Below are 72089 nucleotides of genomic sequence, written 5' to 3' on the forward strand. Positions count from 1 at the left end.
TGTAGTCATGTTGTTACATAACACGCATCTCATGATTATCATGTTTGAAGCAGTCACATACCTTCGTTATCTTTTCACGTACTGTAATAACCAATTTAGTATATTTGACGCTAGCGAAATGGCCACGCGCGCATCATGAGCGTGGCACGCAGTCATGTTTTTACATGACACGCATGTCGTGATTTTCATGTTAGGGTCTGTCGCTTGTGGTCGCCATGCAATCATGCCATATCATACCAGTTTGGCAACATGCTATGTGAGCTAAACCACCGCAAGAGCTGCTAGATCATGAAAGGTATATCATAACATTCATGACATACATGTCATGATTTTCATGGTATGACTAGTCATATATGTTCTTAATACAGTCATGTTATGCCTTACCAAGTTTGGTATCGATACCATCATGGAAATGGCCAGGAGAGCTAAAAGTCATAGGCGGCTAGATAGATAGATAGATAGATAGATAGATAGATAGATAGATAGATAGATAGATACGCTCAAGGTCTCTGAAATTCGCTGAGAAATGCTTCGCATTTAAAGCAAAAAGAAGAAATGATGAACAAGCCAATGCGAGATAAGGATAACAGAGACTTAGAATAAAAAAGAGACAGAAATCGAAGAGAAAGAATGAAAGGTACGGTGAAAGAGAGATATAGAAAGACACACACTAATGATTTGAAAATAGCCAGCAGAGGCTTGTATAAGTAAATCAAGTGTCGGGAAGGGACAGGTAGAACATTAGAAGTCCTGCCTTGATAAGACCAACGAACTGTTCAGCAGCGCTGCTTTAACCCAGCCTTGCATGACTTGGTGCAAGCTTGACTATTTTTTTAATTTTCGTTTTGAAAAACAGGCTACAATGGTTTTTTTTTCTTTTTGAACATATAATAGCGCAACGAAAGCAGGCGGGAGGAGTAAAGAATCCGAGGTGGTCAAAATTTCCGGAGCCCTCCAGTACGGCGTCTCTCATCATCATATGGTGGTTTTGGGACGTTAAACCCCACATATCAATAATCATCAAAGCTTGCGAATATCCATTTAGAACAACAGTTTCCATGTCCCTCTCTAGCGCCTCTCCGGTTCTCTTTGTACTTGAAGCGATGTCATCTTTCTCATGGGCTACATTACGCAGCACCAGCCTCATGAATTCATTCTTCACACTACGAAACAGCGCCTTGGCCCTGCAGTGATGCAAATTAGGTGACGCAGTTCACACTTTCATTTCACTGTACTTGCCGTTTCAGCAAAGTACCGAGGCACCCAGAAGAAACGGCATTGCAACAACAAAAGCTTCCGAATCGAAGAGATGGCTCGTGATCTTTCAATTAGTGGGAGGAACCATTCTTCACCAGTGCCCCATACTCTTCGCACAGCGCTTCCTCTGCGCGTCGCCATGATACGTGTTACACGTGGAGGAAGCCTTGCTCGGTCGTTGTCTGTGTGCCGATGACGTAATCGCTCGCGTCATGTTACGTTTTCCAAGTGGCCGTAGTCACAACGAAGCACTCCGCCTACATCAGTCCACCGCAAGAGAATGGTGGAAAGCACGAGCATGAAACCGAAACTAGCCAAGGCGGGTCATGGTATACCCTGTAACTGTCTAATTACGGCACTTATTCGCGAAGTGTGTTTGACAACGTGTGCACGTGGAGCAACAGCGCAGTTATTTCTTGATGAAAGATTTTGCACCGGGAAGTTGTTTACTGACCCTATAGTATGAGGACAGCAAAAGGAATAAGCTTCGCGCACTCAGATAACCTAAAGTGGATGGCCTCAAGAATTTCTATGAATTCGCTTACGGCAGCTGGAATGTATTGGAATGAAGGTCCTAACTTGAAATGACAAGTACGTGCATTCCGTGAAAGTGCACAACAATGTATCAGGTAAATCTGCGAACCAAAAAGGTTGAAGTGCAATATATTTATTCAAATTCTGTTGAGAAGGACCAGGCTAACATTTCCATTCACGTAGGAAGAGAAGGGCAGTGCGCCATGCAGTACGTGGTAAAATCGAAAACTCTCTAGAAGGATAGAGATTCAAGCGGATCGATTGATTGATATGTGGGGTTAAACGTCCCAAAACCACCATATGATTATGAGAGACGCCATAGTGGAGGGATCCGGAAATTTTGACCACCTGGGATTCTTTAACGTGCACCCAAATCTGAGCACACAAGCCTACATTTCCGCCTCCATCAGAAATGCAGCCGCCACAGCCGAGATTGGAACCCCTGACCTGCGGGTCAGCAGACGAGTACCTTAGCCACTAGACCACCGCGGCGGGGTAGTTCAAACGGATAGAACCTCTGTTTGGCGACCGTTGTACCGTTACAGGTTTTCCGTCCGGATCATCACACAATGGGATTTGCGCACTTCGTATACACTTCGAAGCCAATAAGCGGTGCACAAAAGTGTCGCACATAGAAACACGATTATGTAGGAGTAAAAATTGGTTCACGAAACTTCGTGAGTAAACAGGTGCTCAGAAAATAATTCACAACCACCACGATGCGAAACGATCAAGACGAGCGGGCGGGGGGGGGGGATGTTGACGAGAAAGGCTATCAAGACCAGTTCATCGAGGCGCTAGGAAGATCCCTTCGTCGCTGATTTACAATGCGCCATGCTTTTTCACCGGAACAGGTGCAAGAACTACCGGTTGTCCCTTTCCCCCATTTCATAGACATCTACGAAGACGAGTAACCCAAATTTCTGAATGATAAATAATATATCAGGTAAAAAAGATAAAGAGAGTATGATTTGCATGAAGAATAATCAATGAATCTCATAAAACAAGAGCACGCGCTGAATAATAAAAAGAGAAATGTGAATCTAAGCAGAGCCATAAAACGACAAGAAGCGCCAGGCAGAAATTCCGTCTGGGCAGAATTTGCGTAGCGCAACTGCAGGTGCAGTGAGTGGCCAACTTCGGTGTTTGTCAAAGGCAGCAGTGCCCCGTTAGTTCGGTTGTTCTTACGTGTTTGTGTGAGAGGGGAAGGAAGGGAAGGGAGCGGGGTTGGTGTCTTGCAGTTTTCAGGTGAAATAACTAAACTCTAACCCTCAAGGCCACTCTACCGTCCTAGTTTGTAGTTGAGAGGTTCGTGTTGACTTTCCCTAGTGTCTTTTCGTTAAAGCCCTGGAGCCGTGAATGGAAAACTGTGGTCAGGCCTACAGCCGTATCTTTAGGTTCAAGGGCTTTAGTTTTAAATTAAGTATTTATGTATTAGGGACTATGTTTCCAAGCTTTAGGTTCGCATTGAAATCCGGTGTTCATGGTGCAAAGCTTTGTGTCCTGGCGTGAATGGGAGCCAGTGCAAAGTTTCCAGGGCACGTCAGGCAATGATTTCAATGCAAGTTACAGATTGTTTTCCTGTGATTAGTTTTTTTTTTGAGAACGTGTTCGAGCCGTCTTAATAGAATAAAAGAAAGGCTGCGCATTTTGAAGGAAGCTCGCATTAAGTCGTGCAAAGCTTTACACAAATAAACACAGGCCCGTCACCACTCGACCGGCAATTCATTTCTATGTTTCTTTATATTTTTGTGTAGAGCTCAGAGGTATTTATTGTTTCTATTTAATTTTCTCTTTCTTTCTCATTCTCTTACTGTTTTACTTTCTCTATGTAATTATGCATTTATTTTTCTGTTTTTTTAAATTTTTGTCCCTTTCAATCTTTTTCTGTGTTTTCTATCTTCATATCTCTGTCTCTCTCTACTTATCAGTTCCTTTAATTTCTTTTTTTATCATTCTTTCTTCTTCTTTTTTTCTTTGTGCTCTTTTCTCTATTTCTCTCTTTCTCATTCTTTATTTTGCCACGTTCCTTTCTCAAGCTTTGTTATCAGCACGTTACACTATGTTCAGCGCAAAACCGTGCCTACAATGTTCGAGAAGCTTCGAGGCTGTAGTAGATCGTTTTGTTAACATTACGCCCACTTCGTGCACATTACAGATTTTTCTGGAACCTACGTCGCCGCTAGCGATAACGCTAGATTATTCGATGGCACGGGTATAAATGCCAACGCGCTTCACTGCTTGTCAGTTGATCGATGGCCGACGCTCTCTTCACCGCTATCAGTGCCAGTGTCCTGCTGTAATCTGACTTTCCTTTTGCGTGACCGTAAGTTTGGCCCGAATAAATATTTTAATTTTTGACCTGAAGTATGTGCTCCTTTCGTCAACGTCACGACGCTGTGACATCTGGTGGAGGTGCTGCCTTTTTCATGTACCGGACGCACCCTTCAAGCTGTGAACCCAGCCCAAGCCGGAAAGGGGACATCAATGTCACCCCCGAGCAACGAACAAGCTGCCGGCAGCTGGGTATATGCCGCCAGAGTACGGGTCTCTACCAGTAAATACCCGACAGACCACGTCCCTGACCTTAGACACGGCGACAATGGCAGCTGCTGTGCAACCTGCCCCGATTTCGCTCCGGCAACCCAAGGAGCCACCAACTTTACGCGGCACATCGCTTGAAGACCGGGAATATTGGGTTGAGATATACGACCGTGTCGCTGCGTTTAACAACTGGAGTACCGAGGACAAGCTGCGACGTGCCTACTTTTACTTAGAAGACTCGGCAGAAACATGGTTTGAAAACCGAGAGTCTTCACTCCAAACCTGAGACGATTTCCCCAGCGCATTCCTGCACACCTTCGCGAGTATCGTCCACAAGGAAATCGCCGCTTTCATGCTGGACACCCGCGTGCAACTCCCAAATGAAAAATTCGCCATCTTCACGGCAGAGATGACCCAACTGTTTTGACTTACCGATGCTGACATGGTCGAACACAAAAAAGTTCGGCTGCATATGTGGGGTGTTAAACAAGAACTTTTCCCAGGACTTGTCCGCAACCCACTAATGGTGGTCGCCGAGTTCTTCGCGGAAGCTACAACTATAGAAAGAGCGCTTGAGATGCGGACAAGGCAGTATGATCACCGCTAAACCATAACGAACTACACCGACGTTGAAGAGCACAGAGCCGATGATTTTCGCGAGACCATCCGCGCGGTTGTGCGTGAAGAGCTACGTAAGATGTTTCCGGATGTTTCCGGAATCGCAGCCTCGAGTGGATCACTGACATTTTTCGTGAAGAAGTCCAGCAAGCGTTGGGAATTCCCTAACCTTCACCGCAGTTTCATCTAGAGGCTATGAACTACGCTGCTGCAGTGCATCGTAGCACTCCCCAATCACACCCACGTCAAGACGCCGTACCACTACAGTTATACCGCCAGACATCGCCGCCACCACCACCAACGCCATACCACCCACTTTCAGGCCGGCGCAATGCACCGAGGAAGACAGATGTATGGCGCGCTCCCAATCACCACCCACTCTGCTGCCACTGCGGGGAAGCTGGCCACAATTACCGCTGCTGCCAGTACCGAAAGATAGGATTGCTTGGCCTCTCCGTCAATGTACCATGTCCACAGCCAGGGGAACGGCCACGTGACAACGCCGACTACCTGGCAGGAAAGAAATGAACACCATGAAGTCCTTGCCGTTCACCGTCGCCCAGCCGCCGCATGTCACCGCACCACCGGCAGTATTCTGGCCCAACGCGGGGCTGGTCTCATACCCCATATCCGGGAAACTAAGGACAGCAACCGATCGAGGTGTGGTTGATGTGCGACGAACTATTGAAGATCCTCGGGTGACAACGACGCCGCGATGGAGCTTTCCGAACACGACGCCAACCAGGCAAAGTCTTTACGACGAAACCTCAGTTACCGAAGGTGACCTGATGACGCAACATGGAAGCAGCGGGACAAGCCGACGGAGCCGTGAATCGATGCCACGGCCTAACTGCAACGCGAGACGGCGAACTAGCAACCTCGACATTCTTATCGACGGCCACAGTGTGATTGCTCTCGTCGATATTGGAGCCGACTATTCCGTCATCAATGGGTTGTTCGCCGCGAGGTTGAAGAAAGTTAGGGCAGCTTGGGAAGGCCCTGAAATCCGCACAGCCGGAGATCACACGGATTCTCCAGAGCACAGCGGATTCTCCGGCTGTGATCTCCGCACAGCCGGAGACCAACGCCGGCAGGAATCTGCACAGCGAGAGTCATCATCAACGGCCGTATATATCCCGCAGACTTCATAGTCCTACAGCGTTGCTTGTGAGATGTCATCCTTGGCATGGGCTTCTTATGCCTCCACGGTGCAGTCATCAATCCGAGAACAAAGTCGATAACGTTATCCACAAAAGAAGCACTGCCACCACGCACGCCATCAGGAAACAATGCCTTGAATGTACTGGAAGAACAAGTCATTATTCCGCCTCACTCCAGTGTCATTATTTCAGTCGGCGCTCCGAAATCACCTGACTTAGAAGGCGTCGTTGAAGGCAGTCAGCCTCGGTTGGTCACCCGTAACATTTGCGTAGCAAGAGAAATTGCCGAGCTGCGGGGAGGCAAAGCAGCGGTTATGCTCACGAATTTCAGCAATAAGTACAAACACGTGAACAAACGAACGATGGTCGCATACATCGAAGAAGTTGTGGAAGCCACCAGTGCTTTCGCCCTCAGCGATTCTGCAGAACCTTTTCAGAGGAACCAAGCCCCTACCTCAACTTTCGCCGTCAATTCCAGCCTCCCGAACCATAAGCAAGAACAAGTCAAGACCCTGCTCCTGCAATACGAAGATTCTTGTGCAAATGGCTTATGGACTGGAAAGGATTGTTAGTTACGCCAGCGGATTGCTGTCTATAAAGTGAAACCAATCATTTCACAACAGGAAAAGAGTGCCTCATCATTATCTGGGCTACGTCAAAGTTTTGCCCCTACCTTCAATGTTGTGAGCGACCACCATGCCTTGTGTTGGCTAGCTACCTTGAAGGACCCTTCAGGTCACCTCGCAAGGTGGAGCCTCTGGCTTCAATAATATGACATTACCATCGTTTACAAGTCTGGCAGAAAACACTATGAGGTCGACTGCCTCTCTCGTGCACCTGTCGGCCCCCCCCGCCACCCGACGACCCGGATGACGACTACTTCTTGGGAACGATAACTGCCGACGACTTCGCTGAATGACAGCGGGCCGACGCGGAACTTGGGGCCCTAATATAATTCCTCGAGGGCAGGGCCATCGCTGTTCCGAAGGTATTCAAGCGCTGACTTGCGTCGTTCTTTCTGCGAAATGGCTTTCTCCACAAGAACTTCTCACCGCTTCGAGTCAAGTACCTTCTTGTGGTGCCTTCAGCTCTGCGACCAGAACTCCTGCAGGCCCTGCACGACGATCCGACGGCAGGGCACCTCGGTGTATCCCGCACTCTCGTGAGGATACAAGAAAGGTGCTACTGGCCACGTCTTACCAGCGACGTCACTCGCTATGTGAGGATATGCCGAAACAGCCAGCGACGCAAGACACCACAGACAAGGCCAGCGGGATTTTCGCAGCCCATTGAACCTCCTCGCCAACCACTTCAGCAGATTGGCATTGACCTACCGGTCAATGCCAAAACATCGTCCTACGTCATGATGCTTCGGAGGTCCTCATCACCGACAGAGGAACGGCATTTACGGCTGACCTAACTCAAGCGATTTCGGCATACAGCCAGACAAGCCACCGCCGGACAACAGCGTACCACGCTCCACAGACCAACGGCCTCACCGAGCAGCTAAACAAGACCATCGCTGACATGCTGGCAATGTTCGTCTATGTCGAACACAAGACGTGGGATTCTATTCCTCCGTACGTGACCTTCGCATACAACACGGCGGCGCAGGAGACGACGCAGATATTTCCATACAAATGGTCTACGGAAGGAGCCCGGCAACGACGCTCGACTTCATGTTACCCAACGTGACCGACGAAGAAAACGATGTGAGTGAGTACCTTCAGCACACCTAAGAAGCCCGACAACTCGCCCGCCTCCGTAACAAAAACCAACAGATGTCCGACAGCCGTCGCTGCAATCTTCGACGACGCTTCGTGCAATACCAACCCGGTGAACGTGTTCGTGTGTGGACGCCGGTACGCCCACGTGGACTCAGTGAAAAGCTTCTGCGACGCTACTTCGAACCGTACGGAGTGGTTCGACGTCTCGGCCCTCTCGATTACAAAGGTTGTCCTCGACGGCATCACAAACCCTCAACGATGCTGATCGCGACCTGAAGTCGTGCAGGTCGTGCGCCTCAAGCAGATTCATGCGTGATAATGAACTGAAAAAGTGTATTTTGTTGCAGTATTGCTGTATCGTAATTTATTGCTTGTACTTCTTGTATTATCGTTGTACTTTCATCTTCTGTTACAGCATCAGAATGATGCCTTTTTCAGAGGGGGGCAATGCCACGTTCCTTTCTCAAGCTTTGTTATCGCCACGTTACACTACGTTCAGTGCGAAACCATGCCTACAATGTTCGAGAAGCTTCGAGGCTGTAGTAGATCGTTTAGGTAAGATTATGCCTATTTTGTGCATATTAGATTTTTCTGGAACCTACGTCGCCGCTAGCGATAACGCTAGAATATCCGATGGCAATTTTATGCCGACACGCTTCGCCGCTTGTCAGTTGATCGACGGCCTACGCTCTGTTCGCCGCTATCAGTGCCAGTGTCCTGCTGTAATCTGACTGTGATGGTTAAGGACGTTCGTCACTATGTTTGCTTATAGCGGACGAGAAAGGATTAACATGAACAATTTATTTGATGGCACGGGTGGAACGGCTGACGGCGCACGGATACGCTACCGTGTGCAGCGCCGTTGAGTCGGACATCGCGGCTAACCCAGCTGTCAGAGTCGCAACTCCGGAGGTCCAGGATCAGGCCACGACTCACGAGGACCACACCCGGTAGGTCTCGCCCGCGAACCTGCTCCCGGCCACTGCACCCAGACAGGAGCCGTTCAGCAGGCCCCGTCCTTGGACCTTGTACAGGCCGACGGACTCGACCTCGAACAGACACACCGGAGCTCGACCTGGCCGACACGTACGGGTCCCATGTCCGGCTCAGGAACGCTGCCAGGAACTCGTCCTCTCGAGCGGCGCACCGCTTCGTCTGCCTTCGTGGCCTCAATCCTCGAGCTCTTTTTCCCACGTTCCTTCTTCTTGGCCAGGGCACCGCCAGGTACCCTCGGGTGCACACTGCAGCTCATGAGCTCGCGGCCCACGTCCGAGTCTGGTGCGTCGCTCGGTACGGCTCGGCACCGCTCGGCGATCCTCGATTTAGCCAGAACTCCCCTGGCACCTGGATCCTCGGCCACCCTGAACCTCGCCCGGCTCCGTGGTCCTCCGAAAACACACCCGCGTCTCGCCCGGCAGAACGTCTCGCTCGTCCCTTGCCGATGTGCGACGCTCTGGTGACACCGGCGCTTGATGGCATGTGTGCGGCTACGGAGCAGTCAACCCGCATCGGAGACGCGATGCGGGGAATGGCCAGCCCGTCCAGCGAAGAGCGTGCGCCGAGACGCGATGCTTGGCGCAACCGCGACCATTAGCCAGGCCACGTTCATCGCTGTGCCGAACGGCTGAACGTGGAGACGCCTCGCCGAGATCCGCGATGCCCTCGGCAAGGAAGAGAACAGGAGGCCAGGCCGCGCCCCGAGATGCAGTACTCGTGCCGGCAATGCCGCCCCAGCTGGTGGTTGGACGGCAGCAGCGTGGACGGCCGCGTTCCCTGGCAGGAACATGGATCGCCTGCGTCCGACACTTCAGCCCGCTGTCTCCCGTCTGCCGCTGCTTCGGCTCGTCCGCAGCCACAAAGCTTACCGCCACGTAATGGTCACACGTGGCCCAATCGTGGCACGCCACCTCTATGGACCACCACAGGTCATCAGCTGATTGGCTGATCTCACGCGCGCATTACACGCGCCTTGCCCCGCACTTCCGTCGTTGTCGTTTCCATCACTCATCACACTGACTTTCCTTTTGCGTGGCCACATGTTTGGCCCGAATAAATAGTTTAATTTTCGACCTGAAGTCTGCTCCCTACGTCAACGTCACGATGCCGTGACAATATCTTATGCTCTTCTCCCCCTTTCCCTCTCCTTCCCAATCACTTCTCTTTCCTGCTCTTTGTCAACGTGATACTGTACAACGCTATGTTTTGTTCTGCCAGCGTGCTTTCTTTTGGTAGTGCAAAGGTCTCCGAACCACTGCATTAGTTAACGTAAAAGCATTCAAAAACACTTTGCTAAGCCGGTTGGGACAAATATTTTAGCAAACGAGAGAAGTGTTAGAGGTGACTATGACAGTTCTTGAAATAGTAAATGCAATGGACAATCTTGCTCCTAGAAAGTCGCATGTAGGTCAGACAGTCTAGGTGCGATGTGGCAAAAAAGCACTTACAACAGAACTGTCGTCAGTCTTACAAGCTGTCTTCAAGTAAGCTCATACTACCAAAGCACTACCTCCACCATTTGCCGAGAAACACTTTTTAATACCACAGACAGAAGAAAGAAATTGAAATTAGGATTAGTTACTTCATATAGGCCCCTCGATAACTAACACCGCCTATAATAACCACATGAAAGTACTGACAGGCAGGTTGCAGATCATCATTACAGAAATAGTTGCTGAGCACAAAACGGTGTGCCATCATAGCACGGTCAATATTTCCGCACATGCTCGTCTTTTTTCTTCAAGTTATTTCCATTCTTCCTCCCCCACTAGCCACGAAACTGCTCCTTTGTGCAAACTCCACCTAAATGAGTGGGAACAGTCTTGATAATCAGAGAGCCTTGAGATGACATTATGCGCGCAACGTGAATAGTAGAGTTCCCCAGAAACTTACGTGGCCACGTGCAATATTGCTGGAATTTTTAAGGGCACGTGTATAATTGCCTTCGTGCTTCGCTGTTGGACATTTTAATGACCACCGTTGCTTTTTTCACTGCTATAGGTGCATACATTGTGTATTGCTGCAGTTTTTCCATTTCTGGGCCACAAGCATGGCCAAATAAAATGTTTCATCTGGGACACACCACTTGCTGTCTTTATCTACGTAACTATATACCACACGGCATCTGGTGAAAGCTCTGCGGCATTCAAGATCCGCACACTTCCGATAAGCGCTGGCTTAACCCAAGCCTCTGATGAGACGACACCAAAGAAAGCCCTGACCAGCGAGCAGTGAACGAGGTCTACCAGCACAGTACAGGTCTCTACCTGAAAAGACTGACCTCGATCACAATGAAGATGACAGCCGCTGAGCCGGCTGTACCGATTATGCTCCGGTAACCCAAGAAGCCGCCAACTTTTTGCGGCTTATCACTCGAAGATCTGGAAGGCTGGCTGGAAGTTTATATCCGGGTAGCCGTTTCAAACCACTAGAGCAACGACGACCAGCTACGACATGTTTATCTAGCATTGCACGACGCCGCTAAGATGGCATCTTCCAAGGTGTCACTCTCTTTAGAGTAAACGAAAGGGACTTTCCTGAAGAGGGCACAAAAAGTGTACAACGACCGACGTGGAGTCGTAGAACCATCTATGAATATGTGCGTTGTGGTTGCGTATTCTCTAACGCTGCGATGCGTTGCCACTTCAAGCATTTTTCATTCACGTTGAGTTCAAAGAGAGATGGCGCAATTTCTGGTGGACGCAGTGTACACGGTGAGATTTTTTTTAGCATAATAGGTGACACCTGAGCAGGTGTTTAAATACGTGTGCATATGCTTCCAAAGCTCGTCAAAGCGACATGCGTCACCTTTACTGTCTTGCGGCATGCGTGTTTCATGCAAGATCTCTCTCTCTCTCTCTGTTTAGCAAATGTAGATAAGGAGATGTTGGTTTCAGATAGACCTCTTCTGTTGCATAATAGTTGTCCACGCGAAGTATTCAGTATACAAGTATACAGGTTTAGAAAAGGCACATTGTACAACACTCTCACTTATTTATTGGTGTTTTCCGACCACCGGTGCTCTTCACATTCCCCTTGCATTTTTCCTTCGTCTTTCTTTGCTGGCCTGTTTATCTTATATATGTTTTTTCGTAACTGTATACGTTGCTTTGTATTAATTTCACAACACATGTAAGTTTGGAATTCAGCAGCTGCTGAAATAATTATTTTGGTTGTCCTCTTGCGGCAACGACTACTTCTACCTCGAGTAAGCTGAGGAAACTAGCGACGAGGTGACAGATTTCTTGTTGACGTCTACGAAAAATAGACAGACCTCAAACCATTTCCAGCGTCGCCATAAGTAGCAAGTAAAATCGTACAAGTTACAGTGATCTAGTTTCTTTTCTGCATTTTGTGTTGACTTTGAAGCTCTGCTATCAAAGACGATACAAAAGACATGGGGTCGTTTTCAAGCTCACTGTGACAACCGCAATACCAGCGATGCCACTGAATCAAACCAAGCATAAAAAATACAGGAGGTACGAGCTTTTTCCAGGTGTCGAAATCAGTTTTGAGAAAAGTACAGAGTAACTCACAACAAAAGAAACGAATTGCGACAAAACAAAGCATCACTGCTGACTGTATCGCTGCAGTAGGCCCCTAATTCTGTTCAGCAGCTTATCCTAAAGCAAAACGCTCAAGTCCAAAGGAAGCGGAAATGAGTAGGGTATCCAATGTATTTCCGATTGAACAGAGTTATATTGCTGTTGCTTCGGCTGTTTATACCATAGCAGGGGAGAGCCTAGGCTAAGGAACTCGGTCGCGGAGAGCGTCTCGCGCAAACGGACCATACGAGATCAGAATACGAGGAACACGACCGCCGGTGTCTCGCCAGCAGTTGCGGGAGGAAGAGCGGACAGCAGGCCGACTTTCTCAGCCATTTCTCTTCTGACTGGTCTATCCACGTCTACAACGAAGAATTCCGCAGTGCTTGTTGAGCTGCGATCTGATCGAACTTCTTTTTCTTTGTTACAAGAATGCTGTGTTGGTGCTCCTATAATGTTGTAAGCTAGATTGACACACGCTTATCGCGCGTGTGGCTGCTTTATCGTATAGAGCCACGGTGTCGGGATATTCGGCTGTAGGTGCTGCTGGAGTGGTCCCAGTATTCGTGATGCAGGGGCCATGTACTTGGAGGAGAAGACAGCGGAGATAATAGGGTGACAGTCACAAAGAAACGCTATCGATGAGCGAAACAAACGAACCGTGTAGGAGGAGATGAAGGAGATCTAGGTACTTGTTGGAGGTGACAAATCACCGCTGTTCCAAGGTGTTGGGCTGTAGTCTCGCGAGGGTCAGCTCTATCTTCACGCCTAAGCGTCGGATATTAACAATGGCTCAAGAAACAAGTGCAAGAAACTTGTGCAGTGTCGCTCAACCCGAAAGCTGTGCGAAGGGCGGACGGCGAGTTGCCTGCCCTTCGGTGGCGCTGGCTTTCACGGTCAAGCATGGCTGAAGTTTCTAATATGCAACCTTCTTGGAGTCCATGGTGAAAAAGGAAGCGCCCATTTGCAATGCAGTGGCATCCTTGTCCTCTTTGCTCTGTTCTTCGTTGCCTTTTCCTCACACTGGCTTCCCGTTCTTGCCACCTTGCTATATCGTACTTTTACTCATCCTCACGATAGAACGCTTCTGCTTTCGGCTCCGAGCATTGTTATCAAGTTTTTCGCTTTCTACGGGAGACGCTGCTCCCTGCCCCAAGGCGACGGACGCGGAGTCATCCACTGGTCCGCCCAGCCAGAGGTCTGCTATGGCGAGCTCCTCGGTAAATCAGCGCGCCTGGCCCAGAACCAGTGAGGCCAACGGTGATAGTCACTGCATCATGGCTGTGGACGTGGAGCCTTCTGCGGCTATGTCCGACCATAGACCACTTTTGGCAAGCTCGTCGCGGAAACGAAGCACCTGTTCGAGCACCAGCGAGGACACGGAACTGTACTCGGCCACTGGCGACGACTCGTCGGATGACGACTTCGAGACCGTGAGAAGCAGGAAGGCCAAAAGAAGAAGTATCAAGTCGTCTTCATCAGCAGGGACATTAACGTCTCAGTCAAAAGGAGAATGCTGGCCGCACACCATCCTCTTCATGCCCGAGGACTCCACCATCAGCCTTCGAGCAGTAAACAGGCAAGCTCTCTCTATGTACTTTGAGGGGGTAGCACCAAACGACATTAAGGATATCCGGGTGAACACGCGGAAGAATATTCTAGCTGTGGACACAATGACTGCCAGCGCCATAGACAGGCTTCGCAGAGTATCAGATTTGGGAGGCATCAAAGTACGACCGGTTATTCCAATGGACGGTGCCTGCACGGCGGGAGTAATCTACGACATTGATTTGGCCATAGCAAACTCGGACCTCCCAACTCTCATAAAACCAGCGAACGAAGGAGTTCTCATCGCGAATGTACTTCGCCTCGGAAACACCCGATGTGTAAAGATAATGTTCAAAGGAGATTCCATTCCGTCGCATGTCAAAGTGGGACACTTCCGACATCCTGTTCGACCATTTGTCCCTAAACCACTCCAGTGCCATAACTGCATGAAAATTGGTCACATCAAGAGTGTATGTACAAACACCACAGTATGCCCCCGATGCGCTGAGCCGCACACTGCAGACGCATGTCGGGCAACAAGTCTGAAGTGCAGAAACTGTGATGGTCCGCATGATGCTGCATCCAAGGAATGCCCTCGGATTAAGAAGGAAATCGCCATTATCAAACAAATGGTTAGGGACAATTCAACCCACAGAGAGGCTGCTGAAAGGGTACGGCGGCGACGTAGTCGCCGACGGAGGCGTGGAGGACAGAGTGTTGCGCATAACCCATTTCCTCCGAGCACGAGTGAAGTAGTAAGCACGAAGCGAAAAGAAGTGGAGAAGCTCACAGCTGCGGATGAGTGGCCTACGCTTCCGCGTACACAGCCTGCAAAGGAGCCTCCTGCGAGGCCTCGCCGCCCTACACCTTCCACCGAGTCTACTTCCGTTGAGGATGTGTCAAGGGTCGATCGACAGATCATCCCGATGTTACGATCCCTCGTCGCTGTCATGGCAGACATACTAAGAAGCCTGGGAACTCCAACCGCTCGAAGCGGGTTACAGGTGTTGGACGCGCTGAGCCCAGTCCTCGCCTCCCTCGCGTAGAGTCATGGCAGGAGATCAACAATCGTTCCGCAAAGACGTCAGAGAAGCATCAGTCATCCAGTGGAACGCAAGAGGACTTAGATCACGGATTTCCGATTTTCGTCAGTACGTGTTTTCTAACCTTTTCCCAATCATCGTAATATGTGAACCGAAATTATCAAACCCGATCAGGCTATCTGGCTACGAATCAATCCCGTCCAAAACCCGAAACGAAAGCAGCAAGGTCATTGTGTATATTCGTCGGGAGCTTACCTACATCATTCAACCTGTGTCGCCTCATGATGAGAACCAATATGTTTGCCTGACTGTGAAGCAGAAAACCCTCACCTTCACATTAATAGGTGTCTACTTATCTCCCTCAGCCCGTTTTGATTGCCAAAGACTGGATGACATTCTTTCGAGCGTCCCGGATCCGTGGATAATTATAGGAGACTTCAACGCCCACCACCCAATCTGGGGAAGTTCAAAAGTCAATACCACGGGCCGGAGGCTGGCTTCATTTGTATCGACTCATGAACTGTCTCTACTTAATGATGGGAGCCCTACATTTCTGCGAGGATCAACGTACAGCAGCTGTTTGGACTTGACGTTCGTGTCACGTCGCTTCGCCACAAGCGTTAAGTGGTTTTTAGACATCGAGACACATGGTAGCGATCACATCCCCAGTTATCTCACCATCGAAGGCTTTGCTAGCGACCACCCGCGGAAAACCGTACGGAAGATCGATCTTTCAGCATTCAAAACCAACATTGAACACGCTTGTGAAAAAGGCTTAACCTCTGACATTGAGCAAGCGATCAAACAAGCAGCGCAGAGTGCGATGCGCACGCTGGCATATTCTTCAAGGCCCTCAGAAACGGACATGGAGTTAGAGCGACTCCGTGCGACTCGTCGGCGTGCGGAGCGTAGATATCGACGCACAAAATCCATTCAAGATCTACGGATGGCCAGGCGCATGCAAAAGAAGATCCAGCGTCGTATAGACAAACTGGAGTTTCAACGGTGGGCGAAATTTTGCGCGAGTCTAGACCCTCGCAAACCGCTTTCTCAAATATGGCGAACCGTGCGAGGCCTACGCACATTTCCCCAACAACGTTTTCCGTTTAAAGCCTTGGCCCTTTTCCAAAATAGAAGGGATATCGAGGTAGCGGAAGATTTTTGTAGGAAGATTGCGGGCCCACCAAATTGCACAGAAGCCCTTACTGCTCATTACACGCCACATTCACTTGACCCGCACCTGGACCTGCCTTTTTCAATGGAAGAACTGAATGTGGCTCTTGCTTCATGCAATCGATTGTCATCGCCTGGGCCGGATGGCATATCATACCGCCTATTATGCAATCTCGGTGATCGAGCACGAAGTGCTTTGCTGGAAGTATTCAATGAGTCTTGGAGAAATAGAACGGTCCCCAGAGAGTGGAAAACAAGCCGGTTGGTTGCACTTCTCAAACCAGGAAAATCGCCTCTAGAGCTGACATCATACCGCCCAATAGCGCTGGCTAGTTGCGTAGGGAAGCTGATGGAGCGAATGATCCTTGCCAGACTCGAGTGGTTCCTAGAACGCCATAGAATATATCCAGACGCCATGGCCGGTTTTCGTCGTCTTCGGAGCTCCATTGACAATGTCATTGACCTGGTGACCTACGTACAACACCAGAAAATGAGCAGACGGTTATCTGTCGCACTATTTTTAGATGTCAAAGGAGCATATGACAATGTTTCTCACGAAGCCATACTTGACGCCCTCGAGTCAGTTGGTTTGGGTGGGCGAGTGTACCACTGGATCCAATGCTACCTACATATGAGATCATTGTTTATGCAAACTGATGATGGGCCGACTTCTGAACATTATACACACCGTGGTGTTCCTCAAGGTGGTGTATTGAGCCCCACACTGTTCAACCTGGTTCTGATCGGTCTCGTTGAACGCATACCAGATTCCGTGCAGATATCTCTCTATGCAGATGATATTTGTGCCTGGACATCAGGAGTAACACGTCCTCAGGTACGTGCGAGACTCCAGAAAGCAGCGAATTCAATATCGGCGTACCTTAGAGAACAAGGCCTCGAGATTTCTCCTGAGAAATTGGCGCTGGTCGCGTTCACGCGGAAGGCAATGACGTCATATCCCATCGCCATCAATGGACACAGTGTCTGCTACGCCAGGACCCACAGGTTTTTGGGGGTCACGATCGATCGAAATCTCTGCTGGAGTCCCCATGTGGCCACTCTAAAGAAGCGCCTAACGGCCATCGCACAACTTTTCAAGTTCCTCGGAGGCAAAACGTGGGGTACATCAGTGCACGCGATGTTGCATTTGTACAAAACGCTGTTTCTGGGGTACCTGCGGTATAGCTTGCCGGTTCTGACGAACGCTTGCAAAAGCAGTATACGCACAATAGAAAACGCCCAGGGCCAGGCACTCAGAGTTTGTCTTGGATTACCACGCTGTACATCAACAGCGGAAACCATCGCAATCGCCAAAGATCATCCGGCCACTGTGCACATTACTTTGGAGGTGCTTAGAGCTCATATTAGACACCTTGCTCGCGCCCCTGCCCACCACCTAGCTTCGCTTCCAGAAGATCGACCGAGTGCCTCCTTCTGTAAGAGAGTATTGACTTTCCGTGAGTGCCTTCCAACAGTCTACACACCTCCGGAACGGATACTAACACCTCCTTGGTGCTTGGACCGACCAAAACTGCGCTTGACAGTGCCGGGGATTCGCAAGAAGGCGGAGCTCTCGGCGCCAGCTTTAAAGCAGATGATTCTACTCATGATACACGAAGAATACAAAGATCATGTCAAACTTTACACGGATGGCTCGACAACTGTTGGAGGATCTGCAGGAGCTGTGATCTTCCCAGCAAGAGCCGAAACCATCCAGTTCAGAACGTCACACAAGACGACATCGACAGCCGTGGAGCTCGCGGCACTCCGCAGCGCACTCCGCAGGATTGACCAAGAGACACCACAAAAATGGAGCATTTTTACTGATTCGAAACCAGCTCTCCAATGTCTACACAATACTCTACGTCGTGGACCTCAAGATCAATTGGCGCTCGAAATACGACAACTGTACCATCACCTAATAGACGAAGGACATGACATATCTTTTCAGTGGTTACCAGGCCATTGCGGCATCATCGGTAACGAGCATGCCGACAATGCAGCTAAGAATGCTCACGAAAATGGAGTGATGGAACCCATTCCACTATCAAGAAGCGACGCAGCAGCAAAGATTAATACGCTTGCGCAGGATGTCGCAAGGTCTATGCGGAATACGCCCGGTTTTCTCCACACCCGTCTTCACCGCCTGGACCCATGCCTACGACTTACTATTCCATCTGGCCTACCCCGATCCGAGACGACCCTTCTCTGCCGTATGTGGCTTGGGGTGTCTTTCACGAACGCTTTTGCCTGCCGCATCGGAATGAGAGACAGCGCTACATGCGACCATTGCGACAATGACGAAACAATTGAACATATTTTATGTCAGTGCCCCCAGTACAGCTCTCAGCGACAGTCCCTCTCAGCAGTGTTTGCTCGCCTCGACGACCAGCCATTTTCTGAGCAGTCAATCTTGGAATGTCGGAAAGATCGAGCTTCACGCCAGAAAGCAACGAAGGCGCTGATGAAGTTTCTGCGAGCGACCCGCCTCGTAGAACGATTGTGACACTACTGTGTGCGAGTGTGTGTATGTGTGTTTGTGCTTCTCTTCCTCCCTTTCCCCTTACCCTTTCCCCAGTGCAGGGTAGCAAACCGGATATGTTTTCTGGTTAACCTCCCTGCCTTTCCGCATTAAAATTTTCTCTCTCTCTCTCTCTCTCTCTACTCATCCTCACCATCACGTCTCTTTTCCTGAACATCGCTATCCTTTTCTATCTCCTTGTCGTACTGTACAATACGTATCTGTTCAATACTTCACCCTTAATATTTTGTATTTATTTATTTAATCATGGCTTTTCGCACTTTAAAAGAGGAATGTATTTCAATAATAATAGGTTTCAATGCTTCTTTTCATTGCAAAATATCATGATTTTGCAAAACTAGGCATTAACCATGAGAATGTAGTGTCTGACATTTATAAGTGACGCCACGCCAGATATATATTTATCAAAATAAACCAATTAGCGAAATGAGAACGACAGCGCAATGAACGTTGTTCTGATGGCAATTTGCAATCCCTTAGCACGGACGGCTGCGTTAAACTTTAAGGAAGTAGAAGTGTGTCTGAAATGCTTAAGGGGAGGTGATATGTATAATATGACAAAAAAAGACATCATAGAGACAATGAACGCACACCATTTGTGTATGCTGATAGTCACTATCTTGATTGAAAATTATATGGCATAAAATTCAATCAGTAGATTTCAATATTATGTAATTTGTAATTTCATTTATTTAATTATTTATTTATTTATTTATTACACTTCAAATGCCCCAGTACGGGGTGTTACATGAGGGGTGGGCTGTTGTACAAAATTCTTTCGGTGTGGGTTTTGAACAGAATTGGGCTTGTGTTGTGCACCACGTCGGGTGGAAGATCATTCTAATCTTTTGCTGTTTGAACAAAGAACGAGCGATGGTTGGCAGTTGTGCGGGTATACGCAGGATACACAGTGTTGCGGTGGCTAGTACGAGAAGAGATTCGATGCACGGGCAAGATACTGGATGCGTCAGACAATGAATGAAAGAATTTGTGAAAAAGGGTTAGTCTAGCAGCCTTGCGTCGCAATTCTAGATTCTGAAGTTGGGCTTGGTCTTTCAGATTAGTGACACTTGAGTGATATGAATATCCAGAGTAAATGAACCTTGCTGCCATATTCCGAATAGATTCCAACATTTTAGATAGATTAGATTGGTGCGGGTCTTAGATGGTGCAAGCGTACTCGAGTTTGGGGCGTACTAATGTTAGGTAGGCTAAACGCTTTACCGGAGGAGGGACAAGGCGGATCAAGCGGTATCGATAGACATGGGAATTAGATAAACTTTCGATTGTTGGTACGGCAAAAGACAAGTCGGTGAACCATTTTCCTACCTTGTGTTTGAAAAAAAAACAATGCAAAAATACAATTTCTTTATCTCCCCTTTTATTCTGTGGCTCCTAAAATAGCTCAAAAACAATTTAAAAGCACCTTATTCGCAAGACACAAGCAAAACAATTTTTTCGAAAATCTGTAGGGTATTATCTTCATTATACTGCAGAACGGAAAGTTCCATGGCTGTTCAGTCTGTGGTGTACAAAATGTCTTTGAAGTGCAAAGATGAAGCGCAGGTTACAGAAGAGCCAATGAAGAAACACACTGGTTGGAGTTTTTATAATTATCTCGGCGTTGTCTGCCAATAGTTTGAGATGCTCTGTTTCTTCGAATACGATAAGCCTACTAAGAGGTTGTCCTCGTCGGCTCTCTATCACGCCCAAAAAAGAGGGGATCATGTGCTGCTTAGTGGCATACACTGGCGCCCACTGCCAGGAGAACCGCAACTGCAGAAAGCTTTTGCAAACAAGCCTTTTTATTTTATTTTCACGAATTGAGCCATTGCCGGAATTTGCACGCCTGAAATTCTAGATATTAGAACGAAATCTTTTCTCGGAGAAAGTTTATGCTTTGAGCGTGTTTTTATTAGTGTGATAGCAACTGTATGGGCACTCTTGGCTGGAGTTTGCTGCCGGTGTCGACATGGACGTCACTCACCGTATATGTATACGATATGAAAATGTAAGAAAGAAAAAAAACAGAAAAACACTCCGGCGCACGGAATCGAGCTTGCGTCATCTCAATCGTGAGTGCGAGGCGTTAACCATGGAGCCACCGAGAAGCACGCCCTTCGTTATTCAAATGGCAAGCTATTTATTTCTACCACTTACCACTGCTCACGGAAATCTCGGGACGAATTATTGTGTTTTCAGCATGATCAGCAAGATGGCACGATGAGCGCGCGGCGGCTCTCGTCTCTCACACGTACTTTTGCCCGCGGAGAGGAACGAGTGAACGATCTCTCGCGCGCATTTATCTCCCGGTCGGGAGGATTACACATCTTGGCTGGCGTTAGGCTTAGAACAATTCTGTTGTAGTTACGGGGCGCACAAATGTCACTGCAATCGTTGCACAGCCTCCGTTTGCGAAAAGGCCGCGCTCTTTAGACACAGCGAAGTAACAACTGAGACGCTTATTCACCTTCATCTGTACCTGTGGGTACGTTTGGTACGTCATTTGTGCACGAGAAAAGTGAGGCATGTTTTGGTCTACTTTCTACTCCGCGCGTGATCTTCCAATTTATTGATATTGCGCCCATTGCTTTGCTTTTTCGGCAAGGCTGTGATGTTTTTTTTCTCTGAATCGTCATCTCAAGCTAAAAAACGAACCATGTCGTATTAATTACGGTAGCTTAACTGTAGTGCCTCCAAACACATCTTTCAGTGTGAACGAGCTGAGCACGCTTTCGGTTGCGAAATGGCTCGAACACGTGACTGACTTCAACGCCGCCCAGACAAAGACTTATTTACACTGACAAGCAAAGAAGCGTTTGCTTCAGAAAAAAACTAAAGAAAGCACAAAGCGATGGTCAGCAGTGACAGACGGGTTATTTTAAGAAACACAGGCAACCACATTCATTGTTGAAGCAAAGAGCTAAAATTTCAGAGCAAAAAAAAAAAAATGCCATACGCAAGTTCTTCGTCCCCGTTTTTCGTACAAAAAGTGAGCCACCTGTTTCGCGTTAGATGCATGTGACCGATGCGGCTGGTCTGATCGTAAGAACCGCCGAACCTAAAGTAAATGCACTGTGTAACGTCTGCAACTTTGTGAGCTTCAGATGCTTATACTTGTAAGCTGCTTGAACAAGACATTCACTTGTTCCAAACCCCTTCACCTCTTCTGCCTGCATGCCAATTCTTCGCATCATCCTATACACTTGGCGTCGTAAGTGAGGAAAAGTGACGACGTCTTCGTTTTTCGGGAAACAATTCTATTTCCTGATCTGAGATTTTTTTTTTCCTTGCTGGATGCATGGCGAGCTCGGAACATCGAGTGAAGTATGACAACGCACTAAGCTTACGTTTATCGATGGAGTGTATCACTGAAAACCACGAAGTGTGGGCGCAAGGTTCTTTGAAAAGGGGAACACTTCGAAGCCCGCTCACGGGGGAAGCTGCTTCGGGACAGAACAACAGAGCTCGAGTTTTAAAGTGCGAGTACGAAGTGATGTCGTTGGTGGAACGAGAAGACAGTTGAGCAGGTGACGGGAAGACTAGCCGCGAAACCAAACGAACGTGCAGTACTTTTGGTTGTTGAATTTACCGCTGTTTGTCTGTTCCTCGTAGTTGCGGTTTTCTTGAATAACATTAATGTTTGTTTTCGGCCCCATGTGTCCGAGCTCTGAAGCACGAGAAAAGACATTGTTGCCGCTACCTTTGAAATGAGATATCGATAGGCGAGTGGTCTTCCCCTTTTCAGCATGAAAATCAGGGGTTCTGAACGCAGTTCAATGGGCGAAAAAAATAAGAAAAAAATGTGATTTTGAATGGAGATTTTGTATATAGTAATCCCTCTGAAACTTGAGCAAGTGCCATTTGTCTAAAACAGTGGACTGAATAAATAAATAATTATTTATTATTTAGTTATCTTTTATTAAATATATAATAAAATATATATAAAAGAAAGATTGATTGATTGATATGTAGGTTTTAACGTCCCAAAACCACCATTTGATTATGAGAGACGCCGTAGTGGAGGACTCCGGAAATTTTGACCACCTGGGGTTCATATAAAAGAAAGAGAAAATGAGCAAGCCCGAATGATGAGCCTTCTCACAAACCTGTGAAGTGAGCCTAGTAACGTGACGAAACGGGGGCAATTATCGGCGCACGCTTGAAAAAATCATATTTTGGTTATGTGACAAAAGAAAAATACAAATAAGCTGTTTCTCTCTGATCCCACGAATACCTGCAAAAACACCTGCACAAACAATATCACTGTAGTCGGTCGTTGGGAACATTCCGAAGGATGCTCCCGCACAGGAGGATTTATTTATTTTTTATTTAATATTACTGTCAACCCTCATTATTTACATGGGCAACAACGTTTCTCTAATCGCCAAGCGCCCCTTTGATTATCCTTGTGCATCATACGTATATATAAAACAGCCACTTATTCAAACAAAAAACTCTGGGTAGAGCCATGAAATACTAATTTTAACTGGAATACCTGTCCAAGCATACCAGGATAAATATATATGTAACCTGTGATTGAGTAACTTCGGGTCACTAATGCTAAATATTCAAGGCTTGTCAAAAGCTTCAGTGAAATATGCACCACTCAATTGTTTTGGTCAATATGCGTGGATCTAGCAGATGTGGTGTACCGTTGGGCTGGATTTCAGATGCCTGTTAAGTATGAAATAGAAATGGGCTTCATCACTAATAAACCGGTAATTGGATGAATAATGAGGGCTTGCGGATTTCAACATACGTGCACAGCAGAGACTCTGCACGTAAGAACGACTGACTGAATAAAGATGAACTGCCTATCACTAAACTATGAGCACCTAGAGGAGGTTTTTTTTAGTAAGGCCCCATCACCACTAAACGTGGTCACAAGGCTGGCTTTTTTGCGTAATTTGTGTTGTTTGTAAACTCGCGTGTATTTAATGCGCACACTTTTCTACGCCTCTTCATCGACGCAAAGATACAGAATTAGTTATTTATGATAAAAGAAAACAATAAGTACATTGACAATTTGTTTTTTTACGCCAAAAGAGCAAGTTATGATTATGGATTGCTAACGTCTATGCACATGCTTTAATAAAAGTGAAATTACACAAGTGTAGGACAAGGGCCGTGACATCATATAACTTAGAAAAATACGTCGTCCCCACGAAGTGAATGATGATGAAGGAGCTTGCTCGGAACTGATCGGGAGAACTCACACATTCTATTTATGAAGCCGTTCTTTTGGTGTGTATTGTTAACAAGCCGGCGCTTGAAATGTACGTCGAAGGCGGCAGCGTATAGAGCATTTCGCCGCAGGCACTGCACGAGAGGAAGCTCTCATTGGAGCACGGCGACGTAATTCGGGCGGGACTGGTCGTTGCGAATGGAGGCGGTGGTGGTGAGGTTGCTGTCGAACCATAAACGGTCGCATACCTTACAGGCGGGCCCCAACGAGTGATCGAGGATGTTGCTCCAAAAGCGCACGTCAGTGCTACCAGCCATAGGTAGCCACCACATTCAGCGCTTGCTCCGCCACGTTGGTCTAGTGCATAAGGTATTCGGCTGCTGATCCGCATATTGCGGGATCAAATCCCGGCTGCGGCGGCTGCATTTTCAGGGGAGGCGAAAATACTGTAGGCCCATGTGCTCAGATTTGGGTGGAAGTAAAGAACCCCAGGTGGTGGAAATTATTGGAGCCCTACACTGCGGATGATGATATGGTGGGTTTGGCAGGTTACACCCATCATATTAATAAAATCAACCACATTCAGCGTTTGACCCCCACTTTCTGCACCCGCTCTGATTCGAGCTTCCCTTGCCACCCCTTACGTGCTGCCTCTGTTTCGCGGGCTTCCACTCTGGGATTTGCTTTTTGACAAGCCCACTATGCTCCGGCTACGCTAGCCCCCACAGCCACCGCCTCCATATCGGTGCTGGTGTTGGCTTGCAATTGCTGCCGATGCTACCGTCTTTCTTCAGGCTCATGAGCTCTCACCGCGGGGTCTTGGCGATGGGCAAAACATAAGAACATGACTGCGTTCGTTTCTTATTTTGAACACAATTATCATGCACACTGAAATTTACAAGCAAGCAAATGAAATAATTGTATGTGTCATGCTAATTTACGGTTGCCCATAGAAGTCATACTGCACCTATCAGTCTTTCACACACCTTAAAAATGTGACGAGAATTGGAGACCTTGCTGGGTCCAGCATCACATCATGAATAACGAAGCTATGTGGAATAAAATGAGTTTCTTTGTTTTTTTTTGAAAATATTTTCGCGCAATGTACTTTATTGTGCTCCCGTAAAGCGTGCTCTGGTGCACAAATATTTTAATGACGACATAGCCAACTTCACAAACTTAAGCGAAGGCGCAATGGATTATCAACGCATTTCTTAAAATCTCAACATTTATTTTTAACATATTTCCTTCCCCTCACCCCTTTCCCCAGCACAGGGTAGCCAGCCGGTCTAAGAACTGGCTAACCTCCCGGTCTTTCCGCTTAAACTTTCTTCCTCCTCCTCTTCCTCTTAAAATCTTACTCTCGTATAATTGAATAAAACAATGAAAACGAAGAAATCAGGTGACCAACTTTTCCCATGGGAAATGTCACTGGTGAAAAAAGTGAGAGCGTAAGAGAGTCCTAATGCCAATGCGCCACGTAATTCCTGCTTCAGAGTGGGCTGTAAACTTGGGAATGTTGGTAGGTGTCACAAACGACTCCAATTTTCGGATCATCCGCGGGCCCCACCTTCTAAGGAAGGGCGCTTTTCTGTTGGGAGGACGACATCCGGCGACTATAACGACCCAGAGTGGCGCCGGCTCGTCTTCCCTGCCCCTGTACCGGAAGGGGCACCAGCGGTCTAAAAAAGGAAAATTACCCCCAGATGAGACGGGAGCACGTCTACGTCCCTGAAGAGGTTTGAACTGCATCGGAATAGGCAGTTGACGTACAGCCAGCAAGAAGTGCGGTCGTCGGTGTCGCGAGTCTCGCGTAGGCGGCGAGCATGGAGTGACCCGTGCAACGTATTGAGACGGCTGCAATTCTGGGCACCCTCGTCGTCTACCAAGTCGGCAAGATCTTCAGCGACACCCCGTCAACTCCCCTACGTGCACCAAGAGCTGGCCTGGTCCGTATGGAGCTTTTTATTGTGACCTTTATTTTAAGCTGTTAATTTATTATAACCAGCCCTTTTTTTTAAATATTTGTATACTTGTGTGCGCTGCGTTGCATGCACGTAGAAATTCAAAAGCATGACCGTAATCTTTTTCATGTAATTTTTCTTGTATCTCCTTTGATTTATGTCATCAGTTTGTTAACATTCCGCATATTTGTCTTTAGCCTGTATCTTTTGTAGTGTTTTTAGGGCATGTGCCTGGTTGACCTCCCTGCCTTCCCTCTTGTTGTTTATCCTCCCCCCCCTTAGCACATTTTGTTATATAGCTGTTGTTTCTATCGCGCGTATCAGTTTTACTCCTTTGTTATTTTTGTAATCTCTTGCCTTTGCGCTTGTTTTAATTAAATGCTTGTTTATGTGTCATCAAACTCCGTGTCTGCTCTATGAGTGCGTCGGTCAGGCCCACACATCTCCACACGTGCAACCCCGCACGGGTCGACCAACCTGCAAATAAATTTGAAATGTGCCACTTCGAGGCCTTTCAGGCGTCGCAGGCCGAAGCGCAAAGTGGAAGCCTGCGTGTCTGCCGCACGTCGGTGTTGGATCGGCGGGGCCTCACCCGAAGTGCGTGACAGTAGGACATTTAACAAAACAACAAAAAACATACAGTGGCTGGAGTAAAACACACAATGCTGTATTTCAACATTTATTGGTGAAGCGAAGGCTGTACCCATGTAGCATAGAGGTACGCGCAGCAGGAGGCGTAGTTGTCAACCACGTCAATGGACATGAAAACCCCCTTCACGTGTTCAATCTGCTTGATCACGAGAAGATATTCAATATTGATTGGCTTACGCAATCTAGTGTTTCTGTAGTAAACTGATGGGGAGGTTGCATACAGGCTATAAAATTTTCTTATGTGACGCTCTTCAATGATCTCTCGCGTCCTTCGCGATGCAAGTACTACTTGCAGTTTCGCAGTTTATTCATCACTTTTTTTGTCATGAAGTATACGCCTACCTCGTTTAGTATCTTTCATTAAAAAAAACAAGTTATTTACAGAACTTCCCCTATTGCCTTTCGATTCCTGTCTATTAAGAAAAATGGGGTACGGAGATAAAGGAAGAGGAAAAAGATACAAAATGTTAAAATAAGGGCCAAAACACTTTGTACACTGAATTTGTAGCAATCTTAACGCTTTGTTGGGGGTGGAGCACATTCGCCTTGTTGGGGGTGGAGAATGGGGTGGAGCACATTCGGCAAGCACTCTCAAATTATGACAGGTAGATTGCCACTATCCCTCAAGAGGAAGGTATATAACAGCTGTATCTTGCCGGTACTTAGCTACGGAGCAGAAACCTGGAGACTTACAAAGAGGGTTCAGCTTAAATTGAGGACGACGCAGCGAGCAATGGAAAGAAAAATGGTAGGTGTAACCTTAAGAGACAAGAAGAGAGCAGAGTGGATTAGGGAACAAACGGGGGTTAAGGATATCATAGCTGAAATCAAGAAGAAGAAATGGACATGGGCAGGGCATGTAGCGCGTAGACAGGATAACCGCTGGTCATTAAGGGTAACTGACTGGATTCCCAGAGAAGGGAAGCGGGTTAGGGGGAGACAGAAGGTTAGGTGGGCAGATGAGATTAAGAAGTTTGCGGGTATAAATTGGAAGCAGCAAGCACAGGACCGGGTTAACTGGCGGAACATGGGAGAGGCCTTTGTCCTGCAGTGGACGTAGTCAGGCTGATGATGATGATGATGATGATAACGCCTTGTGCTGGCGTTAAGGCTCGTTTACAACGAAGGCGGAGTGGCAAAGCGGGAACAAGATTTGCAGAGCGGCAAGGCGATGAGTGCATGCACCTGTTCAGACCACACGCCTTTCTTCATTAGCTGCACGGCAGAAGGGGGAGGGGGAGAGAAAGGGCATTTTGTGCTTTAGCGCACGTGTCACTATGACGTGTCATTGCTTTCATAAAGTTCCACTAGCACCACTGCCGTCACTACCGTGTCTTCACAGCCTGGCGTTCTTATTCGCTGCGGAAAAGCGGCGAGCTTCGGCTGGCGGCAAGAAATTGCATTGAAAGCGATCACACTTGCCGCCTCGTTTTCTGTCCGCTTTCGCCCCCTGGAGAAGAGGTTTACCCCGTTTTGCCACTTTGAGCACCCCTCCGTCGGTGTGAATAAGCCTTTAATGATCCTTCTCAACACGACATTCGCGATCCAATGTTGGTTAGTGGGTAACATGTGTGCCTGTCAAATCTGCGGCTGCAAAAAGAAAAAAAAAGAAAGAGAAAAACGAAGGGGATAACTTAGGCTATGTAAATGCACTCATAGTTGCGTGTCATTGCGCAGGGCGTGTAACAACGCTACATGGTAGAGAAACGAGGGAAAAAAATTGTGGAGCAAGGTGACGCATTGATTGCGGAGTAAATACGTGGTGAGCACCCGAAACAATGTAGAATGATTGATCCTGTGGTAATGTGTACGGCTTCCACCCAAGGAGCAAAATGTGACATTTTAGATGCAGCGTGCTCAAAGAAAATAACACAGATACGCAGATTAAACAAACAGAAGTTGTGATAATTCTAAACGTTTTCAGAGGAGAAAAATGCAAGTTAAACGTTAATAAATGATCTTTCAGGCCTGCAATTTGTAGCTGTCATGCAGCGCTTGTTTCTAAAAGTGTTAAGAGAGGGAAAACTAAGAGAAAAAAATTATTGATTTAGGCACAGGAGAATGCAATAAAAGCGAGGTTCCAAGCGGTTTAGCCAGAAGAAATAATTACAATTCTCATTGAATCTGTCCTCGAGGAAAATTGAAAGAGGAGATTGATCTTAACGGCACGTAATACAAGCAAGAAAAATACAGATAATACGAAAGCAACCTTAAAACCACTTCACTCATTTCCGGGCTGCAAGAATACCTTCAACCGGGTGCAGTAATCTGCGAAGCGTGGAATTGTATAAGCAGTTAGAGTATGAGTGTCTGACTCTCAGGCGTGGATAATTAAGGAACGCTAAGTAGAAAGGATTAATTCATACCCGCTCACTGTTTCCACATCGCTAAGATGCTCGGAATTACTCGGAACTACGGCCCATGATCCCTTCAGGTCGTTTCCGCGTGTGCATGCGCCCATTTAGGATTGGGATTTGCTGCCTAAAAATGTTGTTTCTTTAGAATCTGTAAGTTCGTTTAGAAGTGCGCTACTTACCCATCTAGGAATGCACAAAAAACTGAGTGTTCATGTGACTTGTTATTATTTTTAATGCTTTTTAATTTTTGTACTTCATCATTCTTACCGTTTCTTAATTCGTGGTACTTAATAACTTGCAAATGCCGTAATAACACTCCGGACTTATTTCGAGGAGAGCGTTTGTTGTTGTTGTTGTTGTTGCTGCTGCTGCTGCTGTTGTTTTCTTTCGTTCTGTTTTTTCCTACAGTTGCCAGCTGTAATATGTTTTGCATTCTATTATGGAAGAAATTAAAGTGGAAGGGTGAGGGTGTGTGTTTGTGTGTGTGTGTGTGTGAGTGTGTGTGTGCGTGCGTGTGTGTGTGTGTTTGTTTTAAATCCTATATAAGCGTCCTTCTCCTGCTGTAATACTTTGTTGTCTAGTTACGTTCAGCTGGACATTTTTTTGCAATATTTCTAGATATGCGATATATTCTTCTGTGAGCTTGTGTTGCCTTCGGCTACACCTGTGCTTGTTACTTTAAATTTGTATAATTTCCCACCTGCATGGTCCTTTGTGACTGCAGCATACTGTAAATAAGAATAAAAATAAAATAAAAATTCATTAGCTTAGGAATCGACTAGTTACCGAGGGTCTCATCTTTAGCAGTGAAGTTGCACCAAAGAGCCCGGAGCATTCCTAAATATGTTTGACATTTCTCTCAATTAATGCGTGGGTGTGTGCGTGCGTATGCGTTTGACAGCGTCGGCGCTTTCGTGCGTGTATGTGTGGGTGAAACAGATACGTGTGTGCGTGTTCGCATAAGCTGGGGTGAATGGGTTCATATCAGGCAAGAAAAAACGGCCGCATTGGAGCTTGTATTTCAAATATCTGTGAATCTGGACAATGTGTCGCACCGCAAATGTTGTCAAATTATTTTTTGCATGTTTGACCCCCGTGGCTATCTGGATGACGTCGTCATTTGTGGGCGTACCTTCGAAAAGCACAACGTTCGTTTAAGCCTTGTTTTAGATTGCGTTGGAAAGGCTGGCTTGATTTTGAACTCTAAGAAGTGCCGGTTTGGTGAACGACAAGCTTTAGTCCCCGGTCACCTAGTTGGTAAAGATGGAGTCCTCAGGCCGCACCAGACAACGTCGTCTTCCTCTTCTACCTACCAGGCATATACTACAGTCCGGCTCATACCGTAGCAATATGATGCTCAAAACTATACGTGAAGATTTGAATAACATTACAAATAAAAGATAAGCGTCACTTGCACTGCGAGCTTAACGCTTAAGAGATATTGATTCTAATGGGCACCCAAACAGTTCGGGGTTCTGGCTAATTTGTTAAGTCTTGCGAACTTTCTCTTTCTTCCTCTACTTCTTCCTTGTCTTCCCTTGGTTTATGTCTCCTTCTCCGTTCTTATTTTTGTTCATTTGTATCTCTTTTTATCTCTTTTTTCTCTTTCTCGCTTGCTTCCTCTTCCTTTCTGTCCCCTTTTCGCCTATCTGCCACTCTGTTTCTTGCTCTCTTATTGTTTGATTCTCTCCCTTTTGCTTGTTTGAACTAGATGCACATTAAGAAAGCCCAGGAGGCCCTTCCCTAGGCGTCTCTCACAATCATATCCTGGTTTTGGGAAGCATAACTGCAATTCAGCATTTATTTGTGTCTCTCTGTTTCTCAGTTTTCTTGTGTTATGCCTCACTCTCTCCTCTCCTGCTTTCCCCTTCCTCAACATCACATATCACTTCCGCGGGATCACTTCTCATTCACGCCTCCTTGATACACTATCAGCCTTTAAAATTCGTCATTTACGCATGGGGAGCGTTACGAAGAACTTCGTATTCCTAAATCATCGGCCAAGAAAGCGCAAAAAATTGCACGTAATTTTTACTGCAGACTCCATTCAGCAAGTCTTGTTGATTTCATACAAATTAAAAGCTGCTGTAATGTCCAAGAAGTGCTTTCATGCTCCCATACAAGCCCAAGAAGTGGGGTGATTTCGACACATCACGCAAGTTGCGCATTGTAAAACGAGTCCTATGAGCTATGCTGGGTTGTTCACATGCGTCCAGATGTCGATTGTGGAGCAGAAAGTTGCTTTTTCGCCACAACGTGCGACTTCTCCGAAATCGTTCGAGTTCGCTTCAAAAGAGAGGCTGTCGTCTGGGTGTCAGTAACAAGAATTTATCGCATTCTGGCTTGTTAGCGACTTGTACCTTTCTACACTTTGAAATGGTGCAATGCGACTGTTGGACTTGTAAAATAGTGTAACAAAATGTGCTGTGTTTAGGCCGTTACTTTATCCTCTTTAATACTCTTGCCAAGTTTGATTTGTTGCTTTTCGAAGGAGAACAAAGAGCGACGGGAAGAGAGACGGGTGAAGCAAGCTTACGAATACAAATGCGTTTTTTTCTGTTCACCATCCTTCATGGTTAAAAGAACAATGAATGCCGAAATCCTAATTTGAAAATAAGTCAAACAATGTTGCGAAACACTCAATCCACACTTTGAAACTGCTTCTTCGGACCCCTCGAGGCACTCAATTCGGCTTACGCATTATTTTCCCCCACTTTGCTGAATGTGAGGAAGAAGAGGAAATGAGAACTAAGATTGCTGTTGAATGTTCAAGCAGATGAACATGTTTGTTGGATGTGTTTTGAGGCGATTACGTGAACGTTCACGTTTCGGTAGGCGATGGGTGGAAACGACCACGTACGGAAGTATATGCTCAAAATTCTACCTTCCCTTTGGTGGAAACTCCTTAGATATATTTTTAGCATGTGTGCAGTGCTTTTATCAGATAGTTAACCAATGGCCACTATGTATTAGATGCATGTGAATTCATGAGGAATCAGCAAAATGCAACGAAAACAAACCCCGTCATTACCTTCCCAACACACGATGTAATAAAAGAAATCAAACAAATGGTTGAAAACGATGAATGCTTAATGAAGTGTTTCCAGCTGGGGTGGTGGAAAACACGTAAAGGAATATGCGCATAAGAGAAATAAACAAAGAAATCAACAGCGATACTGCAAATGAGTCGCGAAGCAAAGCTGAAGAAATGATCGATAGTTAAGGGGAATTCCCCCCCCCCCCCAAAAAAAAAAAAACTGAACGAAACGTATTTTGTCTTTAGATGCATCTACAAATATGCCGCGTTTATTGTGTTTTTAGTTTCTTGTGTAGAATGCAACAACAATAACTGATTTTCGTGTAAATTAATTGTATAGAGCACAGTGGGCACAATAAAGTGAGACCATAGGGTGATGGACTCGGAAGGATGAAAAAAGGGAAAGATTTGGATGTTCTAATGATAATGTAGAGAACTACAATGTGCAGGGGTGAAGCTATAGCTGAAGGAGCTTTCAGCAGATGTTATTTATGCGGGAGCAATCAGAAGTCTGCGTACTTTGTTCCCTACTTACTTGTTGGAGAGGATGTTTCGAGAGGCTGATGTTTCTGCGTGTCTTAAGTCCGTTTACGGTGTGCCCCCTGTGACGTAATGGTTTTCAATGAGCTTAACAATAAACTGTCTGCTCGTGCCCGGGACTGTGTAGTTCGGCGTTCGTGGAAGGATAAACAAAAATGAAAAGCTGTTTGCGCCGATGAAAATTAGTGTCGAGCTAACATTACCCGCTACTTGCATTACCTTTAACGCCATTTTTTTAGGGATCTCAAAGTGTACTTCATGAGCACCACATGTTGGGTTAAAAATGGTTTAACCATCATCAGTAAGAATTAAAACTGAACAGAAGTTATCGAAGGTGCTACCTCATGACCAATAACGGTTTGTGTTCACTGAACGGACGGTACATCCGCGTTGCACCACGAAAACATGGCTTCGCTCGACTACAAACTGTCCGTTTTTCTCGGTTACAGTTTTTTTTGCACAAATGCCGTTACACAAAAGTTATCACCGGCGCAATCTCAACACGCACCGCACGCACCCTTCCGGTGCCGAAAGATAAAAAAAATTGCCCGCAGCTTCCCTCGAGGGAACACTGAGGAGGATGCGGACCATATAATTGGTTAACGGGGTGTTAAAGTGCGACTTACTTGGGTTGATGGCTAAATTGGTTAACGTGGTTGTGAAATGGGGTGTTAAATTGCGACTTACTTGGGTCGATGGCTAAATTGATTAACGTGGTTGTAGGAGGGGGTGTTAAATGAGTGAACACGTACACACGTATGCGAAAGGGCGGCGCTGGTCGAAGGGACGTCGATCATTGTGTTTGTGGATTCGTTGGAATTCATTTCACCGCGACCTTGGACGTCGACGCGCCGTACAAACCAACCGACGAGCGGCAACTGAGTGAGCGAGCGCCGACCTTGAGTATATATACAGCACGACGGCGCATGCACTGTCAGCTGTTGAATGTTCTCGAAGCGCGACGCCACATGCGCGTCCACTGGAGAATCAGGAGAATTGTAGATGTCGAACGCGGTGTGTAGAGGAGGAAGGGTGCACAGATGGTGGAGGAGTGAAGCGCGCGCGGTGTGTAGAGGAGGAAGGGATGCACAGATGGTGGAAGAGTGGGCGACGGTGCGACGGCGCATGCGCGCGCGTCAGCTGTCGAATGTTCGAGAAGCGGTGCGGACGGCGCGGACGGCGCACTACAAGGCGCGAGTATAAGATGCTCCGCATCTAAAAAAAGTAACGTTGCTTTGCTGAGGTATCATGCTTTCAGCACAATCGGGAAAGTTCAGAGCAAGAAGCGAGTGGATAAGTACAGAAAGGTGACAGACAGGAAGACGCTAAGGAAATACGCGGCGACAGTGTTAAATGGGCGACGAAGAACGGCAACCCGCTCATCGTCCGCAGCAGCGATACTGACGAAAGCGAAGCGCGTTTTCACTGATTGGCGATGACATTCCCTCTGTTGTCTCCGTCCAGAGGATTCTGTTTCTGTCGTGACAGCGTCTTCGAGCAGCTTACTGCCACATCAGGTCGAACACTCTTAGCGGCAACTTCACTGCCAGCTAGAAGAGGAGCCCATTAGCAGAGCGTCGAGTCCGGTAATTGCAGCCTGACTTCGTCCTCTCCATCTTCAACTCCCGCCAAACAGCAAACCCGTGTGTTCTTGTGGTGACTTTTATCATTTGGTTTTTCCTTCTACCGGCGTCCGTCGTGGTGCGTGCTTCTGTCGTGTACCACTTCTGCTGCACTCATCCGTGAACAGCGCACACTTTGGCCTGTCCGGACCAGGATAGCTTCCGTGAGCTACCATCTCAACGCCTTGCGACAGCGGGGACGTAAGCCGCACTGGTTTGTGCGTGAAAGTGCTCTGCTTCAAGTTAAAGGGTAAATGAAAGCGAAATGACTGCGTTTCCCAAATCCGAGCGCACTTCCTGGACGAGAAATTGTTGTGATAGGTGCCCTTGTTCTCTCCACCCTCATCCGCTACAAAGCCAACGTTTTTTGCATCTACACTTAGTTTGCGTCATTCTTATTCTTCCCAGCATAACTGCGAACTCAAAAAAATGGAAATAAAGATTCTTGTTTACCATAAATTTTTTTCCAAGCATTCGCTAAATGCAGCTTTAGTGGTTATCCTGGTCTTCAGCCTTGTGCGCAAAATATAGTGTCAACTTCAATTTGTTCAGTTTAATGTGCATGCTTTCGTCAAACACATTTCGTCACACCTTTTCGTCAATGCACGCTATCCTCCTTTGACAAAAGTAGGCCTTGCGACACGTAGGTGAAGCGTATAATTGTTAATACGTTGGGACAGGCACATAGCACGAAAGTGAGCCGAGCTTTCACGTTAAGGCAATGGCGTTGAAGATCTCGTTTTGCTGAAATTCCAACGTCGGCTTTGGTGTCATTGGTTACGAGCGAAAAATCATGTGCGTGATCGAAAAATTGAGAAAGATGCAGATAAAATAAATAACAAAATTTTTTGGTCTCAGTGCGGATCGAGCCCGTATCGTTTGCGTGGCAAGCGCATGTTCCACCACACTGACATGCCTCTTCTTGTGAAAACAGTGAGAATAACCTCCTCTGCTAGCTAATGCAGCGAAGCGACTTTCATACTTTAAAAACATATGCGTTCCGTACACATGCCTCACATTACAACGTGCAATAATGCAGTAATATGCGTGGTAAAAGCATACATTGCCATCGGGTTTCAGAAAATGCGATTATTATGAAGACGTCATGGTTTAAAGCTCGTCGCCCACTACAAAAAAGCGCACACACATTACTGTGCCTATTCTCCTAATTAAGGCCACGTAGCGGGTGCATAGCAAGCTCGAAAGTATTTCATGCACACATTGGTGGAAGTACGCAGATATCGCTGTCGCCTTCAACTCTTAAAGGTGAGGTTTAATGATATCCTAATTTTGAGTTTTCACTAAAGAGATAGACTTATTTGTATTAAAATGAAGTTTATAGCATCAACGGCAATTCCTCAAGCATGCCAGAGGTTTAGAGTCTACGACATTGGTTACTGATTATTTACTTCAGATCTGCTTGCAACTAAAAATATTTATTCAAAATAATAGTAGTACGTATCATACAATTTAATAATGAAAAAAGGGCTATTTTCATACAGTTCTCAGTAAATACAACTGGTATTTCAACCCAAATTACATATAGTGTGAAATTTCTTACCGAAATGCATGGTGTGGTGTCTACGGAAGGACGCAATACAATGCACCACGAATGAACATTCATACATCAGTCAAATATAGGTACAACATAATTACTCTATCCTCGTTTCTATTTTCGTTTTATGTTTCATCGTAGTATATTTATCAGCCAGCACGAATGGAATATAGAAAAGATTTTGTGATGACATGATAGAGAGGCGAGTGGGCGTAGCATTGTACTCATTGTGTATTTTTACGTACCAGAGACAAAAAATGTTCTGTTTAGGGTGTTATAAAAGCGGTGGAGCAAGAGAGACGCTACAAATTACACCGTCTTCTAGAGCCACATTTCACGTCGGCTCGAAAAACGAACTGCCTCCTCAGTCAGGCTAGAGAACACGTAAAGCAAAAATTTAGTGGCCCTTAAGTTTCTTCTTTAAGAGTTTAATGTGATAGCCATATGCTCTCTCTATAGTGCATAATTGAGCCATTTAGTGCATACTTTATATTATAAATTGTTACTCGATGAGTTTAAACTGTAGAGGGCTACAAATGTCATCGATAATATTAAAAGTAGCTTTGTGTCAATGAAGCTTTAGCAAATGGCTGCGTTCTCTGTACTGGGTCGCATGCATTAAAGCACGGGTAAATATGCGCAGAAAATCTTTTCGAACTTGCAAAGCACCAACTACGTGGTCTTTGGGGAAAAGGCGCAGTAATGTGTGTGCCCTCTGAAGTGAGTGACTATCTTTAAATCATGACGTCCTCATAGTATTGACGTCTTCACCCCCGATGGCAATGTACGCTTGTACCACGCAATATTACTGCGATATTTCATGTATTATCCTGAAACATGTATACTGGACGCGTGTGTTCGTAAATCATGAAAGTTACTTTCGCTGAATTTCCAAACAGAGAAACTTATTTTCACTGTTCGCAAGCGTACGCGTGGCTGTGTTTTTTATGTATTTTAAATTCGAAGCATTTCTTAGCGAACTTCAACGACTTTGAGCGTATCTATCTATCTATCTATCTATCTATCTATCTATCTATCTATCTATCTATCTATCTATCTATCTATCTATCTATCTATCTATCTATCTATCTATCTATCTATCTATCTATCTATCTATCTATCTATCTATCTATCTATCTATCTATCTATCTATCTATCTATCTATCTATCTATCTATCTATCTATCTATCTATCTATCTATCTATCTATCTATCTATCTATCTATCTATCTATCTATCTATCTATCTATCTATCTATCTATCTATCTATCTATCTATCTATCTATCTATCTATCTATCTATCTATCTATCTATCTATCTATCTATCTATCTATCTATCTATCTATCTATCTATCTATCTATCTATCTATCTATCTATCTATCTATCTATCCGCTTACGTCTAAGTGCTCTAGTGGTCATCCTCTTAGCTTGACGAAGCCAAAGTTAGCATGAGAGAGTAAGATAGTTTGACGAAGATGATGCACTGGTCAAGACATGAATAATGTCACAATCCCGTCGCGTACGTCGTCAAACACTTCTCGTCAGACAGTGGCACATACCCACGGGCAGGTATGTGCCGCTGGCTTGCGAGTATGTGCCACAGGTAATTGACATTTAGTATCTACTTAGGAATGACGAGAGAACACATGGAAAGTTTTCACGCGGGAGCGTTAATAAATGCCCATCATTTGTAGCGTCGACCCGATAAATGCAAAGAATAAATGGATCGTTCCCAGCTGAAATCAAACCCAAGCATTCTTCGTGGCAATGAAGCCTCTCACCACAGAGCTACGCCAAGTCTCGGAACTTCTTTTCAAATAGACGCTAATCTTCGTGAAACGTCAATAGTGGTTGCAGTGCTGTCTACCCAAATCTATCAACATTACATTTGCACTCCTTTAATATAGCCGTCACGTCGGGTTACCGTCGATTGTGGTTAGTTGCTATGCACTGAAGGTGATTTATGTAGCAGTGTCGAGAGCCAGCATCCTCACGAGCATCAGCGCGTCATATCAGCTTTCGGTGTTGCTAATACTCATGTTCCATTTGGCATCGTGGCGCAAGTGCAAACAACTGGTTATATGAACATCTGCAACTATTCAACATATGTCGGAGTGTGCGACATTTGTACATACATTTAGCGTCATTTTATGACGTGTCGCCCAATAAAAAATTTGCAACACAGTCACCTTTCCTCCACACGCTTCACATAACACCGATTCCCAGGTATATGTGGAATCTGCCAATTTTTTTTGTACTTTGTTTTGCACATCATAAAGTAATACATTGCATAAACAGTACATACAGAGGCAATAAACAGAATGATGACATAGTCATTAGAATACCGTTATACAAATAAGTGGCTCAAAATCTTTGAACCACTCTGGTAAAAAATTAAAAAAGACGCGTGGCTGTGTGGCTAGAACTCCTGATTGGCACCGAAACGACGCGAGTTCGATCTTCACTTCCACCCGGCATTCATCAATACTTTTTATTTGCATCTTGTTCGATATTTAGGTCACGCACAAGATGATGATATTTTGCTCACTAGCAATGACACCTAGGCCAACAGCAGAATTTCTGCGAAACGAGCTCTTTAACGCTATCGCGTTAAAAAAGACGGCGAGCCAGAAGTGGCGAAGAGAGTCGCAGCTAAAGCGCTGGCCGAGGAAACGTGTTACCAGTATTTGGTTCAGTGCGCAACAGAAAAACACTCGCAAGGTATGAGGCTCTTCCTCGCTGTGCCCACATTCCTGCATTAGCACAGCTGTTTGCGATCTCGTGCGCCGACGGAAAAAAGACAGGCCTTGCCGGGTTCGTTGGTGGCTGACCACTTCTAGTGCTCTCAGTGGCCTAGCAGTAGTAGACGGCGGGAAGGACAGAGAAAACTGGCGAGACCATTACCGTAACGACATGCTCCGCAGCCATACCATCTTACCCACCATTCGTGTAACTTTCGAGGAAGAGCCAGCGCTGCGTATCGTGATAGGGCCGATTGCTTGCAGACGCTGAGAAAGCGATGAGAGAGAAAAAAAAAGAAAATGGACGCAGAAGTTTGGAAAAAGAAAGAGGTGAGGAAAAGATAAGAGGTACAGTTTACACGCCGTGCTGCATTGTGGGTCTCTGCCCTGTTTACAACGGGTGATGTGGTGTGTAGTTGTTTGCTGCTGGCGAAGGGTGCATCAGAAGCTCATTTAGTTGAGACAAGGGGTTGTAACAGGGAAAAGAAGAGAAAAGTGAGCCCCGTAACTGTCTGCATCAGGGTGCGATATCTGAACACTGAACAGTAGCTCACAAGGGAAGGGGGTGAGGAGGGATTGAAAGGATAAGATTAAAGGTATATATATATTGAGAGAGATGCGCTGGGACAGCGAGCGAAGACATATGAGGGATAAGAGAGATAGGAAAGATGTAAACACGGTCACAGGTGTTTGAGGACGGGGCACCACTTGCGAGAGCTTTTGTCAGCGTCAGGAGATGGCGTAGGGCAAGTCCAGTAGGTCAGAGCTACGCTGTCGTCGGAGATCGGCGTCAGGAGATGACGTAGGGCCAGCCCAGTCAGCCAGAGCTTCGCTGACGTCGGAGAACGCGAGTGCACAGCCGGTCGGCACGGAATCCAGTGAGTGAAACATGCTTTGAATTCGGTGTTACAAAACTATAGTGCCGTGGTTCTTCGTAATCAAGTCGTAATTTTTTGCGCACCGTCCACATCCCGATGTCCTCTGCCGACACGTGCTCTTTCCCCAGAAGGTAACAGGCAACGAAAAGAATGTAAATGTGCCGAATACAAAAAGGTCTGGAAGTTGTTCAGTGAGTGCACCTATAGATGTTGAAACACCGTAGAACGGTATAAATGCTAACATGGTCGACAGGATATAATTTGCCTCTTCAAGCGTGATTACCAAAAATGATCAGCTGCGGAATTTAGCTGATGTAGCAAGGCATATATAACTAAGTGGAATTTGTTCGTTGTTGGACACTTACACGGTGCTGTCCGCTGCGAGCTGATACCACACAGACAGCGCGCACTCTGGTCACTCAGAATGGGAATGGGTTCGGTGAGTGTATTCACGGGACACGTGACTCCCGTTGATTTCTAACGGCGAATCTGTACTTCTTCGAACATTCCGTGCCCGAGATTCGTGGTAATCCTTGGGGGCTTCATAAACGGGTAGGCGCCGCAGGCTTTGGCTAATTCGCACTACTCTACCTGGAGCGCTACAACTTAGCGAAACAGTTCGCCCAACAAACGGGCCTTGGACACATCGATCTGCGTGCCCCATAAGTAAGCTATTGCAATCGTAAATGCGTATGTGCCAAAGAAGTTGGGGAAATATCCCTAAACACAAATTCTATTGAAAAGGAAGAAGGCAGCAGTTTGTCCAGTAAAAACGTGCGTGTTACCACAGTCACGCCACTGTCACGTGATACTTTGCGGTTAAAAAACTTGGTGGTCATTCTATTACCTGAAATTGTATAATAATAATATCTGGTGTTTAACGTCTGAAAACCATGATGTGATTATGAGAGACGCTGTAGTGGAGGGCTTCGAAAATTTTCACTATCTGGGTGTTCTTTGGCGTGCACTGACAAAGCACAACACACGGGCCTCTGCCACTTCGCCTGCACCGAAAAGCGACCACCGTGCCTGGAATCTTAACCGCGAAGCTCGCGTCAGCATCCGAGCACCTTAGTTTCCGATCCACCATGGAGCATTACTTGAAACAAAGAGTGCTGAACAAAGAAAGGTAATACAATATATTTTAGCGTCGTAAGCAAATGCCCCTCCGTAAACCTGTACATGCGTAAGAGTGGTATGGTCAACATGCTATGAAACTACACTGCCACCTCAAAGCTTACCGAAGAGTGTTCTATCAAGAGCAGTGATACAACACCTCTGACAGACTTGCAAAACATATACAGGGTTAGCCTGGCGAAGGAAACGCCCCCACATTTGTTGATTCATCTGTTTCCGCGAAGCGAAGCTGGTTCAATCATTCGAACAAAAATCCATCTTGCGATGACCTCACGCATTTTCCACAGTGTGGAAACAAGTGTATGGCGGACGGGGTATCGCAGGCCATTTTAAGAACCTGCCCTGCAATTGTGCGGTCTGCCGTGGTGTAACTGTGGTTAGGGTGCCCGGCAGCTAACCCAAACGTCGGGGGTTCAATCTCGGCGACTGCAGTTAAATTCGATGGAAGCTTAATGATAGACGCCCATGCTCTGTGTGATTTCAGTACACGTTAAAAAATACCGTTGTGTGGAAATTTGTGGAGTCTTCCACTACGGCGTCTTACACAATCATATCTTGGTTTTGGGAGGTAAAACCCCAGATATATTTTTATTACAATTGTGCGTGCACAAACTCATGCGGGCCAGACAGTGAATTTTATGGTGGACTTTATTTGATAGTATCTTTAGCGCTCAGGTGATTCTTTGCGAACTCTTTGAGTTTAGCCACTCTTGAACCAATTCAAATCAACTGGTGGTGCATAATATAATATTGGATTCATCAGTCAGCTGCATTGAAGCAATCGTCGTTGCAACGCAACCAAGTTAATATTGGGGACTGGGAATATGGCATTGTTCAGTCAACCTATTCAATGCCCCTTCAGTCCTTCGGTAGGCGCCACGCTGGTGGGATTACGCATGCCTTGGGCATTGCAGGCATTACTCTTTGATGCCGCATAAGATGATACTGAAGAAGAATAGTCAATGTTGGTCAGCGTTTCACGCTCATATAAATATAGTCGCCACTTTAAAATATTCATGTGGCTGGTTAGAAGAGGCAATATTGTGTGGGAGCACATCACTTATGCCACAGTCATTGACAAGTACTTTACATTGACTGCGACAGAGTTGTGAGAGACGAGCACTGCGGTTGTCATGTGAACGCCGCCGGGAGCAACACAATCACAGCCATCAGAATAGTATATTGTCTCGCGGCTTAGCCATTATTGTAGCCAAATGCCTTGGCCTCGCCTTTTCGTGTCCTCTGAAGGAACGTGGCTGCGATGTCAATGCCAAAAAACGCACGATGGACCAACAAAGAGAATGTGCTCCTATCGCTTTCAACACTTCTCATCATCAAAGGGAAATTGGTATGTGTAGAATACGAAAGCCTAAATATTGAGCGCTCACTATAGCCCTTACCCATGGTTACATATCTGTATGGAGAATTGATTAAAATTTCAAATGCAAAGCATGATATCTCATTTTCGTTGACAATTGCTAACTCGGCTACTGCACGTAAAGTATGTTACAGGGGATACTTCACTAACACGGCCCGTTCATAACCCACGGAAATGTTCCACCCACATTTTCTATACGTGACCAGAAAGTCCCAGAAGCATGCGCACAACAGCGTTCATCCCCTTCATCAAGCCCACACTGAAAGGTATAGTGTGGCTACATCTGGGGCCGACACTCTCAAGGTTTTCGTCCTGCTCATGACCTATGGAGGACAAACCACTCGAGACACAGGTTGCAAGCGCCATGCGTTCCATTGACCGCAGCCGTTGTGACATCTCCTCCCGACCACTAGGAGAGGAGAAGGCGAGTACTATTGGTGCTCGGCTTCTCCTCTTCTAGCAGTGGGGGGCCGGGGGCAGGTGGCTAAGCGTCGGGTGATGGCAGAAGAGAAACGAGGCGGTCGTCTAGCGTAGGTCTGGTACACATGGCTGACAGCCAAGCAACTCTCGCGAGGCGCAATTTAAATGGAAATTTCGTGGACGCAAAACCGCAGTGTGCGTGACGGAAAGGAGGGGTGTCTGCGTGTTGTGTTTATTTGCCATCCGCATTTTTTATGAGCTGTACTGTGCTAGAAAATGCACCTCAGAAGCCGTATTCGACTGTCAGCTGCCGAATTTATTCGGACCTACGTAGAGTCAAGTAGCACAGCATCGATTTATTTCGGATTTCCTGTGGCTTACTGTGAACGCCATGTTGTTATATGCTGACATCACTTTGTTCCTCCTCTCCAGTTTTGGAATAGAATGGAGTCGATGAAAAGAACCTCGTTGAATATACCAGTGAGTTAGGTGACGACCCATAACGTAGTGGGAAGCTTTGCTCTGCGCGTGACATCTGTCTTGTTTTTGTAGTTCATTCGTTTGTTTCCTTTGAAATGTTGCGTAGCACGTTACCCATGACAAGAATCATAGTTTCCAACAGCTGATATGATGATATAATAATTGGCTTAGGATGCTCGAACTGGCTTAGCTCATTGCACGCAAGTTTCTCAAAATTGTCAAGTTAAAAGCCACCAGAAAGTGTGATCAATTTTTGTTTCAGAGAATTATTGCTTTGTGCACGTAAATGATGTGGGGTGTTGGATTGGTTCCCTCATGTCTTGTTTTTCTTTTCCAGGCTTTTATTGTACTTGCTAGCTTCCTCGGCTTTGTTGTAGCTCTTCGAGCATTAGAAGGAATAATTCACCTTACACTGTCGTAGCACTCGAGTGAGGGGGGGGGGGTAACGACATGAATTGAACGATATATAGAAGACGGTGAACATTCATTTATGTTAATTTTCTCAGCACACCCAGACAATGAAAATGTCTGCTTCTTTTTGGGCTAACTAAATTTTATATCTTTCGTTCTTCCTTTTTGTCAGGATATGACGCATCACTTTCACACTGTCGTCTAACAACGGAATCATGCTATCGTGAATAATGCGTTGGATGCAGCGTTGGATACCCACACGCTGTGGCCCGGTGTGCATAAATATGTGCCACACATGCTTGGAAGAGAGGGTTTAACGACGTACACCAGGATATTTTCACGCTATTCATGGCATGACCAGCCAAACATATTTGTGCCCCGCCGTGGTGGTCTAGTGGCTAAGGTACTCGGCTGCTGACCCGCAGGTCGCGGGTTCAAATCCCGGCTGCGGCGGCTGCATTTCCGATGGAGGCGGAAATGTTGTAGGCCCGTGTGCTCAGATTTGGGTGCACGTTAGAGAACCCCAGGTGGTCGAAATTTCCGGAGCCCTCCACTACGGCGTCTCTCATAATCATATGGTGGTTTTGGGACGTTAAACTCCACATATCAATCAATCAAACATATTTGTCAAACTCCCATACCCTTCCATACTAATTTTGTTCTCCGGACGTTAAGGAGGTGTTCAAGAGAGTTCCCAGACGCACGCAGATAGATAGATAGATAGAATGATAGATAGATAGATAGATAGATAGATATACTCAAAGTGCCTTCACTTAGCTGATAAATGCTTTGCGTTTAATATGCAGCTAACCTAAAGGGAAGTAATAAGCTTGGGTTCCTGTCAACGACAATTTTTAACGGAATAACAACATTTTCAAAGTAATGGCCAACTTTCAAAGCCTTCAGGTGTTACAATGAATTTTTATTAATGGTATTCATGTATGATTTAATATCTTTCTAAACAGACCCACCACCCTCCATGGTGAAGATTTGTCGAGAAAGCTATGTACAGCTCTCCTATAGTGGAGTAGAAAATGCTCTAAGTCGCTTTTTTCTCTAATAAATGGTCTTTGGGGATCCCCCAAAGAGGAACAGTTGCATACTGTTCCCAATTGGCAGGGTACAATAGGGCTATAAATATTCAAGAATTTTAAGAACGTTTCATCATATATCTATTACTTGTTTTCGTTAATTTCTCTGAAAACTGCGCGGCGACTGCGTTTCAGATAGATGTGAAAATGCTTGAGGCCCATGTAGTGAGATTTGGGTGTTTATTAAAAACACAAGGTGATCCGAAATTCCGGAGCAACTCCACTACGTCGTCCGGCATAATCAAACCGTGGTTTTCGGAGGTTAAACTACTGACAAATACTCATATTTTCTGCAAGTCTAATATATGGGCTATTTGCTCTACGTAATTGATGAACTTAAAGTATAAATAAATACGTTCACCATATAAGAGAGTGCTCTAAGGGAGGGTGACTGATCAGTACTGCACCAAAACCTATTAATGTAAATATAAGGGGGGATATCACTGGCAATGTTTTGATAGGTGGAAAAGATGGCTCCACATATACCCACATAAAACAATATATATATATATATATATATATATATATATATATATAAATATATATATATATATATATATATATATATATATATATATATATATATATATATATATATATATATATATATATATATATATATATATATATATATATATATATATATATATATATATATATAGTGGGTATATATATAGTGGGTATATATATAGTGGGTATATAGTATATATATATATATATATATATATATAGTGGGTATATAGTATATATATATAGTAGGAGTGGGTGTGGCGGACCAGGCCTCGCCATGCTGCCTAATAGGCCGTTCCTCTGCGTTATGCAGGTCCTGCTGGCGCAATTGGCCGCTCTTCAGTTGGTCGGGATTCAGCCGGACGGGACTCAATTTGATGCACGCGCGGATCCAACAGTTCTACTGGCGCAGTTGGCCGCTCTTCAGTCGGTCGGGATTCAGTCGGACGGGACTCAATTCGATGCACGCGCGGATCCTACATTACGCTCTGCACCGCATCGTCAGTGCTTCTGGCCTCACGTTATCAACCCGCCATACCACGTGACTCCTTCAGAAGCCTTTATAAGAGCCATGCCGCATCGCTTCAACTTCAGTGGGTGTGGCGGACCAGGCCTCGCCATGCTGCCTAATAGGCCGTTCCTCTGCGTTATGCAGGTCCTGCTGGCGCAATTGGCCGCTCTTCAGTTGGTCGGGATTCAGCCGGACGGGACTCAATTTGATGCACGCGCGGATCCAACAGTTCTACTGGCGCAGTTGGCCGCTCTTCAGTCGGTCGGGATTCAGCCGGACGGGACTCAATTCGATGCACGCGCGGATCCTACATTACGCTCTGCACCGCATCGTCAGTGCTTCTGGCCTCACGTTATCAACCCGCCATACCACGTGACTCCTTCAGAAGCCTTTATAAGAGCCATGCCGCATCGCTTCAACTTCAGTGGGTGTGGCGGACCAGGCCTCGCCATGCTGCCTAATAGGCCGTTCCTCTGCGTTATGCAGGTTAGTGTTTATTATAGCTCTATCAAAAGTGACTATCGTGGCCTCCTGGTCCTGCCATCCCCACGCCAGTGTCTTGAAATTTTATGCAATGTTTTTTGTGCATGCAAACTTTTGTTATGTGGGGATGTTGAGTTGAACCCTGGGCCGAGCACTGAAGCCTTATTGACTAAACTGCTGGAAGGCCAAAATAAGTTGGTCACAGAGATGGCTACTTTGAGGGATCAGCAGTCCAACATGGAAAAAATGATTTCAGACCTTAACAAGCGTTTTCTCGAATTTGGAATGCATATCGATCGAATAGACGGCCTAGAACAGGCGGTCAAATCGCTACAAGCGAAAGTAGCTGACATTGATGATAGGAGCAGGCGTTCAAACCTGGTTTTGTTTGGCATTCAGGAGGGCAGCACTGAAACTGAGACAACTCTTCGCGCTGAGGTGATTGAAAACCTTTTTTGGGACAAGCTAAACGTAAGATGCAGCTCTGTTGTAAGAATCCACCGCATTGGAAAGCCGGGTAAAATGAGGCCAGTAATTGTATCCTTTCAAAATTATAACGAAAAGCAGGATGTTCTTAAAAATGCACGAAAGTTAAAGGGAACAAAAATTTACATTCAGAATGACTATTCGGTGGATACTCTAAGGAAACGCAAGCTTTTATGGCAAAGTGCAAAAGAGGAAAAAAAACAGGGCAAGAAAGTGATTCTTCTGCATGATAAACTGCGAATAGATAACGAACTTTACGTATGGGATGATGTCACACATTCGAGGGTTGAACTGGTTACTCGGCGAAAAGTTTCCTCCAGGGATTGACAGATACCTTCTCGCCTTGAGGAACTGCGCCTCTTAAATATCAATGCGCGTAGCATTGTGAACAAAAGTGATATTCTTGAAGCTTTGATCTTGGGATACAGCCCTCATGTTGTTGTGATCACTGAAACTTGGCTCCGAAGTGAAGTTCACGACAACAGTATATTTCCGCCTTCGTACCAAGTATTTCGTCGAGATAGAAGTTCAAAAGGAGGTGGCGTTGCCGTCCTGATTAAACAAAACATTTCAGCAGCACTTTCAAAACAAATCAATAACCATGAAACTATTACCTTGAAATTGTCATGCTGGGGCTTTTCCTTAGTACTAGTAGCCATTTATCGCCGTCCCGATGCTCCACCGGAGTTTTTGCAGGATTTATGTGATCACGTCTTGGGTTTTAGACAACAAAAAATAATTATTGCTGGTGACTTCAACCTTCCTGGTGTAAATTGGGAGAACCCGTTTGCTTCTAATGAACCCAGTGCTCATGTTCACAGTGTACTGGACTTATTGATGTGCTGTAATTTGGAACAGGTGGTTAGACAACCTACTCGTGTTCAGGGTAGTTCCTCTTCTATATTAGATCTTGTTTTTTTGAGCCGATGCATGACCGACTTTTCTGTGACAATTGAACCTGGTCTTTCAGACCACTATATGGTGAAGTGCGTATGCCACTTCTTGACAAAGAAAAGTGCTCCTTCTAAAACTGTCGCAGTCAAAGATTACCTTCATGCAGCGGATGAAAGCGTCTTAGACTTTCTTGACATAAACTTGAGCAATTTTGGTGGGTCTGATGTTTCTGAGCTATGGGAGACATTTAAAAGGTTATGTCTATACTGCATAGATCATTTTGTGCCAAATAAAATGAAAAGGATCGCGAAAAAAAATCCGTGGATCACCCGTGACATCTTGCATCAAAAAAGGAAACTAAAACGATTACGACGTCACCGCGCATCTCAGACAACTATTCACACAAACCAGACACTTTTAAACCAGTCTATCCGATGTGCTAAGCAATTTTATTTTCAACACACTCTTCCAGACTTCATACGGACGGCTCCTGATAAATTCTGGTCGCAATTATCTCGCAAGAAAGAAGGTACTCTTCAAATAATTCACAATGATACAATCGTTGTAGATGAAACAAGCATAGCGACACATTTCAATGAGTACTTTCAAAGCGTTTTCCAAAAAGATTGCGACAGCGCACGGGCTTCTGCTACCTCTCCTTATCTCGACGCAGACATCGTGTCCTTATCTGGAGTTGTATCTATGCTTCTGAATTTAAAGACTAAAGCTTCGCCTGGTCCCGATAACATTCACAACGCGTTTCTGCGTCGATACGCTGAGATGGTTGCTAAATTCCTTGTGATCATTTTCCGCGCCTCCCTGTCTTCTTCTTCTGTTCCGATAGATTGGAAAATAGCGCGAATTGTACCAATACTCAAATCAGGAGATAAATTATTGATTACAAATTATCGCCCTATATCTATTACCTGTTCTTGTTGTAAGCTTCTCGAGCACGTCATAGCTAACTACATCACTAATTTTCTTAATGAGAACAATATATTAACCCCATTTCAACATGGGTTCAGAAAAGGTTTGTCCACTGTTACTCAACTGGTCACAGTCATACATACTTTCGCATCTATTCTTGATAAATCCGGGCAAATTGATGTTATTTTCTTAGACTTTAGGAAGGCTTTTGATCTAGTTCCCCACAATAAATTGATTTTCAAACTTAAAAATATTGGCCTTCCAGAGTTTATTGTAAATTGGGTATCCGCGTACTTGTCAAATCGAACACAATTTGTTGATATAAATGGTCACTGCTCATCTAAACTTCAGGTTACATCAGGAGTTCCTCAGGGAAGTGTTTTAGGGCCCCTACTTTTTTTAATCTATATAAATGATATTGTTGAAGTTGTCCCTGAATATGTCGGAATAAGGCTATTTGCCGATGATTGCGTGCTGTACAAGGAAATTGTTACCATGAATGATCAACAGCTTTTAAATACCTGCCTTGATAACGTTTACCAGTGGTGTAAGCAATGGGATATGAAGCTAAACTCAGACAAAACAGTGTACATGAACATCACTAGAAAGAAAAACTTCTTTTCTTTTCCATATGCGCTACAAACTCACGTACTCAGGGAGGTCAGTGTGTATAAGTACCTTGGCGTAACGATAACCAAAAATCTAAGTTGGAATATGCATGTATCGAACATTTGCGCATCCGCTTTCCGTAAGCTATGCTTTCTCAAGTACAAACTTCGTTTTGCCCCGTCATCAGTGAAGCTGTTAGCCTATAATACCATCATTAGACCTTCTCTCGAGTATGCGTGCGTCATTTGGGACCCATACACTAGGAAAAACATCCATGCCATAGAAATGATTCAACGTAAATGCATCAGGTTTATATTTTCTAAGTACCGCATGACAGACTCCCCTACAGCTATCATGAAAGAAAATAATATACAAGAACTTCAACTTCGTCGCAAAATTCTGAGATTAAAATTTCTTTTTCAGTTAAAACACAAACATTTCGCACTAGATGCCTCTACGTTTATACAACCACTGACGTCACGAGAAACTAGAAATCGCCATGCTGCGTCAATAACACCATTCCAGACACGTACCAATACATTTAAGTTCTCTTTTTTTCCCAGGACCATTGTAGACTGGAACGCCCTGCCGTTTGAGTCGTTACAGAACATTGAACACTTTGATTTTATCACTTCATAACGTTAAGCCCCAAAATGCTCCTATCGCTGCGCCATATGTTATTGCGAATATGTATTGGTGTGTATAGTTTTGTGTAAATATACTTAATTTGGTCACGAATTGTTACTAATTTATGTGGTGAAAATTGCTGTTGAATATTAATTGTCATGCGTACATTTATTAATTTTGTGTGCCTTGACTGCTGATTGCTTGTGATTTTTTTCTTTTTTTTTTTTCTTCCCACTCCTGCATGGGCTCTGAAGAGAGCCTGCAGTATTCTGTAAATAATAATAAAAATAATAATATATATATATATATATATATATATATATATATATATATATATATATACCCCTGTTTCCATTATATATGCTTTAGAACTACTACGAGCGTCTGTACTACGTACAGGAGCACGATGCTCAGTTTTGCACGATGCTTTTTCAAAAGAGCGTGGGTCTACGATACCCCTGGTTTCTTCTTCAAGCTCCCTTATTTTTAACTATTTCTTTTTGACAGCGTTGGCAGGTTCAAACTAAGAAAAACTATGCTATGTGGGAAAATAAAACTTCTGCGTAAAAAAAACACAGTGCAGCGAAGAACAGCATAGTACGACACATATGCTAAGTACCGAGAATTGAGCGCAGCTGCACGTCGGTGCGATACAATCTCGAACGTAGCAAGACGAATGCAATTTGCATTTAAACCAGACGCCACCGAGCTTGGGAAGACTGAAATTCGAGCAGCAAAATAAAGAAAAAAGAAAAGTTGGGAAAAAGAACAAAGTCAGGAAAACAAGAGTAAGGTCATCTTCACTTTCACTGCTGTGTCCTAAATCTGTCATTTGTGTTATTTTGTTTAAAAACGTACACTCATATCACGCACTGATTATATTTTATTCCGCGGTGTTTTCTCTGATAGAATCAAGTCGATTCGCTTCTGTTTCACGGACCGTCGCTTGGTTATTGCATCGGTGTTCGTTTAAATTATGCTTCGTGAACAAGATTTTCAGCATAACTTACGCGCTATCCTCTGGCGCTTTTGCATATTCTATCTATGTATTCTCGCGTTCCCACTCCTTTCCTGAATCGAGCGTCTTGTACCACATACGCGGCATAAATTGCTATATATACAGTCTAGCTAGAGGGAATTGTGAAAAATCACCCTCGAAAAAAAAAAAAAAAACGCCCTGTGCCTTCTGAAAGCGGGCTTCATGCAAGCAGGCTTACCGTCTTCTCTCAAAGGCTTCGCTTAAACTTCACGTTAGTTTTTTTTTTCTTTCTGCAGTATTGCTTTGCAGCAAATACATGCGTCAGCGCTTCTCGGTAATACGCTGGCTGGCGAGCAGAGGTTATTACGAGCCAAGCTGATTTCTTCATTGTGAACACCTGCGCATCTTGAAAAGGCGGCAGTGCTGCGGGTGTCTTTGGCTCTTCTTCTGTTATTGTTCCGGGTGAGGTTGTCGGCTGTAGCCGCAAATGAAGTCCCGTCTCTCATTACCTTCGAGAAGCTCCACTTTGTTCTGTTAAAACAAATCGCTTCTTTGGAAGTGTAATGTGCGTCACCCTGATTGCACGCGTGAAACAGCTTGTATGTAGTGTAAGTGCGCCTGCTTGGAAGGCAGGAAAAAGACTGCAAAATACTTTCCCGTTTGTGTTGTTTGATTGTGGAAGCCTCTTTGTTGTTCTTCCTTGAGTTCTGCTGCAATGCTGTATCCTTGATTCCCGGTGGATGTTTAAGGTGTTGTGGTCAACGCAAGCGAAAACAAGACATCTCGGACACACGCATTAGCTTTCTTTAAGATATATATGCACAATGAAGACAGGCACACACAGAGTAAACAAAGAATGCCCCTGTCGATGTGGTTTGTCTGCTTTGTACTGATCGATTTGTCACATGCTAATAACGCATTCCATACAGCAGAAATGTGGACACACCGCGGCCTTTCGACTAATGTAAGTGAAAGAAAATTGTGATTTCTAGACAATATAGGAATACTGAGAAGGCCCCTCCATTTGCTTTCTTTTATCTTTACACTTAGTTTTTCTTTTTGCTTACTATGCCACGAGTACCTGTGCCACACATATTGGAACCTGGCTAGTGGAACCTATATAGTTGCGCTTAATATTCACAAAACAAACTCTGGCACTCGTTAAACACCTCATTGGCAAGAGCTTCAATGTGAAATTTCAGTGGATTCTATCCAACGTTGGAATTGAAGGCAATGAAAAAGCTGATGTGCTTGCACGCAACACGAGAACTTGCATTCCAAAAATAAGAGCTCCTAAAACATTCCAGAACAGCAAGAATGTTATACGCAATCACGTCCGGGCGATCCACAAGTTTCCGCGTCAGTCATGCGTAACCCACGGACTTTTCAGAGAAAGAGCGACGCTGCCTTACCGCATAAGAACTGACTCAGCACTCACACCGGCTTGGTCATTCAAGACTGGGCGAGGCGCTTTCCCGTTTTGTGCCGTTTGCGGTGACATCACTGACATTGAACGATTCATTTGGCTCTGCCCGAAGTTTGACAGAGAAAGAACAAAGATGATACGCCACTTGCAGAAAGATTGCCACAAGCACGGGACGTTGGAAGATGTCCGTTTTCCGGAAGGAACCACGGCAACGAAGAGGGGCGTGCAACGGATCCTGATGACTTTGCTGCGAGACACTTGGATGAGTGACATTTGGAGACTGACCGTTTTAATTTAAGAGATGTTCAGGCAGAACAATTGCCGGCTTTTTAGGCCAGGCTAACTCCGGCTTTGCAACAACGAAACCACCACCACTAGGAGTTTGTTAGCGTAATATACACAAGTTCCTTCAATAAGGTTTGAAGGTAACTCCGTGCTATACGGAACCTTACCTTATTTAGAAAATACGACCTTTAAATTGATGTTTCTTCATTTAGGTAATACAATATTAGTGCGATGAATAAATAGTTCCGAGTTGGGGTCACAAGTGCAAAGCATAGTTATTTTATTTGTGCGCACGAGCAACCAGTGTGTGAAAAAAGATAAAATCTATTAGCCAACATATTCATGGCAGTATTGTTGGAAACTGCCTGCTACACTAGCAGACTTTTTCCAGCAATACTTCCTGCATAATTTTTCACGGATAAAAGTAAATCTATAACTCGGTTGTTCTTTCACCTCTAAACCATCCGGCTCGTCTGCTTAAAATAGTAGGAGTAACAGAAAACGCGACAAAAACCACAGAATAGGAATTAGTTCGTACAAGCAGACTCATGCGTAAATGGGTAGGCAGCCACACAATATTAATCATGATGACCCTAACCAGTATGCAATATCGTTTTGTCTAAAAAGAAAACTGATGTAGAAGAAAGCTCACACCCCACCTCCTAAGGTAAGACGCGTTTTGCGCAGACTTCTATCTTCTTCTAGAACGTGCAATTTCCACGTCAAATTGTACGTTTTGTGGTGAGTTTCACGTGAAATTTCATGGAAAGGTAATACCCTCATCACCATCTACAATCTGCGCAGCCATAAGTAAAGTGGGTGTGTCCCGACTATAACGTCGTCCTCATGCCCGGGACCTCGCCTTTCTTCCGTCGAGAATTTCGAGGTTCAGCACTGAGTTCTATGTATTGCTCCAGCACGAGCACAGATCTGGTTCCTGCGAAAGATGAAAAAAAAATGCAATAAAGCAAACCAGGTGCATTACACGAGTACAGGAAGCCCTTTCTCATCCTAACGTAGGAAACTGAGCAATGATGCAAAAAAAATGCAGGGCAGAAGTACTTGAAGAGTAAGACTAGACATAAGAAGAGCATTTCTCGTGTAGCCTGAAGCGCAGGGTGGTCCTAAATGGGTGGTGCGAGGGATTCGTGAAGTTCTATCATCTGTGGAGTTCAAGAAAGGAAGGAAGAAACAGGAGGTCAAGGAAACGCGGGAATGTTAACCACTCTGTTATTTTGGAATGGTATGCTACCATACACAGGGGAAAAATACGGGGGAACTCTAAAGATTGAGAAACACTGAGAGGAGAGAGTCCGTGCACACAGTCACACACCACAGTTATCTTAATGTCATAAGTCTATAACCACCGGTGCAAGTCTGTTACCTTCAAGAAGCTGAGGACTGCTTTGGTGGCCGTCACTTACGATGACCTTTGAGGGTGACATTTCATAATGGTTTCTGCTGTCATCGGTCTGCCACAATACCCCTTAGCCCTTTCGGCCCTGGCGGTGGCAATTAACACCTTCACGCAACAATTCCCCTAGTATTTCAGAATAGTAACCAATACTGTTCATTCTTGGGGAAACAGTTCTTCAATGATTGTCACTGCCATTGACTATAATATTGTGGCATGTTTGTAGAGGTAGCAGCCACAAAGAAGAAAAAGAAGCGCAACCGAGGTCATCGGCGAAGCCGAGCCTCGGTGGGTAAGAGCCACAAAAGAAAGGAACAAGCAAGCAAGCAAGCAAGCCGAGGCGCGTGAGGTTAGGCGGGTACGCGCCAGTTTCAGGACGACGTGCTCAAGCTGTTTTAGTGAGTATTAGGCTGTCAAGTAAAACATTGGTTCCCGTTTTGTGTACACTCATGATTAGCAAGAAACAAGAAGCCATGTTTCTCATTTTCCAATCACTCAGCCCTAACGACTTCCTTTGATGCCTCGTTAATTAATCGGAAAATGCTTGCACCACACTGGCTCAATTTTTTGTTCATGGTCTTCTGAGGTCCTAACTACGAGGAAAACACGCACAAAAAATGTATCCGACCAAAATGAAAAATACAGGGCTGAAAGGGCTAGAGCAATTGGTGTAGGTGGAGAGACCGAAAACTTGGCACAGAATACAACTGAAAGAAACGTCAAGTAAGACTAGATCACCGCTTTTAAACCACAGTGCACGAACCAAAAGTGTTATTCTTATAAGGTTGCGAAAGCCAGGAGGAAGCGTGTGAACGTCGACGGCTATATTGATGGCGGTGCTAAAATCGTACAGCAGTTCTTCCTCCTCTCTTGCTGTTCCCTGCTCGGTTTAACTATTTCTGCTAATCATTGTGGCAGTCTTTGATACCAGAGCGTGCAATCACACTCGTTTTTGGGCAGTTTCACTGGGTAGGCAGTGTACAGGAGCAAAGATTATGCTTTTCAACAGAAATGAAGACCATGAACCTGTCCACATTTATGGCAACCTAGTCACCTATCCAGCCGTCAATGTTCGTGACGCGTATTATGCGACTGGATATTGTTAGAACACAGGCATGCACCTATCCGACAGTGCGTACTTATGCTTCTCGATATTAGCTTGTCCGCATATTCCACAAAGAGCCCCTGCATGACTGTCGCTAGCCTCTTACCGGTGCCCCACCAATATCTCCCCCCCCCCCCAAATTTTCTTACGAGGCCGAATCTCTCAAATTAATCCTAATAGGATGTACAAGTTGTCGCTTTGCTTTTCTTACTGTTCTTTCATTTTTCATCGAAAGCTATAAAGATAGAGCCACTACTTTGCAACCCCGCTCACACAAATGTCGTTGACCCCTCAATTTGTGGGTAACAGTAAATAAATCTCCTCTTGATTACAAAAAGAAGAAAAGGAAAACGCAGATTGATGAGAAAAGATTTGCCATGGTAAAATATAGGACCCCCTTAAAGAGAGAGAGAGAGAGAGAGAGAGAGAGAGAGAGAGAGAGAGAGAGAGAGAGAGAGAGAGAAACATGAAGGTTTTCAGGGCAACGCAAATCATATGGAGTCGGTTCTTACGGGGCTCGTGAATCGTAACGGAGTTTATCGAGCGTACCCCGGCATGGGGATGTCACAGCGACACCTGCAGTGAGTGCGTGTTCTCGGGCACATGCACTTTGCTTGAAAGTGGAGCATACAGGTAGGCATTGATCCCGCACAGGTGAATTGGCAGTGGCTGTTGTAACGTTGAGTGCTCCTGTGATTGCGTTCCTTGTCCTCGCACATAGGCGAATTACGAGTCACTTTAGCATGTTGTGCAATTATCAATTTCTTTCTATATAGAGTGGCCCTGGCCTCAACCACATTGTCAGCCCAAGATTATAAACGACCACATGTTATCTGTGGCTTACACATGCCCATTTTACAGCTGTGAGATGGGACCAAGTGTTTTGTTTCCTCTGGTTGACGCTGGCTCGAGCAATGAATGGTCCTGCTTGGCGAATAGTATGTATGTATGTATGTATGTATGTATGTATGTATGTATGTATGTATGTATGTATGTATGTATGTATGTATGTATGTATGTATGTATGTATGTATGTATGTATGTATGTATGTATGTATGTATGTATGTATGTATGTGAGTGCGAATAAAGTGGAGTGCATTTCTTGAGGCTCGCCATTCTGTCCGTTGTCCCCATCCCGCGAAATGTCCATCCCAAGGGTGGATGGGCCAGGGCAAAGGCTCTACTACAAATGGCTCAAGAACATACCGGTGACTGCTCCTTCGTCATGCGGCCCGATGTCCCGAGGGGAAGGCGTATGCGGTAGTGAGCATCAACCATGAGGGTGGTATCAGCAACTCGACAACGGTCCGTACGACGGTGGCTGAAATAGCAGAGCAAGTGGTGATTGCGTTGGCCTTGCTAGATAACAGAAGGTCCACAATTTACAGTGACTCGAGATCAGCGATCTGAGCATCTGCCAAGGAAACAATATCGGAACTAGCTTTGCGAATTCTTCGGGACAAAGACCTCGAGCCACACACACTCGTTTGGTTCCCAGCTCATATCGGACGCATTGAGGGAGCCCCGCCCAATCTCAACGAGTCAGTCCACATAGCTGCGCGAGGACCAGTAAACCGTGTCGCTATCGGGGGGCGTGGCACTGATGTCTTGGAGAACCGTGACTCTCCTATCTTGTATAATGAATTGACAAGACATTTTTACATGGCACCGAGACAATACCCTCCACCGCACAGAAAACTAAGCAGACCTCCGGCTATGACACTCAGGCTTCTTCATCTCCAGGTCGGGGCGCACCCTAATCCTGCGCTATTGAACAAAGTTTATCCCTAAATACAGCCAACTAATACATGTTCCTACTGCCACGATGTAGCTACCTTGGAACATATGCTCTTGCGGTGAGGAAGTCATCACGTTGTGGGGAAGCCATCACGCCGTCCAAATGGGAGGGTGCTATTGCAAGCTTTGGACTTAAACAACAGCTATGGGCACTCCACCGGGCCCGCGAGGCAGCAGAGAGACTTGGTCTTTCTGTTCCGACGTGGGAGCGGCCCGCAACGTGCTACACACGTTCCGAAGGACCAAATAACGTCCATCCATCCATCCATCCATCCATCCATCCATCCATCCATCCATCCATCCATCCATCCATCCATCCATCCATCCATCCATCCATCCATCCATCCATCCATCCATCCATCCATCCATCCATCCATCCATCCATCCATCCATCCATCCATCCATCCATCCATCCATCCATCCATCCATCCGTCCGTCCGTCCGTCCGTCCGCCTATTGGGACCGCATTTGCCACTGCAGTGATTCCCATTTCATTGAATAGAGGCCCCCGTTTACGTTGGCTCTGGCAGGCGCATTTTTGTGAGTGTCAAACTTCTGGGGTGTTGGTTAGGCAATTGAAGATCAATGGTTCCACTGGTGAAAAGAACGAAACGTCTCCTTCGCTCGGTGCTCGTTCCATTGAGCCATATAATATAGAATACAGTAGAAACGGGGTACGAATGTCAATAACTTAGGTGGAAGGAAATGGCTCATAGGTACTGCTAACGTAGACAAAAAAGAGAAAGAAAAGTTTCAAATACAATGTCTTAACCAGCTATTCTATTCGCGGGCTTCCAGGGTGATGAAGAAACTTTGTAATCTTTATTGCCAACAAATGACACACAAAGCTAAGTTGTTTATGCTTTTGTAACTAATAGACTGCTTGTTTACATGCCACTGAATTCGCAAACATTTTTCTTCGTAAGTAAGCATTCATCGTTGATCAGCAGCCATAGATAACATTTCAAATGCCGACATAGGCTAAACTTGTTCTGACAAAATAATTTATAACGCGAGAGTGTTTCTTTAACAATTCCACTGAAGCTGAAATTGCCCTAATTTTGGCTTCTACGTACTTACAGCGTTGCCGTTTGGAAACAATATGTACACGTTGTTTTCTCAAGTAGTAGATTGTAACATTTACAACATATGTTTTGAAGGCTGTTCCTGTCAATGCGTTATGATTTTCGGAAGGGTGCACTCTATACCTGAAATATAAAAGAAATAAGTTCCTAGAGAGGACAACAATCCAAAGTAGTGAGGAAATCTCTAAGGCATCTTGGGAACTTCGAACAGTCCAAAGCATTTGCCTAGCACGACCGTGATTAAAATATATCAAGTCTGATGAAAAAGAACTTACACACGCCACCAATTATAATTGCGCTCTGAGCCTGATGAAAAAAAAAGAAGAGCTCAGCAAGCTCACAGAATGATGAACAAATGACAGTGATGAAGACGAAGAAAGTACGCAGAGACTACGGTGTGTGCGTGCGGATTAAACCAGGGTCACCCGTTATTAAATCGTCCCCCATTCTGATCATTCGGGAGTCGAGTGTACCCTATGTACACAAATACACAAACGTACTAAATTACGTACAGATACTCCTCTCTTCCCATTCTCCGCTTTACTCGTTAGGGACCCTCCTATTCCCACTTTCGCGTTCTACACTGGGCAGACACGCGGGCGAGAACAGGTGCTACTGCCGTGCCGTGCCCGTTTCTGTCGTTCTCCCCAATCACTCGCTGATTCGTCTTCATTAAGAAGCGAGTCGGCGGCCGAGCTCGGGCAAACCCTTCCGCCTCCACTTCAGCAGCTCTGTCTATGATTGAAGGAGTAGAGGGAAGGACCTGCATTTGTATAGGGTGAGATTCCCGGAAACGCTCGGCAGGTGCCATGTCGCTTCGCAAAGCTTGACATGTTGCGAATCCTCTGGACGTCGTAACATGAATCTGGGTCACCTGCACATTCTTCCACCCTCTCCCAACTGTTTCCCCATTCAGAGTGATAGTTTGCGTATTCATCCTGCACCCGATAACAGGTAAATAAGACTTGTGTCTGAATGACAAAAAATATGACAAAAGACACACACGAGGTAACGAAGGAGAAATAATTATAGCTGACAAAGCATGCGGGATTACGAGATTGTAAATAACTGAACTTGCTTGCACAGTTCCATGGCACGCTCGATACAAAGGAATATTAACGCGCTGTCAGTAACTGACAAATAAAACAGTGATTTGGTATTCATCTTTTGATGTTTTCTTAATCTCTCCTTCACTGGCAGAGAACCTTTCTGATCGATTGCGTACCATACACGTGAGGAACCAGGTGCCGAGTGTGATAGCCACTGTTATAAAATGAAGTGATGGATAGGAGAAGAAGAGCGGGGATCAAGCACGAAATAAGGCTCCAATAGAATACAAAATACAAAACTATGTCATGCAATGCATTAAAAAACAGTGATGGAAGGAGAGAGAAGGAGAGCAGAAAACGAAAAGGTTCATTTCTTTTTAATAATTTCATTTAACCATAGGTGCGGCTCAGCACTATACAAAACGGAGATTCAAGATTTTTTTTTTTGAGCTTCGGGGCTAGCCTTCTATTCACGCTCACCTTTCATCCCGGTTCTCGTGCATTGTGCAGCTGGTTATTATTGCTTCCGATCTCCCCGAACTCCGTGTCTGGCTCTCACGAAGAATGTCTTAGTTTGAGTTCTCATTGTTCTCGGCACAATGGCATCCGCGAACACGGCACTGTGTTCGGTGAGATTGTGTCAGTCCCCTGTGCCATATTGAAACGAAGAGAGACAGGGCTGAATAAAAAAAAGTGTGCTTTATTGTGATTTTTCTTGGCGCATTTCTGGTAGACGTGCCTTCGCCTCCGTCTCACCCTGAACGGCATGTTCTCGCTAAGCGAGAAAAAAGATACAAAGATGAAAAGCGCAAGGGTATGCGTTAAAATATCCAACAAGTAGAACTCATATAAAAGCAGCAATAATGATGTAGTTCTTTAATGAGAGCCCACAGACAAAGCATCAAAAGCGGAGAAAAAAAAAAGGTCTGCCTGGAAAACCACCTGTATGTACGCGGCATTATTTCTCGCGATGTAATTTCACAACGAAGCATCTTGCGTATTTGTAATTCTTCTTTTAGCGACGTTTCATCTGCAGTAAAGTGTGAGAGTGCTAAAAGGTGGAATAACGTGCAAAGAGGAACTGTGGCTAGCATCGAGTTAAACTCGGCCTTGGTGCGAAAGTGTACGGGGCTGGTGCACTAACAGTTACAACATTCTGCAAGGCGTCTTCGTTAAAAAGTAGACGCCATTGATTTACCTTCGCTGTGATTCATGTTTACGGCAATGGAATATTTTCTCGCATATGCTGTGAGTTATCCTCCGACTGCGTGTAATGAATTGAACTGTCATAAAGGTGAAGGTTGAAACAGCAATGGGGATGTGGCCTAATGTATGCATGTTCTGCTGACGTGGTAAGCGATACTCAGCGATTCATTAGTATGCGTGCTGCGTAATAGTATCAAAATATGTTGCTTTGTAAAAGTTTTCACATGTCAGAGTGTGCAGCTATGATCGCGTTTTGAATTTAGCCCCACCATATGCCCTTATTTTCGGGCACACTTCTACAGAAACAGGCTGTTGAACCCCTCTTTTCTTTCGAAAATTACACTGAGTGAAAAAACAAAATCAACCTCAATTTCTTCACTTCGTCAGCTATACAATGTACTCTGCATCATTGCTTCCAACTTCCAGGCCATGCTGGTCGTCCGGCACTATTATTGCTCCACATCGCATTGTGATTACCGCGAACTTCACGCACGCTGCAAGACCGTCCTTACCATTGTGTGTCTACATCAACGGGAAGACCTAGCTGACAACTATCCCCGGAATGCAAAAGAAGAAATATTTGTCAAATTGGGCCCTGAAACGAACAACATTACTGTTTCTGCATGGTAAACACAGTGGACGCATTCACATTTACACGGATGGGTCGGTTACTTCAGCAAGCTCAACAGGTACAGTGGCAATGCCGGAGAAATCCGTCACGATAAAGTTCAGGGCATCGCATCTGACATCATCCAGGGAAACAGAACTCGCCGCCATTCGTGCCACTCTGGAGTTCCTAGTTGAAGAACCGCAGCAGACATGGTCAATCTTCTCCGACACAAAGCATCCATCCAGGGCGTTGCCTTGCCATATCGTCATGGCCCGAATGAACGGCTAGACGCTTAAATAATACTGCTTCATCACCTGGCTATAGAGCAATAACATGCCATAGCGTATCAGTGGATACCGGGTCACTGCAGCATCAATGGAAACTACCGTGCAGATGAAGCAGCCCGATCTGCTCATGATGATGCCCTTTGTGCAGCTATACCGTTATTAAGAGCACACACCGCTGCAAGGCTTCGATCACTCGCACGAGAACTGACACTCGCTCAGTGGAACTCGACGGTGTTCACCAACGTCCGCCTTCATAAATTGGACCCACGCCTACAGCTCCGTCTTCCATCAGGACTAACCAGAGCAGAGGAGACAATTTTGTGCCGTCTGTGGATTGGGGTGGCCTTTACAAATGCTTATTCGTTTCGAATAGAAATGGCCAGCAGCCCGACATGCAACAACTGTGGCTGCGCGGAGACTTTTTCCCATCTTCTCTGTGAGTGTCCTCGCTTCAGTGAGCCAAGAAAAGAACTGTCGAAAGTTTTAGATAGACTAGACAATCGCCAATTATCGGAAGAAAGGGTATTAGGAAACTGGCCGAGACCGTCCTGAACACGCGATGCATTGAGAGCGCTGTTGCACTTTTTGCGGGCAAGTGTTCTTAGAGGCAGACTGTAAGCAGCGTCGTGGATCATCTGTTGTCCTTCTCCATTTTTTTCTCCTTCAAGGTATCTTTTCTCTCCTTTTTTATTCCCTTACCCCTTTCCCCAGCACAGGGTGGCCAGCTAGTCTGAAAACTGGCTAATCTCCCTGTCCATCCTTCAATCCCCCTGCTCCTCCTTCATGGCTTTAGGATGTATATTATTGTAGCAAACTTTGTCTACTCACTGACATAGATAATAACTCTTAAATTTCTTCTGCAAACCTCCACTTGGTTTTACAACTTTTCTTTTACTTGCGTTAACGTGGCTTTCCTGGGCCAACACACGACAGCAGTGCGTTTGCAAACATGCATAGTCGTCGCCCTGGCCAATAGCTGTTACGTGAGAAATGCTTTTTAAAGTAAACTTTGGTTTTTTGTTTATTTTCTGTTGCGATATTTTTAATTTTAGACCTCTATATATCATGGTTGGTACTTCTCTGCGAAATAAAGCAAGTTCATCAAATTATCAAGTGAATAAATTCAGTTCCTTATTAAGAAAAGAAAGAACATAGGCCAAATATAGGTTCGAAAAGTAAAAGACGTTCTGGCTTCCACACCGAAGCCTTGCTCACAGTCACAATGACTGTGGAAAAGCCAGCCGCTTGGAAGCTGGATTGGCGTTTTTTCAAGTATTTATTTGGTGAATGTCATTTTTTTTTGTCGAGAATGTTGCATCCCAATTAGGCGGGTTTCTGTCGCACTATTATATTCTTTATAGTTCTTTAGCAAAATATTTTCACTGCAGGCATTCTTTCATATATACAGCACTCTAAGCAATATTTTGGGAAATAAGTGATCCTCGGGTTAAGGTAGGAGACAGAATCCGTAAAAACCTCCAAAATAGCAACAAGCTCTTATCTGTCACATAACACTAACCATAAGCGCGTGGGCGCAAACATAGCAGCATTGCGACAGGAACGCATTCGTGAAGAACCGATGCGTGATGCGATGCGTGAGTGGGCCTATAGATTTTAAAGCGTACGTGCGTCTTTCTTGCTGCATGCAAAGCCGGTTTTGTCAGTACAGTTTTATTGTTTTCTTATTCTCTCTTCCGGTCATTCACTCTGGTTCCCTTTTTAATGCCTTCAAAAAGGCTTTGTTGTTCCGGTTGATTAATCTCTGAAGGTACTTCGACCTTGCACGCGTGACCTCAGGCTTCGTTCCTAATAGGGTGATATGAAATGGCTTAAAAGCAAGTTTGGTTATCTTGGATTCTTCGAATTATTTTTTTGTGTGGCAGCGGGGCTGTTTTGCCACGAGGTTCTCCCATGAGGCATTTGCAAAAACTTGGTGGTTATGTGCCCCTGAAAGTGGGTCTGTGCCAAGCATCTCCTAGAGTGGCATCGCTATGGGTATACATAGTAGAGTATAGCCAGGGGTGAAAAACGAAAGTGAGGGTGGGGAGAAGGGGAACGCCCTAATACCGGCCAGTGCATCGTTGCTCCCCTATTTTTTTCCTGAAACTCTATTTCTCTCTCTCTCACGTTTTCTTTCTCCTTTTTTTTTCTAAAAAATAAAGCGAAAAGCAAATGCCTCAATTCCTAATACTGGCCAGTGTATCGTTGCTCCCCTATTTTTTCCTGAAGCTCTACTTCTCTCTCTCTCTCACGTTTTCTTTCTCCTTCTTTTCTAAAAAATAAAGCGAGAAGCAAATGCCTCAATTCTTAGGAGGCCACTACTTCACATTCTCTCGAGCACGCTACCCAAGATGGCATTATGTACAAGCTCGCGTTTTTGCCTCTGAAGAACAAACGGGATGACGAAACAGGCATATCTGGCAACGAACTTGACGTAAAAAAATAGGGAGAAAAGAGACAGTGGTGCAGTCATTCCTTACGTTGGTGCGAAAATGAAGTGATGGCAGTCAGGACCTGCCTACGAGAAGGGGAAGGAGGGCTCACGATGCGTCGAAAAATAAGCTCACGAGCTCCCCTGCCGCCGCTGTAGACTCATGAAGTGGCGTAAATCTAAGCTGGTAAAACATTGTTTTAGATGAAAAGCATCTCTTGCTTGGGTCTGTGTCCCGAGGTGTCGGTGTCCACACTCACACATACGCATGCGCATCTTCTTTCCTTTCGTCGCGTTTGGGAATATCGCTTTTATTGGGCGTTGGGCTACCCGCCTCAGCAGCATGGTAGAAAGAAAAGAGCGACTGCGCTCGATAAAGCAAGCCTATTATTTTCTTCCGCCATGTTTGGCCCCGCTTAACCACTGCCCAACCCCGTATGCCGCAAACTTCTTCTTCTGCATCTGTATCGTATCGGGCATGATTTGTAGTCAGCATGCGTACTTCTTTAAAAAAACATCCAACTCATGAGCACAGAGACAAATAGAATGTAAAATATACAAGCGCTGATATGGAAATGGAGCTCCAAATCTGAAGCCTCGCCATTTTCTGGGGGCCGCACGCTGGGGCACTGATTCGTGAATCCCGTCTCGCAATTTCTCCGGTTTTATTCATCCTTGCGAAGGACAGTCTTATTGGAACCAACTACTTTACGGGCATCGCTGTGGCGGCCGTAAAGCAAATAGCGCGCACTGTTCACAGCGGCGCTTGTGCAGCAAATCGAGATTATCGTGTCTGTCTCAAGCGTTTTCAAAATGTCGTTGCAGTAGCGTTTATTTGCTGGAGAAAATTTGGTGGCATGCATTGTTTCGGCGGCTTTGAGGACAACAACATTTAAACAAGTATACGAACGCATCGTCTACGTTGTACTCGGATTGCGATATCCCCTGTTTTTCTAAGTTTGGCTCATTCTGCTTTGCACAAGCAGCTATTGCCGTCTTGTAAATTCTAAGATTGAATTTTCAGGGACGTTTCAGTTTGATTTAATTCGTGTATTTCGATTCAGCTATGCCGCTTCTTTATTCTTTTTTCAGTGATTACCTCGGATTGCCCGAAGGCGTTTTCGCAAGAGCGTCACAGGCGGGAAACAAACAAGTTGGCCTTAGAACAGCACATTTGCTCTTTGCACGACCGGTTCCCCAGAACTGTAGTTCTGGCAAAGAAAAGTTTGCAAACATTCTTCCTTCTTTTTTGCGCAGGAAAGCGTTAAAACAGTTTACTCTTGTAAAAATCATCCTAACCGACTAGACACAAAAAACAAAAAAGGCGATTCTGTATAAACATAACTTGAGTGCTCTCAAAACTCTATGATACTTCGTAGTACCAAACAAGAGCTGGTGTGTAGTGTGTACGCTAATAGTTTCTCGGGTACAAAAATATGACCTAAGTGTATTGATTCACAAATATTGAAAATATTTGCTTACGTGCTGTAAAATCCGAAGACTTCTTTCATAGAAAACCAGCTTCAAATGACTAATACGCCTGGAGATGAAGAGCAGAGCATCTCGATTTCAGTTTATTGCGGCGTAGATCTAAGAACCCCCCCCCCCCCCCCCATGTCACGCATCATCTTTCGTCCTTCTCTTCCTCTAGTGCACGCTATGTCCACTGTTTTTAACACTCCCGGCCCACGAATTGCTGCGAGTGCATTTCTAGGAAACACAAATGTTGAATAGGCCACGTTACAATTTTGCTGTCTGCTAGCTTTAAGCGACATGCACGAACAATACCGTCGCGCCCCGTGATGTTCTTCAGAACGCGTGCGATTTTCCAACACAACTTGGGCAGAGCATCGTCGCGCACTATCACTATATTGCCTTCCGATATACTAATAATGTCCACCACTGGTCTCTTATGAGCACTTCTAAGGAGTATTAAATGTTCCTTATACCAGTGATTCCTGAAGTCTTTTTGTAGCTTTTGTCACTGTATCCAAGTTTTAGGAAGCTCCGTACGGGAACTGGGCACCACGTTTGCAGATTGCAAGTCGGGAAGCGCCGTCAATCGCTTGCCATGTAAGAAGTGGGCAGGTGTTAAGACTTATGGTTCCTCTGGTGCAGAATACAAGTACGTCGGCGGTCTGCTATTTATGATCGCTTCAATTGCTGCTAGGACTGGGTTCATTTAACCATAATCTAAAAGAGACCTTCCTAGAGCTTTTCTTAAGTTGTCTTTCACTGACCTCACCATACGCTCCGAAAATCCACCCCACGAAGGAGCAAGCACAGTCAGCAGAGAATTTACACGTGATGCCATGAGCACACCGATAATCGCCGACTTCACTTCCCCTTATAGTGTCATACAAAGCACGAAGTTCACCACAAGCACGTTTAAAGGACAAAGCATTGTCAGAGTAAATCACTGAAGGGAATCCACGACGGGCAGTGAAACGCCGAAAGGCTGCCAAGAAACTGTCTGCTGTGAAACGTAAAACAAGCTCTTGATGAACAGCGCGTATTACCGCGCAAATGAATAGCACGACGTTTGATTTCTGTGTTGACTCACTTTTCAAGTACACTGGTCCAATAAAATCTACACCAGTAACGTCAAACGGTTTGGACACTTTCACTTGGTCAGCAGGTAGCACTGCCAAAGGAGCTGTCGCAGGCTTCACCTGTAATCGCGCGCAGCAGGTACACCACCCGATCACTCTTTTCACAAACGGTTTCGCCTTCGTCACCCAGAAGCGCTCTCGAAGTTCCGCGATGTTTGTTACGACTCTTGCGTGCAGAAGCCTCTGGTGTAAGCCGGTGGCGATGAGTTCAGTGGCGATGTGGTCACCGGGAAGCAGAATCAGTTGTTTGATGCCCTCGTGGTACTCGATATTCCGAAGCCTTGTTTGAATTCTCAGCAATTCATCTTCTTCCGCAAGAAATGGGTGCAAATCCCGAATTGTCCATGCCTTGGGTAGATCTCGCCCAACCTGGAGAATTGACAAATCAAGGCCGAATAGTTGTTTTCGGGTAATGGGGTCTAAGTTCCGCATTTTCTTCAACATCACTCGAATTAGGGGTCAAGTGTTTGAACCATTCTTCGTCTTTTGCCAACCAAACTGGTCTTTTACACTAATTCCCCCTGTCTGCCAGCGACTTTATTGACGTGTCTCAGGAAACTATGCCCGCGGCGTTTTCCTGGTGCCGAAACCCGACCCTGTTTAAAGGAGGACCATGGAACGCCTGCGAAACACGGGAGCAGCTAGACGGCGACACAGCTCCAAGATCATCAATGCCGTTGATGAGCTTCTAGCTTCTAATGAATTTGACTTGGCGGGGCTTCGCAACATTCTTCAGCGACTGGAGAAAAGCACCGACGAGCTCGCCACGGCTAACGAAGCACTGCACGCCCACATGACGGATGGTGAAGTGCTAGTGGACACGGACTCGGTGCTAGAGTACGAGGACTGAACTGCAGGGAGCGTTGGCCTTCTTAAACATCACATCCAGGGGCTGGCTGTCCGAACATCAGGACCATCCAGGTACAATGGTGAGTTGCCGACCGACTCTTCTCGGCCGCGTCAAGCAGCTCCGTCAGATATCCCGGGCTTAGGCACCACTATAAAATCCGAAGACTTCTTTCGTAGAAAACCGGCTTCAAAGGACTAATACGCCTGGAGATGAAGAGCAGAGCGTCTCAATGTCCGTTTATAGCGGCGTAGATCCAAGAACTCCCCCCCCCCCCCCCCGTGCCATGCGTCCTCATTCGTCCTTCTCTTCCTCTAGTGCGCGCTATGTCCACTGTTTTTAACACCTTCCTATTTCCTATGGTGAAGCTTAGTTGAAGCGAGTAGTGCGAACTCAGTAACTTAATTTCAACATGGTTGCCCGTGTGAATGAACTTAAAGTTCTGAAGGACCACAACTGATAGCTGCATTAGCAGGAAAGCATCTGATTTGGTACAGGCGACGTCATATCCCCGTTTCAGAAAATATTGTCGCTATAGTGGCATCAATTTCCCTTCATGTTCGACTTTTGCGCAAAACGTGGGCCACAGCTCGTGGTGACATGGTGGTGCGGCTCAGAGCTTTCAAATCAGATTTTCAGCGTCACTAAAGGTGGACACCAACGTGCCACGCTCTTTTGCCTGCAGTTTAGGCAAGCCAAATGGGAGTAACCTGCCGTGCAGCCAGAAGCAACAGTATGCCGTGTGGGGCCCCCCAAACTGTTGTAAACAAGCAACATCATTAAGTAGTTCATGCACTTACTGTTTCTGAATAGCAAGCGGCCAAGAGATGCTACGCAACGAACAGAAAGAAAGCCAACCATACAAATTAGCACGAAATGATAGACGACGTATTCTTCTATCAGGTGACACTTTAATGAAGGCTGCAACGCAGTCTTCTGAAACGTAAATGCACAATGTCTTATTTACGCTTATGCAGACAAGGTTCTGCACGCCATGAATCGATAATAGGGAACTTTGTTACAGCCCCATAAATATAAAGTCAAATTACATCGTGTCCTCTTATGATGCTCTGCATGAAAATAGGACGGACATTTACTAACTTCATTTTCTCATGATAGTACGCGAGTAATCATCCGTTTCAGAGAAAGTTCCTAAAAGGCAAAAAAAAGAATACTAAAAGTTTTACATAGCTGGCATGACTTGACCTGTTTGAATTGGTCAGTGAGCATAAAAACTGAAACTATTCGTAATCCTGTTATGCACATGGCGTCGTCTAAATAAGCCTGATGCAGTGTAAGGCCGGGAAGCCTACGTCTTAACGATCAATGCACTGAAGTTGAAGCACTTTCTTGCTTCAACTTCAGTTTATTTCTCGTGAAACAGAAAGACGCATAACCATAGAAAAAGAGAGACTGCACGCGTAGTAATATAGGCTTAAAAAAACCTCACGTGCCCTTATGAACACTATAGCGCTCTTTAACCTGTTAGAAACCCAAGCCGTTTTTTACCGAGGAAGCGCTTAATTTCATGGCATCATGCTCAGTGAGCCAGTCGTAAAATTTCAGCAAGATGGCAAGCTCTGCCTACACCTTCCCATACTGTGAAACAGAGCTTAAGCAAACTAGGCTTAGTTTAAGCAAACTATGGTGCAAGCTACTTTCATATTTCTCAGCCCGAGTGACACCTCTCACAATTATTCACATGGCAAAGCAAAGGATGTGAGGGTAGAAAGTTTCGTGTTGTTTGATCACTCAAGGTTTTTCTGCGTGGTTGTTGGCACGCATCTTCAATTTCGGAAACATTCTTGAAGGCAACCTGTTTGTTGATAAACGTTGAGCCAGTTTAAGGGTAACCAAACAAGAAAAGTCGTATGACAACTACTCTAGGAAATAATTTGACATATTAGCTCCCTTTTGTATAGCCCCAAAATTTTGTTTCAGTACTCGATAGCGAATCAACCTATTTCTAGGAGCGGCGCTATTCGATGATTTCATCGCACCGCGTAGTGAGCGCAGGAATTAACATTGTCATGAAACTCGTATACACTCGTTTCGTCCTCTTCAACTTCTGCTTCGCACCTACAACACGTGCGCCAATTTATGGGGCGAGGAGTACAAGAACTATAACAGGCAAGCTTGTTTCGCGACTACGATTACGTAAGATCACTTAACAGTTTGCCACAGGACTCAAATCACGTTACATTCGGTCGAAAATTACATCCCGTCGACAGCCCGTCGAAAATAGTCGAAAATTCCTAACATCGCGTAATGACTAGTCTTGTGAATAAAATCCCGCAACGGCACATAATGACTGCTCACGTGGCAAAAAGAAATCATGTGAAATTACGTGACATGTGGTCACACCACTAATATCACGTTACATTGCGCAACATACAATCAAGTCAGAAAAATAAAGTAACATCGCGAAATAGCTAGTCACGCAACACGTTCTCGGCAAAAACCTCCAATAGTTAGTCACAGCACGTAACGGGTAGTCACTAAAGTCGCATCACGTAACAGTGAGTCACGTGATAGGTCTAGCAAATTTCACCAATACTCAGTACTACTAGCAAAGAGTTTGCTCCTTCATAGCAAAAGCTTGGCATTGCTATCAAAACTTAGCAAGGTCGAAAAGTAGTTCTGGTAATCGTTCCAGCTTTTGGCTGACTGATTGTGCCACCATAGTGCCAGCTCCTCACTTTTTTATTTTCTTTATTCTCTGATTCTGATTTAAGGATTAGATTTCTTTATTTTCCTTCCAGTTGTAAAGAAGGACAGAGCTGATTACATTCCGAATAAACAAATTACAGAATGAAAATATATTGTGGTATAGAGCAGTCTCCTTGGGAAAGAAGTGAACACTATGGTGTATGTAGCAACCTTACCGATTGGCGAGCCTCACACTAATGTACGGAAACCATTTAATTAAAAGGACGGTAGGTGCTTGTTTAGACGAAGAAACGTAAAAGCTGAAATCATCGCATTTAGTAACAACAACGTCGCAGCCACTCAAAGCAGGGAAACGATCTATTTGTTCAACTTAAGCTTCAATTGGAGTACGCAGTCACTTTCGTAGGCTGTGAGTGTGAGGCCATTACTCTTAATTGAGACTGAAAGCATTAGCAGCAGGACACTCCGAGATGACTGCCCCAGATGACATGAAGATAAATGGTACCCGTAGATAACTTGAAGGGCTCGACTTGATTTTATCCTATTGTTGCTTACATTGCTTTTGCCTTAATGGTGTTACCTTCGTTTTTCTTGATTTTACCTTGTTGTTACCTTTGTAGAGAGGAAGAAGAATATGTGCCGCAGTGGGTCACGCCTTTAGAAAGAGGAGCCGAGCGCGAGCTGTGGCCCCGAGCGTTGTGTATCCTGCGTCGGTTCCGACCGCCCGGTTCCCGCATCAATAGACCTGCTGTGCAAGCACTACTTGTGCCAATAAACCCCGTTCCAGAGTGGTGGAGGTGCTGGGTAACTCAACCTGGAACTCCGCAACCGGAAACTACCTGCCATCCCAGACATGGCTGAAGAAACCATCCAGCAAGGTACGACCCAGCCTCCGATGGTCATCGTTCCCACTGCGCTACGCGTACGCGATCCACCTTTTTTCGACGGTACTGATGAGCAAGACGTCGAAGATTGGCTGTCGACATTTGAAAAGGTAGGCGCAAGCAACAAGTGGGACGACCCTTCGAAGCTGCAATATGTACCCTTCTACCTGAAAGAGGTGGCTAGTCTCTGGTTTAACAACCACCAGTCGGAATTTGCCACTTGGGGTGCCTTTAAGCTACGCATTGCCGATGTGTTCGGTCGCCCCGAGGTACGCAAGCTCCGTGCCGAACAGCGCCTACGGGGACGCGCACAGCTTCAAGGAGAAGGCTTCACAACCTACATCGAGGATGTGCTCGACTTGTGCAAGCGCCTTGACCCTTCAATGATTGAGGCAGACAAGATCAAACATATTTTGAAGGGGATAGACGACGACGCCTTCCAGATGCTGCTGGCCAAGGGCCCACGTACCGTGTCCGAACTCGCCACTCTTTGCCAGAGCTTCGAGGAGTTGCGCAAACAACGAGTCATGACACGGCGTCCAGCGGCTACCGATGAAACTCTCGCGGCATTGAGCCTGGGTGGAGACCACAGCGCAATAATGTTCGAAATCAAACGATATGTGCGCGAGGAGGTGGCCCGACAACTTTCGTGCCTGTCGTATCTACCGGCAACGGAACCCTCTTCTGAGCGTCTCGCGCCCGCCATCAGGCAGGTAATACAGGCGCAGGTCTCTGAGGAATTGCCGTCCGTCTCTCAGACAGCACCCGTCACCGTGCCATTGACTTATGCTGCTGTTGCTGCTACTCCACCACGACCTCCGCTTGGGCCAACTCCCCAGCCTGTACGAGTATCAACGACGCCATTTCCAGCAACACAACCGCGCTATAACGGAAACCCTTGGCGCACAGTCGACAATCGCCCGATCTGTTACGCATGCGGATATCCAGGTCACGTGGCGCGCTTCTGTCGCCGGCGCTTCGCAACGGGTCCGGCTGCACCTCCGAGCACCTCCACCTCCGAGTGCACCTCCGAGTACCCAGCACCTCCACCACTCTGGAACGGGGTTTATTGACACAAGTAGTGCTTGCACAGCAGGTCTATTGATGCGGGAACCAGGCGGCAGGAACCGACGCAGGATACACAACGCTCGGGGCAACAGCTCGCGCTCGGCTCCTCTTCCTAAAGGCGTGACCCACTGCGGCACATATTCTTCTTCCTCTCTACACCTTATGTGTTACTTGCCTTACTGTAATTTTATAGGAGTGAAGCTCCTTGACGTTGAGGCTTGTTCACTGGCGTTGGCGTTGTGCACCGTAACTGCCGATCACGATGACGATGGCGATGATGCTGATTACGATGAAGAGCAAGCACGTTTCAAACCACGTATTCTATTTTTGCCATCACGGCACAGCACATTCAAGCTACCCACTGTACGCCATGACTATGACAGAGGAGGCGCTGCTATCAGGATTACGCTGATGATGATGATCCCGGACAAGGACTGGCTTGTGCAGTACATCACGTCTCGATATGCTCAACGATACATTTCGGATGACTGGAAACAACCTAAAAACACCAGAGGAACGTGCCCAGACCTCGTCTTTGCGCTCCTCAGGCTATGAGCAGTAATAATGACGCCAAAACAGAATTCACAACCCAACACGAGATAGCAATTATGACCTATAAACATTGTATATCGACCATCTATGCCATTACCCTTGATTTGCCTGTGAGAGACAAAACCCTTCTGACGCGTTGCAACAATTAGACGATCGGCCACTCTGTGTGCTGATGTTGCTGGAGCACCGTCCTCGTTCTTCGTCAGCTCGAAATACAGTCAAAGCCCTCTTGTGCTTTTTGAGGACTACGGGCCTCTGTGAGCGCCTTAACGTTTTGTAGTGCCTCATCTGCATACGCTTCAGCACATTGACTGACAATTTTTGTCTCTTTCCTGTCTTTCTCATCTTTATACTCCACCTTCCTGTTCCCCCAGTGTCGGGTAGCAAACCGGACATGTGCCTGGTTAACCTCCCTGCTTTCTCTATTGTTGTTCCTGTCTAGTACAATAATGTGCACCTCCCAGTTCTCATTTACTTGCGTATGTAATCAATGTCACGGGTGATTTACAATAACACCGAACAATCTCACTTCCTCGCCCACTCATCATCAACTCTTAGAGTGTTGGCTGTGATTAATTTGTTTTTCCATTTGTTAGC

Source organism: Rhipicephalus microplus, chromosome 3 (genome assembly GCF_043290135.1).
Source record: "Rhipicephalus microplus isolate Deutch F79 chromosome 3, USDA_Rmic, whole genome shotgun sequence".
In the NCBI taxonomy this organism is placed as follows: Eukaryota; Metazoa; Arthropoda; class Arachnida; order Ixodida; family Ixodidae; genus Rhipicephalus; species Rhipicephalus microplus.